The sequence below is a fragment of the Lolium perenne genome, chromosome 4, assembly GCF_019359855.2.
Source record: "Lolium perenne isolate Kyuss_39 chromosome 4, Kyuss_2.0, whole genome shotgun sequence".
Taxonomy (NCBI): domain Eukaryota; kingdom Viridiplantae; phylum Streptophyta; class Magnoliopsida; order Poales; family Poaceae; genus Lolium; species Lolium perenne.
In genome coordinates, this window is record NC_067247.2 from 254,536,172 (window position 1) to 254,608,260 (window position 72,089).

Consider the following 72,089-nt stretch of genomic DNA (forward strand, 5'->3'; position numbering starts at 1 on the left):
CAAGATGCGATCTAGGCAGCATGTCGCTTACCTGATTGAAACCCTCGAGATGAAGGAGTTGGCGATGCGCCGAGATTGGTTTGTTTTGGGTTGAACGTGAGTTGTTGTTTATTCCATAAACCCTAGATACATATTTATAGTCCAGCGGACTTTCTAATCGTGGGAATAGTCCCAACCGGGCACGGGCCCAAATCTAACTAACCGACACGTATCCTACTATGTTACAGATACAAGGGCAAACTAGCCCAAACTTGCTAAGCAAGGCCGATTCACGTATATTCTTCAACATAAAATCTTCAAGTCCACCTTGGTCGCGGCCCACCTCTGACTCGGTCAAATTCTGGTGATAACACATGCCCCCCTGGTTTTGGAATTGGTAATTCCAAAATCACTCCTTCGTCGGGTCATGTCGTGGCAGAACCGTCGCAGTATCCTTCATCATGATGTCCTGCCTTCTCAACTTCTCCGCGTGATCTGGCAGTTTTTTTTTTCTTTAGGCACCACTTCCTCGGAAACTGCTGTGGCATTGAATTTCCACTATATCCCCCTTTTATTTAACCGCCATGAACAGTTCTCCTCTGCATCTCCTCCGCATTAGCACTCCAAAAGCCCTCCTGCCACCATGTCTTCCTCCTCCTCTGCCCCATCGGATCTTTCCAGCCAGTCTTCCACATCCCGTGAGCCGACGCCGGAGTACAGCCCGGCAGAGGTCCACGCGGCGAACACCCGCCGCGCCATTGCGGCCGGGGAGGAGTCAGACCACGACTTCTCCATCTGGTCCGAGGGCGACCAATCCTCGACGGACGGGGAGAGCGACCTCCGCTTCCTCGCCGTTGGGGAAACGGAGGAGGAGAGTGACGACGACAGCTTCTCCTGCGACTTCACCTCTTCCGGGGAAGAGGAGCAGGAAGAGGAGGAGGAGGACGACGACGAGAGCCCCTCCGACGAGCCACCGGCCAAGCGGTTCTGCCCTTGGCCGGGCAATCTCAGCGACTTCGACAGCGACGAGGACGACGCTGACGAAGAAGATGAATACAACGAGGGCCCGGTCGGCGGCCATTGGAGCGACGACGAGCCCGCCGGGAGCAGCGCCGATAGTGGCGACGACGGCGACGACGAGGGCAGTGACGGCCCATAGATAGGGCCTCTAGAATAGGGCCAGTAGTAGTAGATGGGGCAATGGATCCCCTAGTATTTCCCTTTTGAGAGCAATCAGCTCTTTATGTAAGAAATCTCATCTAATCAATGAAGAACTTTTCCCCAATTTTGATTTTGCCGATTCCTTCTGAGTTTAATTGAGCCGATTCCCTCTTCTACTGACCTTGCCGATTCGTCCCCTTTGCCAATGCGTAATGAGCCGATCGCACCGCATCGGTCCTTTGAAATTCACCCTTCACTTCTTCAGCCGATGATTTTCTGAATCTGGTAGAAAATGCAGGATCTTCAGGAAAACCTTTAAACTTTTCCAACCAAACCCAATAATCCTTTTCAGTACCCATCATTGTGAAGAAGGTTGTAATGAAGGACCAGCCGATGGTATCCCCATCGGCTCTTTAAACAAAGTATCCACTAGGCCTGCTGCCCCCCGAGCCTTACTCGAGCCTGCTGCCCCCCGAGCCTTACTCGAGGCGAGAATGTCAGAGAGAATGCGCCAAAGCCGATCCTCTTCCTTCCTCAGACAGCCGATAACCTTCCGTTTCAGCTAAACTAGCCCCAGAGAAAAGGTTCAGAAACCCGGATCGGCTCAAAGCCGCTGAAGAAATTCTCATTGTTTTATTCCCTCGAAGCAACAGAAGGCACCACCGTTGGCCTGGATTTGGTGGAGACTCGATAAGCATCGCATGATTCCACTAGAGTCGATGGCTGCGCATCGGCTGTTTCTCAATTCTAAAGTCGATGCCCTTGCATCGGCTGTAAAATTTTGTTTTTTTACCGGCCGATTTTCTCCTATCGGCCCCCAGTATTTCATTGCACAGCATGTACCCCTGCACATGTACCCCTGCATCTGGTTCCCCTGTTTAGGTGCCCCCCGAGCCGAAGCTGTCAAAGAATGGCAGATATCGGCTCTGTAACTCGCACGTCGGCTCCTGATAGGGTCGAGGGTGAACACAAGCAGAACATGTGGTGAGGATAATTTTGGCCGATTGCTGGGATCGGCCTCCACAATGATTGGAGCGCTGACTGAAGGTTCTGTAATGTCCCTTCATAGACCTTTGGGGCCGATCACAAGGATCAGCCTCGCCAAGTTGCACATCGCTTCGCTTCAACTACATGGTCAGGCCAGTGGATAAAACCAACTTAACCCTTCCCTTTGTCACATCGATGCGCTCGTGATCGTCCAAGTTGATGCACGAAAGGGGTTCTTGGCCTCTTGCTTCCCATGCGTTCATGCCAGCCATTGAAATTTCGGCTGAGTCATCGGCACAGACGACCTCTACCTCATCTCCATCCCACTGTATTATGCATTGGTGCATCGTGGAGGGAATACGACGGTTGGCGTGGATCCAATCTCTTCCCAGCAGCACAGCATAACTGCTCGTGCTATCAACAATGAAGAACGTTGTAGGGATAGTTTTCCTTCCTACGGTCAGATCCACGTTCAGAACTCCTTGTGCTTCAGACGCTTGGCCGTTGAAATCGCTCAATGTCACGTTGGTCTTGATTAAATCCGAGCTAGAGCGTCCCAGCCGACGTAGCATAGAGTACGGCATGATGTTAACTGCCGCTCCGGTGTCCACCAGCATCTTATTTACAGGCCTCCCATCGATATATCCTCGCAAGTACAGGGCCTTCAGATGCTTGTAGCTCCTATCTCGTGGCTTCTCAAAGATAACCGGCCGTGGGCCGCAGTCAAGTTGTGCCACGGATGTCTCATCTAACCCTGGAGCACTGAACTCTGAAGGGAGGATGAACACCATGTTCGTGCCAGCCGATGTTTCATCATCGGCTCTCCTTTGTTTGGGGCGCCACTCCATTTTCCGTGGACGACCCTCTTCATCCAGGGCTCGCTGAACCTTTGCAGCCAGATCAGGCCGTGCCTTCCTTAGCGTATGCAAGTATAACCTTTCGGCTTCCTCCAGGCCGCGCAACCGCTGAACCCTGCGTTTTTGTGAACGGCTGAGTCCGTCAGGGCACCACCTTGGACGGTGGTACCTGTCTTCTTCTTCTGGTCCCTCGTCCTCGGAATCCTCAAGATCTGCCCAACGAGGTGACTCAGCACGTTTGCTCTGTGGCGGGAGAGGCCCTAAGCACTCGAACACAGACATGTTGGCTGCCTCCTTCTTCTTCTGGTTGCATTCTGGGCAATTGCCGATTGTGGGCAATCGGCTCATTCCTGAATCCCAGCAGTGTCTGAAGAAAGGGCAGTCCCAGTGTCTGGCGTTGTCATCTTGCTCCCTTGACTTGTCCGTGGCACGGTGCTCGTGCTCCTCCTCATCGCGATCCTGCCGGCGATGTCTTCTGGCTTCTCTAGCCAGACGATCTCCTTCATCATCATAGTTGGACCGTCGGCGTTGGTCATACTGACTCACATATTTGTTGAGGAGGTGATCAGAGAGAGGTCGTTGATATCTTATGTTCTTCACTTCTCCCTCTGTGACGTAGCGCTTGCCATCATGATGGAGCCGATCGCGTGGAGCGGCCTCCTCTGTATCCTTGCTATGAGAGCAGCTGCCCTCATCTCCATCTTTGCCAGAGTGGTTCCCAGGTCCTACCATGTTGATGCTGAACGTGGGACCTGGCTGGCAACCCTCAGGGTAGATGACTTCTACCATGTTAACGGCGGGGAAGGGTTGGGTGTCGACCTTCATGGCGTACTGGTTGAAAATTAGACGCCCCTTCTCTATCGCCGCTTGGATGTGCTGACGCCACACCCTGCAGTCGTTGGTGGCATGGGAAAGCGAGTTGTGGAACTTGCAGTACGGCTTTCCATTTAGCTCTTGCGCCGTGGGGAACTTGAGACCTTCAGGAATCGTCAACTGTTTCTCCTTGAGCAGGAGGTCGAAGATTTGTTCAGTCTTGGTCACGTCAAAATCAAATCCCCTGGGCGGCCCTGGTGGCTTTACCCATTTGCAGGACACGGGGGCTCCTCCCCGAGTCCACTCAGCCACTGCTACTTCTTGGTCTCCCGCAGGCACCTCATCTTCCTCTGTATCGACCATGACTACTGCACGCTTGAACTTGTCTTGGTACAGTGTGTGGCGCTGTTCATATGCTGATAGTTTCGAACCATGTGCGCCGGCCGAGGATAATCTGCTTGGGAGGCCATGTCCTTGAGCTGTGTTGCAAGGCCAGCTACGCCAACTCGATCGCTTCCTTTTCAGTTATACGAACCGAATAACATCGGTTCCTAAGATTCCTGAAGCGCTGGATGTACTCTGTCACCGTTTCTCCGCGCTTCTGACGTAGTTGTGCTAGATCGGCAATGCTAGACTCGGAAGCTTCTGAATGGTATTGCATATGGAATTGTTCTTCTAACTGCTTCCAAGACTGGATGGAGTTTGCTGGCAAAGAGGTGTACCATCCAAAAGCCGATCCCGTGAGGGACTGTGAAAAGAGCCTCACGCGTAGCTGATCCGACACTGAAGCCGGTCCCAGTTGCGCCAAATATCGGCCGACGTGCTCGATGGAGCTGGAGCCATCTGATCCACTGAATTTGGAGAAGTCAGGGAGCCGATATTTAGGTGGCAGCGGGATCATCTCGTACTCGTCAGGGTACGGCTTGGAATAGCCGATTGCCCTTCTTTTCGGCACCATGCCGAACTGGTCTCTCAGTATGGTACTGATCTGATCCGCTGTGCTGGCTGCAGAAGTTGCACTCTGAAGATTCGCCGGGGTGGCGTACTTAGCCAGCCATGCTTGCTTTTCCAGCTCTGAGCCAACTGCAGGAGCTGGGCTCGGGAGTTTCGTCGGGGTGGCGTACTTAGTTAGCCACGTCTGCTTCTCAAGCTCTGTTGCTGACGTTTCTCCTGTTTTCGCCGGAGTCCCTGATGTTGTGGCCTGGTTTGAGAGTGCCCAGTTGCCACAATCTGGCACATACGTGCACGCGTATCCTTGCGGGATCTCCTTAGGCGCCTCGGTCAAGAACTGGTAGTCACTAGGATCACCACCAATCTTGTAGACGACGAATGCCGGTGTAGTCGGCACTTCAGGTGGTGCTGCCAATGCATATGGCAGCGGTGGACGGGACTGGAGCGGCAACTCTCCTTGATGCGTCCCGAGAGCTGGTCCTGACGGCGAGTACTGGTGGCTCATGATCTCCTGGATCACGCGCAGAGCGAGACGCTCCAACACGTTGACCAGGTTTTCAGAGTGGCGGTGTAGCGAGTGAGCCACCAAGTAGTTGATCTCCTGCCGTAGGCCCCTGGTGCGTTCCTCCGACGGGGCAGAGAGATCTATCCCATCGAGTGCACCTTGCGGTGAGAATCCCTTCCATCTGATGCCATGGGAACGGGTTCTCTGGAAAGAGCCGATGAGGTCGGCTTCGAGGGTGACCTTGATCTCGTCGTATCTCTTCTTGAGCTCGTCGAGCAGCTCCTCGTAGGTGATCGGCGTGCCGTCCGCCATCTCAGATGTAGATGGCGATGTGGTTGATGTAGACGATTGTCCCACCGGCGTGCGAGAATGTGTTGATCGCCAAAACCCACCGGCGGGCGTGGCCTGTCACAACACAGTGTAGAGCCGGGAAGAGCCTAGAGCTGCGGCTGGCTGAGACCCCTCCGAGCGACGGCCCGCAATGCTCTTCTGGTCACACGCGGCGATGCGAAGTGCAAGGGCGTGCCACCTGACCTATACCTGGTCAGGAAGGTGATGGGGATGCCTCGCTTAGTTCCTGCATGGCATACACGTAAACATTAAATACGAGCCTCGATCGGCTCTCAGGTTATCCTGTGAATCGGCTCAAAGAGCCGATTCACCCATGATTCGTACGGGGTGCACGAATACTTGGTGATCCTGCTTGATCAAGATATAGCTAATGAGATCTACGACGATTTAGGGTTTTCACCGCATAATCGGATCATCCTACTCCAGGTTGGGCCTCGCGGCCACGCACGGTGCTCATAAGCCGATCCTAAACAAGGCCTAAAAACCAACATAACGTTGATCCTCGGAACATCCTGTTTAGGACTTGCGAACGCCACCCTACGTGCCGCTGGATCCTCCACCCCTTTGTAAGGCCTAACTATTGCAGATATTAAACTAATCCTTGCAGAGCAAGGAGCAATCGTAACGGATCAGATCTACTAGATGATGAACGAGCAGGGTGCCGCCCCCACACCCGAGATGGGCGTGAGGGCGGCTAGACATGCAGGGGTTGCACTACGTAAGCATGTTATACGAAGAGCTATGCTAACCCTAACACATCTATGATAACTACGTTGCTCGCCATCAAAGACGCTTCAGTACGAGCAACGCATGAACAACGTGGAGCTTGTGCTGCCTAGATCGCAAGATGCGATCTAGGCAGCATGTCGCTTACCTGATTGAAACCCCCGAGATGAAGGAGTTGGCGATGCGCCGAGATTGGTTTGTTTTGGGTTGAACGTGAGTTGTTGTTTATTCCATAAACCCTAGATACATATTTATAGTCCAGCGGACTTTCTAATCGTGGGAATAGTCCCAACCGGGCACGGGCCCAAATCTAACTAACCGACACGTATCCTACTATGTTACAGATACAAGGGCAAACTAGCCCAAACTTGCTAAGCAAGGCCGATTCACGTATATTCTTCAACATAAAATCTTCAAGTCCACCTTGGTCGCGGCCCACCTCTGACTCGGTCAAATTCTGGTGATAACATCACCATACTCGAAGCATGCCTTTGTCGCCGCCAAACCGTCCCAGTCCCAGTGGCATAGTCGTCTAGGTCATCCCTCTCTAGTTATTGTTAGGCAAATTATAAGCAAGAATAAACTCCCTTGTATTCGAGATAGTAGTACCTCTTCAGTTTGTGATCCTTGTCAACAAGCTAAAAGTCATCAGCTTCCCTACCCTATTTCCACCTGTGTTTCTTCAGTTCCTTTACAATTAGTTTTCTCTGATGTATGGGGTCCTGCACCTACCTCTGTTGGCCGTCATGATTATTATGTAAGCTTTATTGATGACTATAGTAAATTTACCTGGATTTACTTACTTAAGAAAAAATCTGATACTCTAGCCGCGTTTGTCAATTTCCAAAAACTTATTGAACGCAAATTCGACAGGAAGATCCTTGCAGTTCAATCCGATTGGGGAGGGGAATATGTTAAATTAAACTCGTTCTTCCAACAACAAGGCATATCGCATCTTGTCTCCTGTCCCCATGCTCATCAACAGAATGGTCCTGCTGAGCGCAAACATCGCCACATTGTTGAGGTTGGTCTTGCTCTTTTAGCACATGCTGGTATGCCTCTCAAATTTTGGGATGAAGCCTTCCTTACAGCCACATACCTCATCAACATGCTTCCTAGCAAAGTTATTAATAATGATAAACCGGTACATCGCCTTCTAGGTACTTCACCTAACTATTCATCTCTTCATGTTTTTGGGTGTGCTTGTTGGCCTAATCTCCGTCCATATAATAAACAAAAACTTGCGTTTCGATCCAAACAATGTGTTTTTCTCGGCTATAGCCCTCGTCACAAAGGTGTCAAGTGTCTTGAAGTTTCCACCGGTCGTGTCTACATCTCTCGTGACGTTGTCTTTGATGAGGCTGTCTTTCCCTTCAAAACATTGCATCCTAATGCTGGGGCTCTTCTCCGCAAACAAATTCTTCTTCTTGATCCGTCACTTCATAATTTTGAGGAGGGGAACGATTTTGGTAGTGATTTCCATATGCAAAATACTCATGCTATTAACCCTTCTCCTAGTCTTGTTCCTCGGGTTCCGCATGATGCAGGGCGCCAAAACATTGCAGCGGGTGAAAATCTGAGCCAAAACGCTGCTCCCAGTCATTCATATGATTCATTTGAGTTTTCCGGAAAAACAACGGAAGCACGGACTTCCAGGACGATTTCCTGAGCGGATCCTCCTCGGGATCGCCTCCCGCCTCGGATCGGGAGCGCTCTGCTCCGACAGCGCCAGGTGCGCGCGTGCGGGCGCGCGGGAATCCTCCCGTGTCGCAGTCCCCCGTCGGATCTTCTACGGCTGGGTCACCCGGCCACCTCTCCAGCGCCACGCAATCCAGCACACCGCAGACCACAGCCTCCCCGCCGGATCCGCTGTCCCACCCTGCCCAATCAGCCACTGCCGATCCCGCTGCTGTGCCCACGGACACCAATGCTGGCTCTTCTGCTCCTTCGAGTGCTGTGCTCCCTCCTACGGAACCTTCTGTTCATCCTATGACACGAGCCTCGCGTGGTATTGTTAAGCCCCGTACATACACGGATGGCACTGTTCGCTGGTTGCTGACTTGCAGTACTGATGAACCCACCAATTTGTCCTCTGCGTTGGCTGATCCCAATTGGAAGGGTGCTATGGATGAAGAGTTTGCTGCTCTCATGAAAAATAAGACGTGGAGATTGGTTCCACCTCCTTCGGGTAAAAATATTATTGACTGTCGTTGGATATACAAAGTCAAGCGCAAGTCAGATGGCTCTATTGATAGATATAAGGCTCGCCTGGTAGCCAAAGGATTCAAGCAAAGGTACGGTATTGACTATGAGGATACCTTTAGTCCTGTTGTCAAGATTGCCACTGTTCGTCTTGTCCTGTCTATTGCTGTTTCTCGAGGATGGAGCTTGCGACAGTTGGATGTTAAGAACGCGTTTCTTCATGGCGTTCTGGAAGATGAGGTTTATATGCGACAACCACCTGGGTATGAAGATGCTTCTCAACCACATTACATCTATAAACTTGACAAGGCACTCTATGGTTTGAAACAGGCACCACGGGCATGGTATTCTCGACTCAGCACGAAATTAATGGCCATTGGTTTTGTTGCTTCAAAGTCTGATACTTCATTATTTATCTACCGTAAGCATCGTGTTAACATCTACATGCGCATATATGTTGATGATATAATTGTTGCTAGTTCCTCTCAAGCTGCAACTGATGCCTTGCTGAAGGATCTTAGTCAAGAGTTTGCATTAAAGGATCTTGGTGATCTAAATTTCTTCTTGGGCATTGAAGTACAGAAGGTTGCTAATGGCTTAGTTTCAGTCAGGCGAAATATGCTCAAGATATATTGACCCGTGTTGGCATGGCTCATTGTACTGGTGTCTCTACACCACTCTCCTCATCAGAAAAGATATCTGCTCATCAGGGAGATTTGTTGGGTCCTGAAGATAGCACTAACTACAGGAGCATGGTAGGTGCTCTGCAGTATCTCACTCTCACACGCCCAGATATCTCCTATGCAGTTAACAAAGTCTGTCAGTACTTGCATGCTCCCACTACTGTTCATTGGACTGCAGCCAAACGTATTCTGCGATATGTCAAGCATACCATGACGGTTGGACTTACTTTTCTCAAATCCTCTTCTACTCTTGTCAGTGCTTTCTCCGATGCAGACTGGGCTGGTTGTGTCGATGACCGTCGGTCCACGGGGGGATTTGCTGTGTTTTTTGGACCGAACTTAATTTCTTGGAGTGCTAAGAAGCAGGCTACAGTATCGAGGTCAAGCACTGAAGCAGAGTATAAGTCTGTAGCAAATGCTACTGCTGAAGTAATATGGGTGCAGTCTTTACTTGCTGAACTAGGAGTTCGACTGACACAGACACCATGCTTATGGTGTGATAATATGGGAGCGACGTATCTGTCAGCGAATCCAGTCTTTCATGCTAGAGCGAAGCATATTGAGATTGATTTTCATTTTGTCAGAGAACGAGTTTTGAGAAGACAATTGGAGATTCGTTTTATCTCTTCTAAAGATCAAGTTGCAGATGGGTTCACAAAGCCTCTTCCTGTTCAAGCTTTTGAAGTCTTCAAACATAATCTCAACTTGTCGAAGTTGTGATTAAGGGAGGGTGTTAGAGATAGAGTTTGTGTATGAGTCAAATAGGAAGTCCTAGTTCTATACGTTGTAATACTACCGACATTGTACCTATATAAATATATGAGATTGAGGGCGCTCGAGGTATCCGAGTAGTCAGACCTACCTGATCAAAATATCCCTGTTTACACTAGCAATAACCGATTAACGGACCACTCGTTCAATCTTGTCTGATGATGCATGAACCGATGAACGCCCCCCGGAGATTTCGATGGTTCAGTGTTCCAAGACCGCCGCGCCACATGCTGAATCATTGAGGTTGGTGGGGTGGCAGGGAAAGAGAGCCTTGTTGGGGTCCCTTGCTCGCTTGACAGCAAGTCAAAGTGGGTCACTCGACTCACTCCCCTCGTCACGTCACATAGAAATTCTGACCGTGCACTAACAAACATCTAGGGAAAGATCAAAGAAGCCTACTCGCCTAGAAGCCGCTGGTGCTCTTGTGAGTCACAGCTTGGCGCCCCCTTTTGCAAGATCACATTGCCGACATCAAAGCGATGTAGTGATCGATTTCACGGCCACTAATTTACGTACTCGCTTCGTCTATTTTGTATCAGTATTTTCCGTATCCATGCATGCCTGATCTAGATCCGAGTATTGTGCCGGTATGGACGATACGGACATGAAACTATATAGCATCTGTATATGCATTGGGGATACACAAGATGGACAAGAAACGTATTCTGAGAAATGGTGTCGTATCTCTAATTAAGCTAGCTGGACACTCGGGGGATCAGGTGACTAGATGAGACGCACTGTCACAAGTAAGTGTGTGTAGAGTGAAATATGACCGTTGAGACCCTGTCTGGTGACACGGGGGGCGATCTCGCCACCCAAACGCCGGTAAGGGTGCCGACGGCCCCGGAGGACGGCGGTGGCTCGCCGGAGCGGTTCACTGGTAGCCGGTTTTGGGTGCTGCAACCTGAAGAGGACCAAGAAGAGGGGGACGATGACGGAGAAGAGAACGGGGAAGGAGATGGCGCCCCATCTACGGGAGTCGGAGACATGTCGATAGCCTATCTGTGTCGTACGCCGTCGCCGGTGTCTGATGCAGATCTAGCCGAGAGATCGTCGAAGCTGACGCGAAGCCATCTAAAGAGGATCTTACGCCGTGATGGACAGCCTTCGGCGGCTAGAGCAGCGCTGGTTTTCACCACCTGTGAAGGTACAATCTCTTCCCCATCCTTGCCGTTGGGCATGCAACAAAGGGTGCCAGTTTGTAAGACAATGCCAGTACTTCCGCCGACTGTTTTCTTCGATGATACCACGGAGGGGTGGTCGGTCGTTCGTCGGCAACGTTGGTCGCCGGCGTCCGACGCTAGAGCTCAAGATCCGAAAAAACGGTGGTTTCAAAAAATCAAGTTGTGGGCCTAGTCGGGTTGCGGGCTTGTGCCAACAGCAGGGTGCGTCTTGGTGGCCCAATTTGGGAGAAAAAACGTGCTTCCCAGGCTGCTGTATCGAACGGTGTTCGGGATGATCGGGGTCCTACGATTGTCAAAGTTGGAGACGCTGTCGCTGGGCAGGCTTTCCAAAAGTTTTTAGGTCTAACCTGGAGGAAGTGCGGTGCTGGGGCTCCTATCGTTCGCCGCCGCCGTGTCGAGATGAATGGCGACAACGGCAGGGGGGATTCAACCCAGGGAGGGGTGGATTCAATCCAGGACGAGGGGGCTATGGGGGTGGCCGTGGAAACTTCAGTAATGCAAGGGGAACGTTCGTTCCAAGGGGACACCATGGTCAGGGTCCTGGCCGAGGAGGGTCTGGGTATGGAGCAGGCCGTGGCTACCAAGGTAATGCCTACTCTGGTTTCGGAGGTAGCCGTAACTTTGTGCAGGGCGAATCTAGTGGCTCGGCGAATATGCATAATGGGCAGTATGAGGGCACTAGAGGCAGTAACGCTGGTTTTGAGAGAGGGAGTTCATACCACTACAACTCAGATCGTTTTGGCCATGAAGGAAATAATCACAGGTGGAATTCTGGGCGTGGTGGCGAGTTTGTGAACCGATCCCGTGGACAGGGGACAAAGGGACCTGCACGGAACAGTTTTGACGCTGAGTTTTTGCAGCAAACAGTCCAGGCTGTGGTGGCAGCAGTTACGACAGCTACCAAGGTGACGGATGTGCCGACTGTGCATGCACCTCCTTCTATTGGGGTGGACAGTAATAGTGGTGCTGCTACTACAGTAGCCGGAGGACAGCAATTGGGGGCGCCGGTTGCGGTGCACAACCCGAGTGTGCAACAGATGGGGAATGCTCAGGTGGTGGCATAGGGAATTGAGAATGTTGTGAAAGGAAAAGAGAATGAGGATCAGGGTCCTCCTCCGAAGAAGAAGGACGATAAAGCGGGTTGTTTTCGTTGTAAGAAGTCTGGACATTACATAGATGATTATCCTGCGCCTTTTTGCGACATCTGCGAATCCACCTATCATGCAACACTAGTTTGCCACATGTTGAATGCTCCAAAACCAACAACAATTCTCCATGGATATGCCAATGAGGCACTCATGTTCTTTGAATTGCAATGTGGTGCCTTTAAAGCCAAGGTAGAAAATCCAAAGTTGGCCAAAGTGACAGTAGATGGAGATGTGTTGACTATACCAGAGATTATTGAGCAGCTGAAGAAGATTGTACCATCTGAAAAGTTTGTTTGGGAAGTCTTTCATCTCAAAGATAATGTATTTCGAGTTAAGTTCCCTAGTTAGCTGGAGGTTCAAAGATTGAAGAATTTTGGCACATACATCTGTACGGATAGAGAGTCTTCTTTGTCCTTTGACATATGGTCATCATTGGAGGAGCCGTAGTATATGCTTCCTGAAGTCTGGGTGCGGGTTTCAGGTTTGCCATCGGATATTAGGATGGATTACATATCTTTATGGGGAGTAGGAACATTATTTGGCAAGACTCTTGATATTGATATGGCTTATACTCGCAAAAATAAAGTGCTTAGAATTAAGATTGGATGTCTTGATCATATGCTCATCCCAGCAGATAGTGACATGTTCATCAGGAGGGGTTTCTTTAAACTCCGTTTTGAGGTGGAACTTGAGGAGCAATCTAAATAAGTTAACATGATGGATGCAAACAATGGTTCTGATGGAAATGATGGTGCAAATCCGGGAGAAGGGAAATATGAGGGAGGTCATGATATGGAGACAGACAAAAAAGGAAATGACATGGAAGATACATCCAAGAATGATGAACAAGATGATTCTCATATGCATAATGGGGTTGAGGGAATGCAAGCGCAATTGTGCAATTTAGATGCAATTCAAATTGGAACTCTGCATGTAAAACTTGCATCTACATGTACTTCTTCCGATGCAAAAAATTTGAACCAAAATGACACTTGTGTAACTCTATATCTCATGCTGTTTTTCCTCCACAAAATGACGAACTGCGCGCAACTTTTAATGCAGATTTGAGGCAAAGGGAATGTCCCTCGGGATCTGACGTGGTAGGTGACTACCAGGCTGCTATTGGGCAGCAGCTGGCCACCGATCCCTTGGGATCCGTCGCTGCCTGTCCGGTGCAGCTGCATGCTGCCAATGGCGTGGCGCGGTAGCAGTTCGGCCGACAGCGGCCACTGGTTCTGCCGGTCCCCAGCAGTCCCCTGTCACCTTCTTCGCCTGGAGTGCGCGGTAGCCACGCAGCTGCCTCGGTCGGCCACGTGCGGACGTCCAAGAGCAAGAGCAACATCGCGGGGGGGGGGGGGGGGGATCGTTTGCGCCGACGGAGCGTCGGCCTGCAGCGTCTGCTTCTCCTCTGCCGCAGAAGATCAAGTGCATGGGGACAAGGGGAGCATCAGCATGTTTTGAGATCAGTGCCAATGATTGGCCACCGATTGGCACTGCTGCACCTGCTGCGTTGGTGGGGGGATTGGCTGTGCATGCTAATTCTACAGACAAGGGTATGTTAGCCATTCCAATGGATGAAAAAGATAAGTATATAGTTGATATGGGGAAAGTTCATATAAATAGCACTGATAGTACTTCCTACCCTTTACATGATGATGATTTTTTTGATGTAGGGTCGGTTTTAGATCCCAATTTGGTTAATTTATTGGAAATGACTAATGAAGGTTCTACAAATAAGGGTTCGGTGTCTACAAGGGGGGAGTCTATCAACATCGGTCTCCAGGGTTCGATGGGGATTGCCTCATCTCCAGTGACTGATGGTAAGCTTTCAATGTTTCCTTGTACTACACCAACTCCTGCAAAAACTGTTGTTTCACTGTCTCTAATAGAATGTTCCTCTGATAATATGTTAGCTCGCCATACTATGGAGGAGGTTATTGCTTTTGGAGGTATTCCTAAGCCCTCGTGTGTGAGGACTAGTAAAAGATTGGGGTGCCATGTTGATGTGAACATGCCCCAGATGGAGAAGGCGATGTTAAATGCACAGTTGAGAGATGTTTCTTCTTGTGCAGGTAAGTCTTTATCTCCTAAGTTTTCTACTCCCTCCGGCCCTAAATATTTGTCGCGGACTTAGGCAAAATATAGGCTAAAATATGTCTAGATTCATTGAACCTACGACTAATATTTAGGGCTGGAGGGAGTATTGTTAATATGCCGAAATCTGAAATCATGCATAAAGCCAATAGTTTGGGTATATCCTTAGGACAATCACAAGGGGAGATAGTAAAATCTATTAGAGGAATTAAGATGCTAGAAGAAGAGCGAATTTAACAGTTTTACAAAAAAATGTGGAAGATAATGTGAATAGAGAGGAAGATCCTTCAACTCTGGTAATGTCTAATGTTTCTACCTTATGTGAAGATTTGATTGAGGATGATGGCATCCCACTGGATTTAGATGATCATTTGGAACATCTAGATCCAATAGTCAATAAAAAGAAAACTAGGGTGAAAAAAATGTACGATACAAATAATATTCGTAAAAGTACTAGAAGAAGAATTAAAAACTGTTTTCCTAATGCAGAATCTAAAAGGAATGAATTGGAACCCTGGCGGTTTTGGGGATACCGCTAAGCATTTGTTTGTTAAAGAAGCTATTAGAGAACATAAATTAGACTTCATAGCCTTATTGGAGACTGGAAGATCTAATTTCTCTATTCCTTTTTTAAATCAACTTGCGGTGGGATATAGCTACACTTGGTTTTGTTTACCACCCCATGGTCGGTCTGGAGGTATTTTAGTTGGAATAAACTCAGACACTCTTGAGGTGCTAAAGGTGAGCACTCGAGATTTTTGTGTAAAACTCCATGTCAAGTGTAAAAAGGATGGGTTTGAATGGATTCTAGTGCAAGTCTATGGGGCTGCACAAGATGCACATAAAGCAGAATTCTTGGCCGAATTAGTGAGAATATGTGAGTCTGAAACATTACCTATGTTGGTAGGTGGTGATTTTAATATTATTCGAAAGCCGGAGGAAAAAGATAATAATAATTTCAGAGCTTGTTGACCTTTTGTGTTTAATGCGATTATTGAACATTTGAACTTGCGTGAAATTGCTCTTTCGGGGAGAAAATTCACGTGGGCGAGTCGTCGAGAGGAACCAACTTATGAAAATCTAGACAAAGTTCTAGCTTCCATTTCTTGGGTACAAAAAATTCCCCTTGTCACTGTTCGTGCATTGAAATGGGCGGACTCGGACCATACACCGATTCTTATTGATTCAGGAGTGAAGGCACACTTGGGCAATAAGCCAAAATTTTCCTTTGAGTTGCATTGGTTGCGACAAGAAGGTTTTATTGATATGATTGAAAAAGAATGGAATTCGGTGATGGTGGGTTTGAATCCGATGGAGGTGTGGTTGAATACTTAGGCATGTAAGAAAATTTCTTAGAGGATGGGCAAAAAATCAAAGCGGGAAGTATAAAAAAGAGAAGGAAAGGTTAATTGGGATAATTGATATTTTAGATGTGAAAGCTGAAACAAATATCTTGACATTGTCGGAAAGGACAGTTTTAAAAAAGACAAATGATGATCTAAATAAATTAAGAAGAGAAGAGGAGTCTAAATGGGCTCAAAGAGCGAAAGTTAAACACATCCGAGAAGGAGGAAATAATACAAGGTATTTCCATTTGATTGCAAATGGGAAACATCGCAAAAATAAAATCTTCCAGTTAGAACAACAAGAAGGAACTATTGTTGGGGAAGACAATCTGCAGGTCTATATTACAAAATTTTATAAGAAATTATTTGGGGCACCGACCCCGAATAATATCTCTTTGGTTGAAGAAGAAGTGCTGGACATTCCTCAGACATCTGATGTTGAGAATGATATTTTGATAGCATAGTTTTCTGAGGAAGAGGTTCATGACGCGCTTTTTTCAGATGGAACGTAATAAAGCTCCAGGACCGGATGGCTTTCCCGCGGAGTTTTACCAAAAATGTTGGGATATAATAAAGGATGATTAGATGGCGCTTTTTAATCAGTTTAGTAGTGGGGACTTGCCTCTCTACAAATTGAATTTTGGTGTCATCACTTTATTACCTAAGAAAGAGGATGCGGTCCAAATACAACAATATAGACCAATTTGCCTGTTGAATGTGTGTTTCAATTTTTTACTAAAACCACTGTTCAAAAAATCGTCCGATTCAACGATTAATCGCCCGATTAATCCCTATTCAGTGGTCACCGATTAGCCGATAAATTCATTTATCGTTCGATTAACTCATTTATCGCCCGATTAATCGTCCGATTTGCCTATTAATCGCTAATCGTCAGCCGACCGAGTTGAACCCGATAAGCGATTTTCTCAACATTGACTAAAACTGGCACAAATCGTATAACGGGGATTGCCCCACGAGTTATAAAACCAACACAATCAGCCTTTATGCCAGGGGGAACATATCAGAAGGGGTGATCATTCTTCATGAGACAATTCATGAGTTACATAGTAAGAAAATGGATGGGGTCTTATTTAAGATTGATTTTGAGCAGGCCTATGATAAAGTGAAGTGGCCTTTTTTACAACAGACATTGAGAATGAAGGGATTCGCTCCAGAATGGTGTACAATTGTGCAACAATTTGTTCAAGGGGGAAGTGTTGGGGTAAAGGTAAATGATGACATTGGTCATTATTTCCAAACAAAAAAAGGGTTGCGACAAGGTGATCTGTTGTCTCCGATACTTTTTAATATTGTAGTGGATATGCTAGCCATCATAATTGAACAAGCAAAAAATGATGGTCAAGTGGGGAGGACTTCTTCCTCATCTTGTTGAGGGAGGTATCTCTATACTACAATATGCCGATGACACTATACTTTTTCTGGAGCATGACCTTATGAAAGCTGTTAACATGAAGTTAATTTTATGCATGTTTGAAGATCTCTCAGGGATTAAAATTAATTTTCATAAGAGTGAGATTTTTTGTTTTGGGAAGGAAAAGGGAGAGGTGGACTAGTATAAGCAGATATTTGGATGTGACGCTGGTTCCTTACCCTTTAGGTACTTAGGTATTCCTATCCAATATAGAAAACTCAGAAATTCTGATTAGTACCCAGTGGAAACTCGGATTGAAAGTAAATTGGGATGCTGGAAAGGCAAATTACTATCCTATGGGGATAGACTTGTCCTTATCAATTCAGTTTTAAAAAGCTTACCTATGTTTATGCTATCTTTTCTAGAGATACCTGTTGGGGTAAGGAAAAGATTGGATTTTTATAGGTCTAGATTCTTCTGGCAATCCGATGAAAATAAAAGAAATTATAGACTTACAAAATGGAATATTGTATGTCGGCCCAAATATCAAGGGGGTTTAGGTATTGAGGTTCTTGAACTCAAGAATAGATGTTTATTGAGTAAGTGGCTTTATAAACTTCTTAATGAGGATGGGATGTGGCAAGAATTGCTACAAAATAAATATTTAAGACAAAAGACATTATCCGGGGTACAAGCTAAACCCACAGATTCTCCCTTTTGGAAAGGATTGATGGGGGTGAGGGACGATTTTTTCAGTAGAGGGTTTCTCAAGGTTGGTAATGGTGAAGCAACTCGTTTTTGGGAAGATACATGGTTAGGAAAAAAGCCACTAGCTGAACAATACCCATCCTTATATAATATTGTGCATCACAAGAATGTAACGGTAGCTCATGTGTTAGCCCAAACGCCACTGAATATCAGTTTCAGGAGGTTGTTGGTGGGAAACAAATGGACTTTGTGGTTACAGTTATGCCAAAAACTTATGGGGGTACTTTAAATGATGAGATGGATCGATTTATTTGAAATTTAACAGCCAACAGAGTCAAATCTATGTATGAGGATCTTATGAATGACCACACTCCCTTTCTGCGAAAATACCTATGGAAAGTTAAAGTTTCTCTTAAGATAAAAATATTTATGTGGTTTCTGAGTAATAAGGTTGTACTTACGAAAGATAATTTAGCTAAAAGAAGGTGGAATGGATGTACAAAATGTGTTTTTTGTGAGGAACAAGAGACTATTGAACACCTCTTCATCACTTGCCCTTTAGCTAAACTACTTTGGCGCATGGTCACTTTCACCTTTGACCTCCCACCTCCAGCCAATATTACAAATATGTTTGGTAATTGGTTAAATGGAGTTGATAAACAATCTAAGGTTTTCATCCGGGTTGGAGTTTCGGCCTTATGCTGGTCTATATGGAGGGCGATGAATGACATTATTTTTAACAAAAACAATCTTTTCACTTTTTGCAGGTTATCCATATGGTGGCACATTGGGTTCAGTTGTGGGCTCTTCTGTCACCGGAGGGGCATCGGGATGCTATGGCTACTGGATGCACACGGCTCCAGACGGTCGCTCAGGATATCTTGTGCCAGGCTGGCTGGCGGCACAATAGGCGGCTACATTGATGTGTAGTCTAATTTTGCTTTGTTTCTTTCGCTATGCTTGAGATGTAATAAATTTTATAATACTCGTGAATTTCTTAATAAAAGGCCGTGTGCATCATCATGATGCAAAAGTTAGGGTTTTATTCCCCACTTCGAAAAAAAAAGTATATGCATTGGGTGGGCAAGCACGCACTCGCCAATTTGCCGACAATATTCAGCTGTCCTGTCCCGCTTTTGCTGACTTGTTTCTCCTTTCTTCCTAGATATCACAAGACTAAACAGCTGCAATTTCCAACTATTTAAGAAACACCACGGCAAATTTCATCTGTCGTGAAACAGCACTGCAATTCTCTGTATAATTCACGGGTGCCATTATTCCCACTTAGACACATATATGGGACAATGTACTCCATTATTTCTCGATGTACATACACATACATGAGGGCCCAACCAAATCATGTAGACTAGGTCGACCCAGACAAAACAGCGTAGCTCAGGTGATCTAGTTATTATGAAAAATAATAAACATAATTTTTTTTTGCAAAAAACTGTATCTTTTTTTGGTAAAATGGCAATATCTTTTGCATACGAACACGAAAAAATTTGTTTAATGTATGAAAATCTATCTACACAAAAAGCTACATCTGATTTCACTGGCTATGCCCGGTTTGCCAATTTTTAGATTCTCAAAGTACCAAAGGGAAATATGAAAATTTCATATTTTAGGTTTTGAAAAAAGCATTATTATTTATTTATTTAAAATTATTATTACTTCATTACTTTTGTTTATTAAACTAATTACTTAGAATTCAAACAATAAATAAGTGTGACATCGTGACCATGAGGTTAATAGGATTGATATGATATACCAATATCAATAACATGTGCGCTAAACACTTGAAAGCGGGACAGAAGGAACTAAGAAGTTAAGCGTCCTAGTGCTAGAGCAGTTTGAGGATGAGCGATCGAGCGGAAAGTTTGACCACGAGTAAGTAATTTTACTAGAGATTAAGTGTTTAGAGACTAAACTTGTCAAATAACTCAAATACTAGAAATTCTGAAAAAAAGAATAACGGAGTGGAAAAAATTTAAAAAAAATTGATGAAAAAATAGACGTAATTGGTGTTACAAACCGGGACTAATTTGCGTCCTCCAAAGCAACCCCCAAAGCTTTCTGGGGCGTGCTGGACATTTAACCGGCCGAGTCGCGCGCCCCAAAGACCCTTTTAGTCCAATGCGGCTCAATACACTGTGTGGAGCTCCGAGGCCGTCCCCGCTCCACAGAAGACGCTCCGGGCAGCCGGATAGAGCGCAGAACCACGGTTGCGAGTGGCAGGCCCAATGCGTCATTGACAAGGAAGTCTGAAACCTCTCGCCTACCTCTGGTCAAGCGACGTTAATGGCCTGATGGGTTTCCCAGGTGGCGCAGTGAATTGCCTCGTCGCGCATGTCCGCGGGGCCATCTGCGCCGACGTTTATTGTGGCCATCGCCCCCGCTGCTGCTTCATCTGCCGCCGCTGTTTAAAAGGCCGCCCCCTCCTTCCTTGACGTCTCTTCCACATACCATTCTCGCCGCACCGCTCTCAACACGCCTCCTTCCTTCACGCCACCTTCCTAATCCGACAATGTCGTCATCCTACAAGATCGTGCTTGTCGTGAATGGCTTCGGGCACGGCAGCCTCACGGTGGCGGAGGCGTGGGCGATGTACCACACGCGCTACCATGTCCCGCCGGACATGCACCAAGCAGCGGCAGATGGAGGATGGTCGTCAACGCATCGGCGTCCAGCCGCCGCCGGGCACGAAGCGGTGGAGGGAAGCGGTCAGAGCCCAACGCATGCGCCTCAGCGCCGAGGAGCGCGCCGACCTCATTTGGGGCCCCACCAGCAACGCCAACTAGTGGGCGGACTTCTTCCAGACGCAGTACGACGCTGACATGGCCAACACTAACGGGCTCGTCGGCAGGGCCAACACATGGAACATGGAGGGGCACCTCTGTTTTTGGGGAGTTCCCGGGCGCACCCTCCCGGACGTTGTTGACGGCATCCACAACGGCACCCCCAGGCTAAAAAAATACCGCCTTCGCCGCCGCCATCGCCTCGGGCTCCGGCGCGCTAGTAGCCGAGGAGGAGAAACTCGTCTTCCTCCCACTCGTCTTCTTCAGGACCGGTGTGGTCGACGCCTTCCTCGCACCGCGCTACACCCTACACCGTGCCGAAGCGCGAGGTGAAGGAGGAGTAAGAGTACGCGATGTCGCCCACACTTCGGAGGCACGGTAGCAGCGGCGGCAGAATCACCATCCGTGAACCGGCGTGGCAACAGCAGAGGCGCGCCAGTACCCTCCAAGTTCCGAAGCCGGAGATGAAGGAGGAGCAAGACGACGAGGAGGCCGCGAAGGCCGCAAAGATAGCAGAGTACTTGCATCAGTAGTGTCTCATCTCCAACAACGACGACCTCGAGGACTGCCCGGGGCTGAACGCGATGTTCATGGCGTCGTTGAACGACAAGGATGTCTGGAGGGGTGACATCGATGTGGCGATCGCCATGTCCATCCGCGACGCCGGAATGCTGCTCGTCGACCTCACCCACGACAGCGAAGCTGGGCCAGCGGCGCGGTGAAGGACGAGCCCATCGACGAGCGCGACAAGCAGGACGTCGTTGACGATAGCATATGCAACTTCCACCGGTATTATGACCCCTCTAGGAGCCGCAAGTACTACTAGATTAGTTTTAGGTTTAAATTTCATGGAATTTCGTTCAAATCCATGTAATATATAGCAAGTTTAAATGAATTCGACTGTTTTCAGTTAAATTTAAAAATACTACAATTCTGTTTGGGGGACACGACTGGGTAGCGACGCCCCCCAAATGCGGCACGAAGCAACAACATCCCCCAAACGTTAAATACGGCGCGCTTTGGGGGACGGCTTTGAAGGACACTAATGGAGTGCTCTAAAGGTCCTCCGCAACCCACGTGGAGGGCCTTTAGACCCGGTTTATAGCACAACCAAAATTAAAGAGTGGGGCTTTAGTCCCGATTCATAGTCCCGGTTGAAAATTTAGGACTAAAAGCCCTTACCAACGGGACAATAGCTTGTTTTCCACTAGTGTGTGTTCGGTGGTTTTCCCTAACAATTTTTTTGTAATTTTTTTTGTATGCCAAACACACACGCAAACTCCAGCCCAGCGGCCCAACGCAAATGGATCGATATATCCGCATCGACATATTCCTGACTTAAATTTGAGTTGGAATCGCTATGGACACGAATGGTGTATGCGTGGTTCCCCTATTCTAACCCTAGGCCCCGCCCGAAAGTGGCACATAAGTTAGCAGGCACCAAACTTGCATCCCTCCCTCTGCAACACAACCCTGCCGCCATGCCACCACCTATCCCGCCCCTCGCCATTGTCGGCATCATCTGTTCGGGCTGCTGCTCTCCGGAGGCCTTGAATTGTTCTGGTGTCCAAACGTGTTCTTGCCGGCACCGGGGCAGATCCCTACATGCTACCCGATTTCCCGTTGGCTCGCACCCGCCCATCGGTATCGACGCCCATGAACTGTTCGACCATTTGTGTGGCCCAATTTGAGGTACAGAACCTGGACCATTTTCCGGCTATTTGTGCCTATGCTATTGGCCATTGACCCGCCTATGTTGTACGCAGATGGATCTCGGGCAGTAAATTGAGTTCTTCTACAAGAATGTGGTCGACTCCTCATCGGACGATTAGTCGGACTCCTCTCCGAAATTCATAGTTGTCACGGCGTCCCCCATCCACGACCCCACTGAGTGTCAAAGGCATGTGCGCACGGGCGCGACGAGACCATGCAAGGCCAACATCAAGTGCAATCGCGAAGCTGTCCACTACATGCTCTTCAAGGACTATTTCCATCCCACTGATCTAGTCTTTTTGGAGCACCTATTCTGGTGCCGCTATGGCACGTCAGGAGACTTGTTCTTGGCTATTCTATGAGGCATCAAGGACTATGATGCCTGATGCTACCGGTAAGCTAGGCTTCACCTGTTACTAGAAGTGTTCCGCACCTATGCGCATGCTTGCATATTGATGCCTCGTGAAAACGACCACATTATCTCTATCTAAACCAGGATATTTCGTTATGTTACAATATGCAGCGAATATCTTCCTCTCTCTATTAATAAATCATAATTCACACTTAGGTGTGCAAATCCTTCGCTTTAATTGTTTTATTTTTGCAGAAATAGAGCACATAGGCGGATATCAAGGGCAAATAATGAAGAATCGCGGGCTGGAATCATCACCAAGTCAACCAGAGCCGCGAGCTGATCAATAAAAGACTTATCGACCATGGTGCGGTCATCCCCGCTCATACCGGATGACCATACCATGTATATGTGTCTCTGCCTCGTGAAACCAAGTGTAAAATATGAAGGGACCCGAGACATTTGAAGAACACACAAAAGTGAAAAAAACCATTCCGCTGCTAGATCAGATCTGATCTCCAACAAAGCTTCGAAGCCACCGCTATCGACTTCAACGCTTCATCACACTTTCACCATCTTCATCCCCTCTCCATCTACTTGTAATATAGATCCGATATTCGATTAGCGGCACTTTAAGACTCATCATTCATGTCTTTGAGATCTGTTGTACAATGTTCACTATTGTCCATCTAATTATGTATGAGTAGTCGCCTTGGGATATGGGATGATGTTTGATGTCTACACACGCTTCTATTCCTGTAGACAGTGTTGGGCCTCCAAGAGCAGAGGTTTGTAGAACAGGAGCAAGTTTCCCTTAAGTGAATCACCCAAGGTTTATTGAACTCAGGGAGGTAGAGGTCAAAGATATCCCTCTCAAGCAACCCTGCAATTAAGATACAAGAAGTCTCTTGTGTCCCCAACACACCTAATACACTTGTCAGATGTATAGGTGCACTAGTTCGGCGAAGAGATAGTGAAATACAAGTAATATGGATGATTATAAGTAGTAACTGCAATCTGAAATAAAGATGGCAGCAAGCAAACATGTAGCAGAACTTGTTGGAAACGGTGTTTCAATGCTTATAAATAAGGCCTAGGGATCATACTTTCACTAGTGGACACTCTCAACAATGATCACATAACTGAATAAATAAATGCTACTTTCAAACACTCTCTTGTTGGATAACAAACACCATTCATTGAGTAGGGCTACAAAAGCACACCTCAAGCCGGAGTAAACAAGCTCCACAACGTCCGGAGTTCATATTAAAGTAACCTCTAGAGTGCATAATAGACCGTTGCAATTTAGATCGAGTACTAACATAGCATACACACTGTCACAGATAGCTATGAAAGGGGGAATAGATCACATCAATACTATCATAGTAATAGTTAACTTCATAATCTACAAGAGATTACAATCATAACCTACGCCAAGTACTACATGATGCACACACTGTCAACTTTACATCATGGAGGAGGAATAGACTACTTTAATAACATTACTAGAGTAGCACATAGATTAATAGTGATACAAAGCTCATGATCACATAAAGATCACACCATGGGAGAGAGAGATTAACCACATAGCTACCGGTAGAGCCCTCAGCCTCGGGGGAGAACTACTCCCTCCTCATCATGGGAGACAGCAATGGCGATGAAGATGGCGGTGGTGTCGATGGAGATGACTCCGGGGCAATTCTCTAGGATAACGTTGCATAGAAAATAAAAAATTTCCTACCGCGAACACGCAATCCAAGCCAAGATGCAATCTAGAAGACGGTAGCAACGAGGGGTTTATCGAGTCTCTCCCTTGAAGAGATTCCAAAGCCTACAAGAGGAGGCTCTTGTTGCTGCGGTAGACGTTCACTTGCTGCTTGCAAAAGCGCGTAGAAGATCTTGATCACGATCCCTCCGGCGCCACGAACGGGCAGCACCTCCGTACTCGGTCACACGTTCGGTTGTTGATGAAGACGACGTCCACCTCCCGTTCCAGCGGGCAGCGGAAGTAGTAGCTCCTCTTGAATCCGACAGCACGACGGCGTGGTGTCGGTGGCGGTGGAGAACTCCGGCGGAGCTTCGCTAAAGCACGCGGGAGATATGGAGGAGAGGGGGGCGGCTAGGGTTTGGGATGGGGTGGCCGGCCACTTCAAGGGGGGCGGCCAGCTTGTGGTCTTGGGGTGGCCGGCCCCCTCCCTTGGCCCCTCATTATATAGGTGGAACCCCAAGTGTTGGACTCCAAGTCTCCGAATAAGACCCGAACCCAAAACCTTCCATATGATAGGGAAACCTACCCAAGGTGGGAATCCCACTTGGGGTGGGATTCCCCCCTTCCATATGGGGGGGTGGCCGGCCCCCATAGAGGGAGTCCACTTGGGACTCCTCCCCCACTAGGGTTGGCCGGCCATGGAGGTGGAGTCCCTCCGGGACTCCACCTTCCTTGGTGGTTTCTTCCGGACTTTTCTAGAACCTTCTAGAACCTTCCATAGAACCTTTCGCATCATTTTAATTCACATAAAATGACATCCTATATATGAATCTTATTCTCCGGACCATTCCGGAACTCCTCGTGATGTCCGGGATCTCATCCGGGACTCCGAACAAATATTCGAATTCCATTCCATATTCAAGTTCTACCATTTCAACATCCAACTTTAAGTGTGTCACCCTACGGTTCGTGAACTATGCGGACATGGTTGAGTACTCACTCCGACCAATAACCAATAGCGGGATCTGGAGATCCATAATGGCTCCCACATATTCAACGATGACTTTAGTGATCGAATGAACCATTCACATACAATACCAATTCCCTTTGTCACGCGATATTTTACTTGTCCGAGGTTTGATCTTCGGTATCACTCTATACCTTGTTCAACCTCGTCTCCTGACAAGTACTCTTTACTCGTACCGTGGTATGTGGTCTCTTATGAACTTATTCATATGCTTGCAAGACATTAGACGACATTCCACCGAGAGGACCCAGAGTATATCTATCCGTCATCGGGATGGACAAATCCCACTGTTGATCCATATGCCTCAACTCATACTTTCCGGATACTTAATCCCACCTTTATAACCACCCATTTACGTAGTGGCGTTTGGTGTAATCAAAGTACCTTTCCGGTATAAGTGATTTACATGATCTCATGGTCATAAGGACTAGGTAACTATGTATCGAAAGCTTATAGCAAATAACTTAATGACGAGATCTTATGCTACGCTTAATTGGGTGTGTCCATTACATCATTCATACAATGACATAACCTTGTTATTAATAACATCCAATGTTCATGATTATGAAACTAATCATCCATTAATCAACAAGCTAGTTTAAGAGGCATACTAGGGACTTCTTGTTGTCTACATATCACACATGTACTAATGTTTTGGTTAATACAATTATAGCATGATATATAAACATTTATCATAAACATAAAGATATAAATAATAACCACTTTATTATTGCCTCTAGGGCATATCTCCTTCAGTCTCCCACTTGCACTAGAGTCAATAATCTAGATTACATTGTAATATACCTAACACCCATGGCATTCTGGTGTTGGTCATGCTTTGCCCTAGGGAGAGCTTTAGTCAACGGATCTGCTACATTCAGATCAGTGTGTACTTTGCAAATCTTTACTTCTCCATCTTCGATGTACTCGCGAATCGAGTGGTAACGCAGCTTGATATGCTTCAGCCTCTTGTGTGACCTTGGCTCTTGTGCATTGGCGATGGCACCCATGTTATCACAGTAAATGATTAATGGGTCCAATGCACTAGGAACCACATCGAGCTCTACAATGAACCTCTTCATCCATACCGCTTCTGATGAAGCCTCTGAAGCCGCTATGTACTCTGATTCTGTTGAAGACTTCGCCACCGTGCACTGCTTCGAGCTTGCCCAGCTTACTGCAGCACCATTCAATATAAACACGTACCCAGATTGTGACTTAGAGTCATCAGGATCAGTGTTCCAACTTGCATCGGTGTAACCACTTACAACGAGCTCTTGGTCACCTCCATAACAAAGAAACATATCCTGAGTTCTTTTTAAGTACTTCAGGATATTCTTGACCGCTGTCCAGTGTTCCATTCCTGGACCACTTTGATATCTGCTAGTCAAACTAACAGGATGTGCTATATCCGGTCTAGTACATAGCATGGCATACATGATAGATCCTACTGCCGAGGCATAGGGGATATTACTCATCCTTTCTCTTTCTTCTGCCGTAGCCGGTCCTTGAGTCTTACTCAAGACCTTGCCTGGTAACATAGGTAAGAACCCTTTCTTACTTTCGTCCAATCTAAACTTCTTTAGAATCTTGTCCAGGTATGTACTCTGTGATAGCCCTATTAGGCGTCTTGATCTATCTCTATAAATCTTGATGCCTAATATATACGATGCTTCACCAAGGTCTTTCATTGAAAAACTATTATTCAAATAACCTTTTACACTGCTTAATAGTTCTATATCATTCCCGATCAATAATATGTCATCTACATATAATATCAGGAATGCTACAGAGCTCCCACTCACTTTCTTGTAAATACAGGCCTCTCCATGACACTGTATAAACCCGAAGTCTTTGATCACCTTATCAAAGCGTCGGTTCCAACTTCTTGATGCTTGCTTCAGTCCATAGATTGAACGCTGAAGTTTGCATACTTTGTCAGCATTTTTAGGATCGACAAAACCTTTGGGTTGTACCATATACAACTCTTCCTCAATGTCTCCATTAAGGAACGCCGTTTTGACATCCATCTGCCAAATCTCATAATCGAAAAATGCAGCTATTGCTAACAAAATCCTCACAGATTTTAGCTTCGCTACAGGTGAGAAAGTCTCATCGTAGTCAACTCCTTGAATTTGTCGGAAACCCTTTGCGACAAGTCGAGCTTTATAGACAGTAATATTACCATCAGCATCTGTTTTTCTCTTGAAGATCCATTTATTCTCGACAGCATTTCGGCTATCAGGTAAGTCTACCAAAGTCCATACTTTGTTATCATACATGGATCCCATTTCGGATTTCATGGCTTCTTGCCATTTGTTGGAATCTGGGCGCATCATCGCTTCTTCATACGTCGCAGGGTCCTCATCATTGTTATCTACAATCATGACATTTAGACAAGGATCATACCAATCAGGAGTGGCACGTTCCCTTGTCGATCTGCGAGGTTCAGTAGTTTCCTCGTTCGAAGTTTCATGATCATTATCATTAGCTTCCTCTGTTGCCGGTGTAGGCGGTACAGGTACAACTTCCGATCGCGCTACTCTGATCAACGAGTATAGATTCATCAATCTCATCGAGTTCTACTTTTCTTCCAGTCACTTCTTTAGTGAGAAATTCTTTCTCAAGAAAGGTTCCGTTCTTAGCAACAAAGATTTTACCTTCGGATCTGTGATAGAAGGTGTACCCTATAGTTTCCTTAGGGTATCCTATGAAGACGCATTTCTCCGCTTTGGGTTCTAGCTTGTCCGGTTGTAACTTCTTTACATAGGCTTCGCAACACCAAACTTTCAGGAACGACAGCTTAGGTTTCTTATTAAACCATAATTCATACGATGTCGTTTCTATGGATTTTGATGGTGCTCTATTTAAAGTGAATGCGGCTGTCTCTAATGCATAACTCCAAAATGATAACGGCAAATCAGTAAGAGACATCATAGAACGAACCATATCTAAGAGAGTTCGATTACGACGTTCGGACACACCGTTCCGTTGAGGTGTTCCCGGCGGTGTCAATTGTGAAAGTATTCCGCATTTCTTTAAATGCATGCCAAACTCATAACTCAGATATTCACCTCCACGATCAGATCGTAGAAATTTAATCTTCTTGTTACGTTGATTTTCTACTTCACTTTGGAATTCCTTAAACTTCTCGAAAGTTTCGGATTTATGTTTCATGAAATAGATATACCCATATCTACTCAGATCATCTGTGAAGGTTAGAACATAACGATAACCACCGCGCGATGCTACACTCATTGGTCCGCACACATCGGTATGTATGATTTCCAATAAGTCAGTAGCTCGCTCCATCATACCAGAAAATGGAGTCTTAGTCATTTTTCCCATTAGACATGCTTCGCATCTATCAAGTGACTCAAAGTCAAGTGATTCAAGTAATCCATCTTTATGGAGTTTCTTCATGGTTTTTACTCCAATATGACCAAGACGACAGTGCCACATATAAGTAGAATTATCATTTAATTTAATTAGCTTAGCATCAATGTTATGTATATGCGTATCACTACTATCGAGATCTAACAGAAATAAGCCATTCTTTTCTGGTGCTCGACCATAAAAGATATTATTCATAAAAATAGAACAACCTTTATTCTCAGACTTGAATGAATAACCGTCTTGCATTAAACAAGATCCAAATATAATGTTCATGCTCAACATAGGTACAAAATAACAATTATTTAGGCTTAAAACTAATCCCGAAGGTAGATGTAAAGGAAGTGTGCCAACTGCGATCACATTGACCTTGGATCCGTTTCCAACGCGCATCGTCACTTCATCTTTCAGTAGTCTTCGTTTATTCTTTAGTTCCTGTGTCGAGTTACAAATATGAGCAACCGAACCAGTATCAAATACCCAGGTACTAGAACGAGGACCAGTGAGATAAACATCTATAACATGTATATCAGATATACCTTCTTTCTTCTTCTTGACAAGGCCGCTCTTCAGATCAGCCAGATACTTGGAGCAATTACGCTTCCAGTGTCCCTTCTCCTTGCAGTAATAGCACTCAGCATCAGGCTTAGGGCCGTTCTTAGGTTTCATAGGAGGCGTGGCAGCTTTCTTGCCACCCTTCTTGAATTTTCCCTTAGACTTGCCCTGTTTCTTGAAACTGGTGGTCTTGTTGACCATCAACACTTGGTGCTCTTTCTTGATCTCAATCTCAGCAGCTTTTAGCATGCCAAAGAGTTCAGGTAACTCTTTGTTCATGTTCTGCATATTGTAGTTCATCACAAAGTTCTTGTAACTTGGTGGCAGTGATTGAAGGACACGATTAATCCCCAGTCTGTTAGGAATCACTATTCCCAAGTCACTGAGTTTCTTCGCATGCCCGGTCATGGCGAGCATGTGCTCACTAACGGAGCTGCCTTCTTCCATCATGCAGCTGAAGAATTGTTTCGATGCTTCATAGCATTCCACGGCCGCATGAGTCTCAAAAATAGCTTTCAGCTCTTTCATCAACTCATGAGGATCGTGGTGCTCAAAACGTTTTTGAAGATCGGATTCCAGACTGCACAGGATGGCACACTGAACTTGAGAGTACCGAATTTTCCGAGTCTCGTAAATAGCTTTTACTTCATCGGTTTCAGTTTCTGCAGGAGGGTCACCTAGCGGTGCATCAAGCACATATTGCAGATTTCCGCCAGAGAGGAAGATCCTCACATGACGGAACCAGTCGGTGAAGTTGCTACCGTTGCTCTTAAGTTTTTCTTTCTCTAGGAACTGGTTAAAATTGATTGGGGACGCCATCTCTACAACATATATTTGCAAAAGTTTAGACTAAGTTTATGACAAATTGAGTTCAAATTTTAATTCAACATAATTAAAAATCTAGGTGAACTCCCACTCAAAACAATATCCCTCGCATTGTCTTAGTGATCACACGAACCAAATCCACCGCACCTAAGTCCGATCATCACGAGACAAGGTGTGATTTCAATGGCGAACACTCAAAGTGTTCATCATATCAACCATATGATTCATGCTCTACCTTTCGGTATCACGTGTTCCGAGACCATGTCTGTACATGCTAGGCTCGTCAAGGCCACCTTAGTATCCGCATGTGCAAAACTGTCTTGCACCCGTTGTATGTACTTGTTGATTCTAACACACCCGATCATCACGAGATGCTTCGAAACGACAAGTCATGGTAACGGTGCTACTAAGGATGAACACTTTATTATCTTGAAATTTTAGTGAGGGATCATCTTATAATGGTACCGTCGCGATCTAAGCAAAATAAGATGCATAAAAGGATTAACATCACATGCAGTTCATATGTGATATGATATAGCTCTTTTGTCTTTGCGCCTTTGATCTTCATCTCCAAAGCACGGACATGATCTCCATCATCTTCGGGCATGATCTCCATCATCGTCGGCGTAGCGTCAAGGTCAATGGAACCGTCTTCATGATTGTCCTCCATGTAGCAACTATTACAACTACTTTGAAATACTACTCAACATGAAATTTAAAGACAACCATAAGGCTCCTGCCGGTTGCCACAATACAATAATGATCATCTCATACATATTCATCATCACATTATGGCCATATCACATCACCAAACCCTGCAAAAACAAGTTAGACGTCTCTAATTTGGTTTGCATATTTTACGTGGTTTAGGGTTTTCGAGAGAGATCTAATCTACCTACGAACATGAACCACAACGTTGATACTAATGTTTTCAATAGAAGAGTAAATTGAATCTTCACTATAGTAGGAGAGACAGACACCCACAAAGCCTCTTATGCAATACAAGTTGCATGTCGAACGAGGAACAAGTCTCATGAACACGGTCATGTAAAGTTAGTCCGAGCCGCTTCATCCCACTATGCCACAAAGATGCAAAGTACTCAAACTAAAGATAACAAGAGCATCAACACCCACAAAACCATTGTATTCTACTCGTGCAACCATCTATGCATAGACACGGCTCTGATACCACTGTAGGATAACGTTGCATAGAAAACAAAAATTTTCCTACCACGAACACGCAATCCAAGCCAAGATGCAATCTAGAAGATGGTAGCAACGAGGGGTTTATCGAGTCTCACCCTTGAAGAGATTCCAAAGCCTACAAGAGGAGGCTCTTGTTGCTGCGGTAGACGTTCACTTGCCGCTTGCAAAAGCGCGTAGAAGATCTTGATCACGATCCCTCCGGCGCCACGAACGGGCAGCACCTCCGTACTCGGTCACACGTTCGGTTGTTGATGAAGACGACGTCCACCTCCCGTTTCAGCGGGCAGCGGAAGTAGTAGCTCCTCTTGAATCCGACAGCACGACGGCGTGGTGTCGGTGGCGGTGGAGAACTCCGGCGGAGCTTCGCTAAAGCACGCGGGAGATATGGAGGAGAGGGGGGCGGCTAGGGTTTGGGAGGGGGTGGCCGGCCACTTCAAGGGGGGCGGCCAGCTTGTGGTCTTTGGGTGGCCGGCCCCCTCCCTTGGCCCCTCATTATATAGGTGGAACCCCAAGTGTTGGACTCCAAGTCTCCGAATAAGACCCGAACCCAAAACCTTCCATATGATAGGGAAACCTACCCAAGGTGGGAATCCCACTTGGGGTGGGATTCCCCCCTTCCATATGGGGGGGTGGCCGGCCCCCATAGGGGGAGTCCACTTGGGACTCCTCCCCCACTAGGGTTGGCCGGCCATGGAGGTGGAGTCCCTCCGGGACTCCACCTTCCTTGGTGGTTTCTTCCGGACTTTTCTAGAACCTTCTAGAACCTTCCATAGAACCTTCTGCATCATTTTAATTCACATAAAATGACATCCTATATATGAATCTTATTCTCCGAACCATTCCGGAACTCCTCGTGATGTCCGGGATCTCATCCGGGACTCCAAACAAATATTCGACCTCCATTCCATATTCAAGTTCTACCATTTCAACATCCAACTTTAAGTGTGTCACCCTACGGTTCGTGAACTATGCGGACATGGTTGAGTACTCACTCCGACCAATAACCAATAGCGGGATCTGGAGATCCATAATGGCTCCCACATATTCAACGATGACTTTAGTGATCGAATGAACCATTCACATACAATAACAATTCCCTTTGTCACGCGATATTTTACTTGTCCGAGGTTTGATCTTCGGTATCACTCTATACCTTGTTCAACCTCGTCTCCTGACAAATACTCTTTACTCGTACCGTGGTATGTGGTCTCTTATGAACTTATTCATATGCTTGCAAGACATTAGACGACATTCCACCGAGAGGGCCCAGAGTATATCTATCCGTCATCGGGATGGAAAAATCCCACTGTTGATCCATATGACTCAACTCATACTTTCCGGATACTTAATCCCACCTTTATAACCACCCATTTACGCAGTGGCGTTTGGTGTAATCAAAGTACCTTTCCGGTATAAGTGATTTACATGATCTCATGGTCATAAGGACTAGGTAACTATGTATTGAAAGCTTATAGCAAATAACTTAATGACGAGATCTTATGCTACGCTTAATTGGGTGTGTCCATTACATCATTCATACAATGACATAACCTTGTTATTAATAACATCCAATGTTCATGATTATGAAACTAATCATCCATTAATCAACAAGCTAGTTTAAGAGGCATACTAGGGACTTCTTGTTGTCTACATATCACACATGTACTAATGTTTCGGTTAATACAATTATAGCATGATATATAAACATTTATCATAAACATAAAGATATAAATAATAACCACTTTATTATTGCCTCTAGGGCATATCTCCTTCAAATTCCCCGTCCCGGCGGCGTGCCGGAACAGAGATTTTGTCCCCCGAAACTTGTCTTCGCGATGGCGGCGGCTACGGAACTCTTCGTGGAATATCGTCGGTTCCTTTAGGGTTTTCGCGACAGGAGCTTTATATAGGCAAAATGGCAGCGTCGGTGGAGTCCCGAGGGGCCCACACCATAGGGTGGGGTGGCCCCCCTCCTGGCCGCGCCGGCTGATGGGGAGGAGGCCCTGGGACTCCTATGGCCTGGCCCTTCTGGCTCCGTGAGTCTTCTGGCGAAATAGAATTTCTGTGATTTTTCTGGATTTTTCCGAGCACTTTGGTTTTGGGCCTTTTCTGCAATAAACAGACATAATAAACAGAAACTGGCACTGTGGCATCTTGTTAATAGGTTAGTCCAATAAATGCCATAATATGATATAAAGTGCATATAAAATATATAGCAATTGGTATAATATAAGCATGGAACATCAGAAATTATAGATACATTGGAGACGTATCAAGCATCCCCAAGCTTAGTTCCAACTCGCCCTCGAGTAGGTAAACGATAACAAGGATAATTTCTGAAGTGACATGCTACTGTCATAATCTTGATCAATACTATTGTAAAGCATATGAGATGAATGAAGTGATTCAAAGCAATGGTAAAGATATTGACTAAACAACTGAATCATATAGCAAAAACTTTTCATGAATAGTACTTTCAAGACAAGCATCAATAAGTCTTGCATAAGAGTTAACTCATAAAGCAATAAATTCTTAATAGAAGGTTTTGAAGCAACATAAAGGAAGATATAAGTTTCAGCAGTTACTTTCAACTTCAACATGTATATCTCATGGATAATTGTCAACACAAAGTAATATGATGAGTGCAAATAAGCAAGTATGTAGGAATCAATGCACACAGTTGACACAAGTGTTTGCTTCTAAGATGGAAATAAGTAGGTAAACTGGCTCAACATAAAGTAAAAGAAAGGCCCTTCGCAGAGGGAAGCAGTGATTACTCATGTGCTAGAGCTTTTTATTTTGAAAACATGGAAACAATTTTGTCAACGGTAGTAATAATTCATATGTGTTATGCATAAAACATCCTATAAGTTGCAATCATCATGCATCGAATACCAAAAGTGCTCGCACCTTGTCCTAGTTAGCTCGGATTTCCATGGATTATCATTGCATTACATATGTTTCAACCAAGTGTCACAAAGGGGTACCTCTATGCCACCTATACAAAGGTCCAAGGAGATAGATCGCATTTGATTTCTCGTTTTTGATAGATCTCAACTCGAGGACATCCATACCGGGACAACATAGAAAACAGATAATGGACTCCTCTTTAATGCTTAAAGCATTCAACAACAGATAATATTCTCATAAGAGATTGAGGATTAATGTCCAAACTGAAACTTCCACCATGATACATGGCTTTGGTTGGCGACCCAATGTTCTTCTCTAACAATATGCATACTCAAACCATTTAATCATGACAAATCTCCCTTACTTCAGACAAGACGAACATGCATAGCAACTCACATGATATTCAACAAAAGTGTAACAGTTGATGGCGTCCCCAGAAACATGGTTACCGCTCAACAAGCAACTTATAAGAAATAAGATACATAAGCGACATATTCTTTACCACAATAGTTTTTAAGCTACTTTCCCATGAGCTATGTATTGCAAAGACAAGGAATGAAGTTTTAAAGGTAGAACGCAAGCAGTTTACTTTCGAATGGCAGAGAAATACCACATAGTAGGTAGTTATGGTGGACACAAATGGCATAGGTTTTGGCTCAAGGTTTTGGATGCACGAGAAGCATTCCCTCTTAGTACAAGGCTTTGGCTAGCAAGGTTGTTTGAAGCAAACACAAGTATGAACCGGTACAGCAAAACTTACATAAGAACATATTGCAAGCATTATAAGACTCTACACTGTCTTCCTTGTTGTTCAAACACTTTTACCAGAAAATATCTAGACTTTAGAGAGACCAATCATGCAAACCAAATTTCAACAAGCTCTACAGTAATTCTCCACTAATAGGTTCAAACTACATGATGCAAGAGCTTAAACATGATCTATTTGAGAGCTCAAAACAATTGCCAAGTATAAAATTATTCAAGACCATATACTAATTACCACATGAAGCATTTTCTGTTTCCAACCAAATAGCAATGAATGCTTTAAGCTTTCGCCATGAACATTAAAAGTAAAACGAAGAACACAAGTGTTCAAATGAAAAAGCGGAGCGTGTCTATCTCCCACACAAGCATGATAGGATCCGATTTATTCAGAGAACTAAGATAACAAAACAAAAATAAAAGCACACAGACGCTCCAAGTAAAGCACATAAGATGTGGCCGAATAAAAATATAGTTTCACTAGAGGTGACCTGATAAGTTGTTGATGAAGAAGGGGATGGCTTGGGCATCCCCAAGCTTAGATGCTTGAGTCTTCTTGAAATATGTAGGGCTGATCCATGGGGGCATCCCCAAGCTTAGACTTTTCACTCTTCTTGATCATATTATATCATTCTCCTCTCTTGATCCTTGAAAACTTCCTCCACACCAAACTCAAAACAATCTCATTAGAGGGTTAGTGCATAATCAAAAATTTACATGTTCAGAGAATACACAATCATTCCTAACACTTCTGGAAATTACCCAAGGCTACTGAAAGTTAATGGAGCAAAGAAATCCACTCAACACAGTAAAAGAGGCAATGCGAAACAAAAGGCAGAATCTGTCAAAACAGAACAGTCCGTAAAGATGAATTTTTTAGAGGCACTTAACATGCTCAGATGAAGAAGCTCAAATTGAATGAAAGTTGCGTACATATCTGAGGATTACTCATGATTTTTCACAGATTTTTCTGAGTTTCCTACAGAGAGATCTACTCAAATTCGTGACCGCAAGAAATATGTTTCTGCGCAGAAATCCAAATATAGTATCAACCTTACTATCAAAGACTTTACTTGGCACAACAATGCAATAAAGTAAAGATAAGGGGAGGTTGCTACAGTAGTAACAACTTCCAAGACACAACAAAACAGTAGCAAAATAAAAAACATGGGTTATCTCCCAAGAAGTGCTTTCTTTATAGCCATTAAGATGGGCTCAGCAATTTTAATGATGCTCTCGCAAGAAATAAAAGTTGAAGCAAAAGAGAGCATCAAAAGCAAATAAGAAACTCTTTTAAGTCTAACCCACTTCCTATGAAAAGGAATCTTGTAAATAAACAAGTCATGTAAGCATAACGCAACAAGCATAGAAAGGCAACACAAGCGCAACTTCAAGATTCTCAACATAAAGAGGGGAAACTAAATATTATTAAGATGCATATAACCATGTTTCCCTCTCTCATAATAACTTTCAGTAGCATCATGAAAAAACTCAACAATATAACTATCACATAAAGCATTCTTATTCACATGCATAAAAGTATCATTACTCTCCACATAAGCATAATCAATTTTATTAGTAATAGTGGGAGTAAAACTATCACAACCATCATTGTAATCATCATAAATTGTAGGCATGGTATAATCATAATAAACTTTATCCTCCATAGTAGGTGGCACCAAAATACCACTATCATTATAATCATCATAAATGGGAGGCAAAGTATCATCAAAGAAAATTTTCTCCTCAAAACTTTGGGGACTAAAAATATCACAACCAGCTTCCCCAAGCTTAAATTCTTCCATAGCATTATCAATAATAGTGTTCAAAGAGTTCATGCTAATAACATTGCTACAACTATTTTGCAAACAAAGTTTCATGGGTTTTTTAATTTTCTCTTCAAACACCTCATGTCCTAACTCAATATAAAGTTCATTGATACGTATCAAATGTATCTATAATTTCTTATGTTCCATGCTAGTTTTATGACAATACTCACATGTTTTATACACACTTTACATCATTTATATGCATTTTCCGGCACTAACCTATTAACGAGATGCCGAAGCGCCAGTTGCTGTTATCTGCTGTTTTTGGTTTCAAAAATCCTACAAAGGAAATATTCTCGGAATTGGACGAAATCAACGCCCAGGGTCTTATTTTTCCACGGAGCTTCCAGAAGACCGAAGAGCATACAAAGTGGGGCCACGAGGCGGCCAACCCATAGGGTGGCGCGACCTGCATGGGGCCCGCGCTGGCCTATGGTGTGGGCCCCTCGTCAGCCCTCCGACTCCGCCCTTCTGCCTACTTATACTCTCCGTCGCAAAAACCCTTTTACCGAGAGCCACGATACGAAACAAGTTCCAGAGACGCCGCCACCACCAATCCCATCTCGGGGGATTCAGGAGATCGCCTCTGGCACCCTGCCGGAGAGGGGAATCATCTCCCGGAGGACTCTACATCACCATGATCGCCTCCGGACTGATGTGTAAGTAGTTCATCCTTGGACTATGGGTCCATAGCAGTAGCTAGATGGTTGTCTTCTCCTCATGTGCTATCATGTTTAGATCTTGTGAGCTGCCTATCATGATCAAGATCATCTATTTGTAATGCTACATGTTGTGTTTATTGGGATCCGATGAATATGGAATACTATGTCAAGTTGATTATCAATCTATCATATATGTGTTGTTTATGATCTTGCATGCTCTCCGTTGCTAGTAGAGGCTCTGGCCAAGTTGATACTTGTGACCCCAAGAGGGAGTATTTATGCTCGATAGTGGGTTCATGCCTCCATTGAATCTGGGACAGTGACAGAAAGTTCTAAGGTTGTGGATGTGCTGTTGCCACTAGGGATAAAACATCAATGCTTTGTCTAAGGATATTTGTGTTGATTACATTACGCACCATACTTAATGCAATTGTCTGTTGTTTGCAACTTAATACTGGAAGGGGTGCGGATGCTAACCTGAAGGTGGACTTTTTAGGCATAGATGCATGCTGGATAGCGGTCTATGTACTTTGTCATAATGCCCTAAGTAAATCTCATATTACTCATCATGATATGTATGTGCATTGTTATGCCCTCTTTATTTGTCAATTTCCCAACTGTAATTTGTTCACCCAACATGCTATTTCTTATTGGAGAGACACCACTAGTGAACTGTGGACCCCGGTCCATTCTTTTACATCTGAATACAATCTACTGCAATCATTGTTCTCTACTGTTCTTTGCAAACAAACATCATTTTCCACACCATACGTTTAATCCTTTGTTTACAGCAAGCCGGTGAGATTGACAACCTCACTGTTAAGTTGGGGCAAAGTATTTTGATTGTGTTGTGCAGGTTCCACGTTGGCGCCGGAATCCCTGGTGTTGCGCCGCACTACACTCCGTCATCAACAACCTTCACGTGGCCCTTGACTCCTACTGGTTCGATAAACCTTGGTTTCTTACTGAGGGAAACTTGCTGCTGTACGCATCACACCTTCCACTTGGGGTTCCCAACGGGCGTGTGCTTTACGCGTCAACAAGCTAAATTTCTGGCGCCGTTGCCGGGGATCTAAAGAAAAGTTACACCCCAGAGATTGCCAACTCCCACGGCAACAGCTAAATTTCTGGCGCCGTTGCCGGGGAGATCAAGACACACTGCAAGGGGAGTCTCTCACATCCAATCTCTTTACTTTGTTTTTTTCTTGCTTTACTTTATTTTATTTACTGCTTTGTTTGCTTTCTCTATATCAAAAATACAAAAAAAAATTAGTTACTTGCATTACTTTATTTACTGTCTTGTTTGCGTTCTCTATATTAAAAACACAAAAAAATTAGTTACTTGCATTTACTTTATTTACCTTTTGTTTATTTCATCATGCTTCCTCCTAAGTTCACTCTGAAAGATATACCAGTAGGGCATGGGTCTATCATCGGAAGAGATAATATAGAAGAATTTTTCACTCATGTTAGTACAGTTAAAGATTTTGAAGATAGACACTTGGTAGAACTTGCTCCTACTTATGAAATTGCTACTGCCTCTTTAGTACACATGTTGGAAGCTAGATTTGTTAATCTTAACCCTATAATGCAACATATGTTTCTTACACTCTCTGATATGGAAGAAGGAGAGAAGAAAGATTTTGTTTTAGAAACCCTTCTTAAAGAATTTGGCGATGTAGCTAGAGAAGCTAGAAAAGTCTTTATTCAACATAAGATGCTTGGCTTTTATACCAATTTTGCAAATATCCTTGAAAAGATGGAAAAAGATAGACTTAAATGCACTAATAAAGTAAATTGTGAGGGGGAGATTAAAGTACCAATACTTCATAAGCTCTTAGGAATGCATGAGGCACTAGAAAAGAATTTTGATTGGATTGTCCCTGAAAATTTATTTGAGGAGGATAGTAAGCCTAAAAGTAATGAAAAAGGAGCATCTGAAACTTACATAGATAAGATACAATGCATTGTTGAGAAAACTCCTAACTCCTATGTTGATGCTTCATCTCTTGATAATTCTTGATTCACACTTTCTGCGCCTACCTGAAATGCGTTAAAGAAAAGCGCTTATGGGAGACAACCCATTATTTTACTTCTGCACTTTTTTTTTTATATTTGAGACTTGGGAGTTGTTACTACTGTAGCAAACTCTCCTTATCTTTATTTTATTGCATTGTTGTGCCAAGTAAAGTCTTTGATAGTAAGGTTGATACTAGATTTGGATTACTGCACAGAAACAGATTTATTGCTGTCACGAATTTGAGTAGCCCCCTCTGTAGGTAACTCAGAAAAATCTGTCAATTTACGTGAATGATCCTCAGATATGTACGCAACTTTCATTCAGTTTGAGATTTTTCATCTGAGCAAGTTAAGTGCCCCTAAAAAATTCGTCTTTACGGACTGTTCTGTTTTGACAGATTCTGCCTTTTTTTTCGTATTGCCTGTTTTGCTATGTTGGATGGATTTCTTTGTTCCATTAACTTTCAGTAGCTTTGTGCAATGTCCAGAAGTGTTAAGAATGATTATGTCATCTCTGAATATGTGAATTTTTTATTATGCACTAACCCTCTAATGAGCTTGTTTTGAGTTTGGTGTGGAGGAAGTTCTCAAGGATCAAGAGAGGAGGATGATACAATATGATCAAGAAGAGTAAAAACTCTAAGCTTGGGGATGCCCCCGTGGTTCATCCCTGCATATTTCAAGAAGAATCAAGCATCTAAGCTTGGGGATGCCCAAGGCATCCCCTTCTTCATCGACCACTTATCAGGTCACCTCTAGTGAAACTATATTTTTATTCCGTCACATCTTATGTGCTTTACTTGGAGCGTCTGTATGTTTTTATTTTCGTTTGTGTTTGAATAAAATTGGATCCTAGCATTCTTTGTGTGGGAGAGAGACACGCTCCGCTCGTTCATATGAACACTGGTGTTCTTAGCTTTACTTTTAATGTTCATGGCGAAGGTTGAAAACTGCTTCGTTCATTGTTATATGGTTGGAAACATAAAATGCTTCATGTGGTAATTGGTATATTGACTTGAATAATTTGATACTTGGAAATTGTTTTGCTCAAATAGATCATGTTTAAGCTCTTGCATCATGTACTTTGCACCTATTAATGAAGAACTACCATAGAGCTTGTTGAAATTTGGTTTGCATGATTGGTCTCTCTAAAGTCTAGATATTTTCTGGTGAGGTGTTTGAACAATAAGGAAGACAGTGTAGAGTCTTTTAATGCTTGCAATATGTTCTTATGTAAGTTTTGTTGTACCGGTTCATACTTGTGTTTGCTACAAACAACCTTGCTAGCCCAAAGCCTTGTATTGAGAAGGAATACTTCTCGTGCATCCAAAACCTGGAGCCAAAAACTATGCCATTTGTGTCCACCATACCTACCTACTACATGGTATTTCTCTGCCATTCCAAAGTAAATTGCTTGAGTGCTACCTTTTAAATTTCATTCCTTGTCTTTGCAATATATAGCTCATGGGAAAATAGCCTTAAAAACTATTGTGATGAAGAATATGTCGCTTATGTATCTTATTTCTTATAAGTTGCTTGTTGAGCGGTAACCATGTTTCTGGGGACGCCATCAACTATTACACCTTTGTTGAATATCATGTGAGTTGCTATGCATGTTCGTCTTGTCTGAAGTAAGGGTGATTTATCATGATCAAATGGTTTGAGTATGCATATTGTTAGAGAAGAACATTGGGCCGCTAACTAAAGCCATGAATCATGGTGGAAGTTTCAGTTTGGACATTAATCCTCAATCTCTTATGAGAATATTATTTGTTGTTGAATGCTTATGCATTAAAGAGGAGTCCATTATCTGTTTTCTATGTTGTCCCGGTATGGATTTCCTAAGTTGAGATGTATCAAAAACAAGACATCAAATGCGATCTATCTCCTTGGACTTTTGTACAGGCGGCATAGAGGTACCCCTTTGTGACACTTGGTTGAAACATATGCTATGCAATGATAATCCATGTAAATCCAAGCTAATTAGGGCAAGGTATGAGCACTATTGGTATTCTATGCATGAGGCTTGCAACTTATAGGATGTCTTATGCATAACACATATGAATTATTACTACCGTTTACAAAATTGTTTCTATGTTTTCAAAATAAAAGCTCTAGCACAAATATAGCAATCCATGTTTCCCTCTGCGAAGGGCCTTTCTTTTACTTTATGTTGAGTCAGTTTACCTACTTCTTTCTATCTTGGAAGCAAACACTTGTGTCAACTGTGTGCATTGATTCCTACATATTTTTGCTTATTTGCATTCATCATATTACTTTGTGTTGACAATTATCCATGGTATATATATGTTGAAGTTGAAAGCAACTGCTGAAACTTATATCTTCCTTTGTGTTGCTTCAAAACTTTCTACTAAGAATCTATTGCTTTATGAGTTAACTCCTATGCAAGACTTATTGATGCTTGTCTTGAAAGTACTATTCATGAAAAGTCTTTGCTATATGATTCAGTTGTTTAATCATTATCTTTACCATTGCTTTGAATCACTTCATTCATCTCATATGCTTTACAATAGTATTGATCAAGATTATGATAGCATGCCACTTCAGAAATTATCCTTGTTATTGTTTACCTACTCGAGGGCGAGTAGGAACTAAGCTTGGGGATGCTTGATACGTCTCAAACGTATCTATAATTTCTTATGGTCCATGCTAGTTTTGTGACAATACTCACATGTTTTATACACACTTTACATCATTTATATGCATTTTACGGCACTAACCTATTAACGAGATGCCGAAGTGCCAGTTGCTGTTTTCTGCTGTTTTTGGTTTCAGAAATCCTACAAAGGAAATATTCTCGGAATTGTACGAAATCAACGCCCAGGGTCTTATTTTTCCACGGAGCTTCCAGAAGACCGAAGAGCATACGAAGTGGGGCCACGAGGCGGCCAACCCATAGGGCGGCGCGACCTGCATGGGGCCCGCGCCGGCCTATGGTGTGGGCCCCTCGTCAGCCCTCTGACTCCGCCCTTCCGTCTACTTATACTCTCCGTCGCGAAAACCCTTTTACCGAGAGCCACGATACAGAAAAAGTTCCAGAGACGCCGCCGCCGCCAATCCCATCTCGGGGGATTCAGGAGATCGCCTCCGGCACCCTGCCGGAGAGGGGAATCATCTCCCGGAGGACTCTACATCACCATGATCGCCTCCGGACTGATGTGTGAGTAGTTCATCCTTGGACTATGGGTCCATAGCAGTAGCTAGATGGTTTTTTTCTCCTCATGTGCTATCATGTTTAGATCTTGTGAGCTGCCTATCATGATCAAGATCATCTATTTGTAATGCTACATGTTGTGTTTGTTGGGATCTGATGAATATGGAATACTATGTCAAGTTGATTATCAATCTATCATATATGTGTTGTTTATGATCTTGCATGCTCTCCGTTGCTAGTAGAGGCTCTGGCCAAGTTGTTACTTGTGACCCCAAGAGGGAGTATTTATGCTCGATAGTGGGGTTCATGCCTCCATTGAATCTGGGACAGTGACAGAAAGTTCTAAGGTTGTGGATGTGCTGTTGCCACTAGGGATAAAACATCAATGCTTTGTCTAAGGATATTTGTGTTGATTACATTACGCACCATACTTAATGCAATTGTCTGTTGTTTGCAACTTAATACTGGAAGGGGTACGGATGCTAACCCAAAGGTGGACTTTTTAGGCATAGATGCATGCTAGATAGCGGTCTATGTACTTTGTCGTAATGCCCTAAGTAAATCTCATATTACTCATCATGATATGTATGTGCATTGTTATGCCCTCTTTATTTGTCAATTGCCCAACTGTAATTTGTTCACCCAACATGCTATTTCTTATTGGAGAGACACCACTAGTGAACTGTGGACCCCGGTCAATTTTTTTACATCTGAATACAATCTACTGCAATCATTGTTCTCTACTGTTCTTTGCAAACAAACATCATTTTCCACACCATACGTTTAATCCTTTGTTTACAGCAAGCCGGTGAGATTGACAACCTCACTGTTAAGTTGGGGCAAAGTATTTTGATTGTGTTGTGCAGGTTCCACGTTGGCGCCGGAATCCCTGGTGTTGCGCCGCACTACACTCCGTCACCAACAACCTTCACGTGGCCCTTGACTCCTACTGGTTCGATAAACCTTGGTTTCTTACTGAGGGAAACTTGCTGCTGTACGCATCACACCTTCCACTTGGGGTTCCCAACGGGCGTGTTCTTTACGCGTCAACATTCATAAAGATCTCTATTTTTTGTTGTTGTTTTCCATTAAGCCTAACTATTGAAAATAAAAACAAGAAACAAAAAGATATAATTGCAGGATCTAAAGGAAATAGCTTCGAGCACTCACACACCGGCAACAGTGCTAGGAAATAGCTTAGTAGTCGGAGGATGTGAATACCTTTTACCTTACCTCCCCGGCAACGGCGCCAGAAAATAGCTTGATGTCTACGCATGCTTCTATTCCTGTAGACAGTGTTGGGCCTCCAAGAGCAGAGGTTTGTAGAACAGGAGCAAGTTTCCCTTAAGTGAATCACCCAAGGTTTATCGAACTCAGGGAGGTAGAGGTCAAAGATATCCCTCTCAAGCAACCCTGCAATTAAGATACAAGAAGTCTCTTGTGTCCCCAACACACCTAATACACTTGTCAGATGTATAGGTGCACTAGTTCGGCGAAGAGATAGTGAAATACAAGTAATATGGATGATTATAAGTAGTAACTGCAATCTGAAATAAAGATGGCAGCAAGCAAACATGTAGCAGAACTTGTTGGAAACGGTGTTTCAATGCTTATAAATAAGGCCTAGGGATCATACTTTCACTAGTGGACACTCTCAACAATGATCACATAACTGAATAAATAAATGCTACTTTCAAACACTCTCTTGTTGGATAACAAACACCATTCATTGAGTAGGGCTACAAAAGCACACCTCAAGCCGGAGTAAACAAGCTCCACAACGTCCGGAGTTCATATTAAAGTAACCTCTAGAGTGCATAATAGACCGTTGCAATTTAGACCGAGTACTAACATAGCATACACACTGTCACAGATAGCTATGAAAGGGGGAATAGATCACATCAATACTATCATAGTAATAGTTAACTTCATAATCTACAAGAGATTACAATCATAACCTACGCCAAGTACTACATGATGCACACACTGTCAACTTTACATCATGGAGGAGGAATAGACTACTTTAATAACATTACTAGAGTAGCACATAGATTAATAGTGATACAAAGCTCATGATCACATAAAGATCACACCATGGGAGAGAGAGATTAACCACATAGCTACCGGTAGAGCCCTCAGCCTCGGGGGAGAACTACTCCCTCCTCATCATGGGAGACAGCAATGGCGATGAAGATGGCGGTGGTGTCGATGGAGATGACTCCGGGGGCAATTCCCCGTCCCGGCGGTGTGCCGGAACAGAGATTCTATCCCCCAAAACTTGTCTTCGCGATGGCGGCGGCTACGGAACTCTTCGTGGAATATCGTCGGTTCCTTTAGGGTTTTCGCGACATGAGCTTTATATAGGCAAAAGGGCAGCGTCGGTGGAGTCCCGAGGGGCCCACACCATAGGGTGGGGCGGCCCCCCTCCTTGCCGCGTCGGCTGATGGGGAGGAGGCCCTGGGCCTCCTATGGCCCGGCCCTTCTGGCTCCGTGAGTCTTCTGGCGAAATAGAAAATTGTGTGATTTTTCTGGATTTTTCCAAGCACTTTGGTTTTTGGGCCTTTTCTGCAATAAACAGACATAATAAACAGAAACTGGCACTGTGGCATCTTGTTAATAGGTTAGTCCAGTAAATGCCATAATATGATATAAAGTTCATATAAAACATGTAGCAATTGGTATAATATAAGCATGGAACATCAGAAATTATAGATACGTTGGAGACGTATCAATGTTCATCTAACTTTTATGGGATATTTTGCAATATGAAAGTAGAGATCCATTCCATGTCTTAGATCTTTTCATCTCGATCTTGAAGGTTTGACAGGTACACAAACCATGGAGACCGGTAAAGACATTAAGGTTCAAATAGTCTTAGTTGCATGATTCAACACCATGCTTAGGTGACAGTATTCATATGTCGATAGTGGGGTTATCATCTAGGGGGCAATGGTGTAGCACTAGTAGGAAAAGCCTCATCAGTGGCGCACGAAAATGGGCTTCTGTGGCGCACGGGAGGTGCGCCACAGAAACGTCGCCACAAAAATAAGGTTTCTGTGGCGCATCTGGCAGTGCGCCACAGAATTAAGGTTTCTGTGGCGCACTGGGTCCTGTGCGCCAAAGAAATAAGTAGTTCTGTGGCGCATGAGATGTAGCTGCGCCACAGAACTATGTTTTGGTGCGCCACAGAACAATCTACATGTATACTCGATTTTGTGCTCCCTGGTGTATTATACAGGTTTTATACTGGTTTTATACACCATATACAGGTTATATACTGATATAATATAGACAGATATAATACGGACATATATAATCATCACATCATCATCACATTACTTAGAGCCCGATCGAGTTATACATATAGCTCCATACAACTCATAATCCATGCAAATTAAGAAAGTTCTCATCATCTCTAGATACAAACGAAGTGACACCTGCCGCCGCCTACACTAGGATGAAATAGAGTACCGCCGCGACGATGGTGAGCAAGAGCGAGAGCACAAGGAAGGTCTTCATCTTGCTCTTGTTCGCTTGGTGCGCCCTCCACTTGGCAACCGCCTCGTGTCTAGTCGGGTACCCTTTGTAGCAGTTGCCGCTGAACTTGTGCACCTGTTTCTTGCACTCCTCCCACTCCTCGTACACTCCTGGAACCCGCCCCTCGAACACGACGTAGTACGTCATCTCTATGGACACAAGGCATATTTGTATATAACGCAATGGAAAGAGTTAGAGGGTTCACATGCATACATATTCACAAGAATTAAAGCAAGGAAATAATAATAAACCTAAAAGACATATAGCATCGGTATCACATAAGTAATATGGTTCAACGATAACGACTACAATAGTAATTGAAGTCCAACAACAACGACCACCGTTTCGAGCAAATTAAGCAAGTTTAGTTTACAACACGGTACAAATTGTCCATCGATTCAAAGTAATGCTAGGCACACCGGCCTCGGTCAACGAGACGTCTTCTTGAGCGGCTCCGGGAACGGCTTGTACAAGTCCTTCGTCATCCACGTCCTTCCATCACCTTGCCTATGTAGGCGTTCTTCGATATCCCTCTTAGACAACCCTCTGAGTTGGTGTAAGAGCCCTGATGCGTTGGATACATCTTGTAAGATAATTTCTGAGAGCTTTACTTGGATGCGATGGAAGTCTTCTCTAAGATCATCATCATTGATTTGCCTTGACATTTTAATGGGGTCTCGCTTACTAGGTGGCAAAGATATCATCTCTGCATCCTCGACAAACCCTTTAAGGTGATGGAGGACATAGAAGGCCTCCTTAATGCTGCCAGCTGGCTGCTTGACACAAGGGAAGTCGATCACGTGCTTGAACCCGGGATTTTTAGTGTCCGGCCTGATATGTTGCCCATTCTTGTCGAAGGTGCCTCCATTTTCGGAGTAGCCAAGGATAGCCTCATCGAGAACACCCCTTATTCTCTTGTAGTCTTTCTTCGTCGTCGTACTCGACGAGTCAAAATACTGGGCTAGTGACCACTTCGGATCTAGGATGATGAGTGTGCAGTATTTGTCCCTGCTCAACACATGCAATTGAAATGGAATGTTGGAAATGATCGGCAATGGAAGAAATATATAAGAAAGCATAAGTTACGATGGCCGTGAGCGGATGTGTACTTACTCGGGAAAGACAGGCAGAAGAATGGTGTTGCTCTCTTTGTACATGAGCATGAAGTTCTGGAGGTATCGCACCGCCTTGGTCCGTGTCCTTGAGCCGTCCTGGAGCTGGCTATCGTGCATGTAGTAGGGATCCGCTATCGCGATGTGGCGGGGTCTCTCTCTGTTGATCTTCATCTGAAGATTGATCGCGTATAGCCGGACCAAGTTATAGTCGAGCCGTTTCGAGTGAAATAGGTTGAAGACGTCCTCGAACGCTATGAAGAAGATATCCGCGCGGTCTTCATTGACGAAGTTCTGGTCGGACGGCACCTTGACCGAGAACACCGGGTAATTTGGATCCTTTTCTTTAAGAAGGACGCTCTCTAGATAGATAATAGTGTTCTGCAAAGGGAGCATTGGTCCACTTGCGAGGTGTTCCATGTCCGGAGGCAGTATCGGTTTACCAGCTTCATGACACCGGGGCAAGCCATCCGGTGTAGGTGGTACCATGTCGTCGGCCCGGATCCTCTTAGGAGCAGGCTGGCTCGAAGATGCGCCCTTCTTGGCTCCTCTCTTCCTTGCCTTATTCACCTGACCTACTGGGGGTGCTGGTGGTGCTGATGGTGGTGCTTCGGGTGCTGGTGGTGCTTCTGAGGTCGCTGGGGTTGATTTGGGTGGCTCCCCGATGATCGTCTTATGCAGCGTGTTAGGGCTGAAAACGGTAGCAGGCTTGACTTGAGCTGGATTGCCAGCCTCCGGAGGAGTGTCTTGAGAAAGACCCGTGAAGACCAGGCGCTGCTTCGTCACTGTAGGGGGACGACCAAGTTGATCGCCGTGTGTGCGGAAGCCTTGTTCATCCATAGGAGGCATGTACATATCTTGGCTGCAGGCGCCAGTGTTGATGTAGGCATCGATGTCATCATCATCATCTGCATCGTTGCCATCAAGTGGCGCCATGTCCTGGACCTTAGGTGGTGGCGGTTGCGATGCCGCCGCTTGGCGTACCGTGCGTCTAGTTGACGGTCGTTGCGGTAGCGCTCCCAACAACTGTTTGTGGCGTGTGGTGGTGGCGGCGATCGTCGGTTCCTTCCGGGTGGCGGCGGCGACCGCCGGTTCCTTCAGGGTAGTGGGGGCGGTGACCGCCGGTTCCTTAAGGGTGTCGTCGGCGCTGGCGATCTTGGGCCGGATGATAGGGGAGGTGGCGCCGGTGCTTTTCTTAGCACTCGGAAGACCCCCCCCCCCAGACGAATCTGGTTCTTCGGCCATTTCATAACCCATGAGGTGCAATCCCCAAGGGGCAAAACGTCGCCTTCGTCTGTGCCCAGAGGTTGAAAGGGGGGCATGGCGTAGCGGTACTCCGGCACTACCATTACCAACTTGACCTTCGCCACGTCTTCCGCCAATCTAGCGCCGTGCATAGTGCGGGAAGCCATGACATGGCCGCTAGCAACTTCCACCAACTTGCCGCTGGGCTCCACCGCTTGCAGAAATATGCATTGTTCATCCTGAGTCAGGGGCGCCATGTTGGGTATCGTGAGATGGCAGTCACGAAAGGCATATATAGTTAAAGAAGATGACGTGAAGGAGTAACTAATGAGTTTACCTCCTTGATGGCGTCGATCTCGGCTACTGTCGATACAAGGGCGGCGGTTGGGGGCGTCGATGCGACCAGTTGGAGCTACGGCGGCGGTTGGAGCTGTGGCGTCGGGTGGAGCGGCGGCGTCTGGTGGAGCCCCGACGCCGGCGTCAGGTGGAGCGGCACCGTCGGCGACACGTGGAAGCTTGAGTTGCTGCCGCTGATGCTGGGCACATGTATCGGCCCCACTTGACCTCCCGCATTCCAAGCAGCTAACCCCTCCATCAACCCAGGGGGGATGATCTGTCGGATCTTCTCGTCCAATAACTTGTTCATCATCTCCGTGTTCTCCACAGGCTTTTCGGCCACCAGCTTCTCTAGTGACTCCACCTTCTTCTTCAGCTCCTGAACCTCGGATTTATCCTTAGCCGACGACCTCCTCTCCAGCTTTCTCGTCTTGGCATCCGATCTGTAGTACTCGGATAGCTTCATACTTGTGCCAAAGCCGGACACACGGCCACCCGACGTCGGTGGCTTGTTGATACGTCTCCGACGTATCGATAATTTCTTATGTTCCATGCCACATTATTGATGATATCTACATGTTATATGCATACTTTATGTCATTATTATGCGTTTTCCAGAACTAACCTATTGACGAGATGCCGAAGGGCCAGTTGCTGTTTTCTGTTGTTTTTGGTTTCAGAAATCCTAGTAAGGAAATATTCTCGGAATCGGACGAAATCAACGCCCAGCATCTTAGAATCCCCGGAAGCATCCAGAACACCCGAGAGTCGCCAGAGTGGACCCACAGGGGGCCCAGGAGGTAGGCCGGCGCAGCCCAGGCCCTGGCCGCGCCGCCCTATCGTGTCACCGCCTCTTCGACCCTCTGACGCCGCCTCTTCGCCTATTTAAAGGTCCCTGACCTAAATCTTCGGGACGGAAAAGCCACGGTATGAGAAACCTTCCAGAGCCGCCGCCATCGCGAAGCCAAGATCTGGGGGCCAGGAGTCTCTGTTCCGGCACGCCGCCGGGACGGGGAAGTGCCCCCGGAAGGCTCCTCCATCGACACCACCGCCATCTTCATCACCGCTATTGTCTCCCATGAGGAGGGAGTAGTTCTCCATCGAGGCTCGGGGCTGTACCGGTAGCTATGTGGTTAATCTATCTCCTATGTACTTCAATACAATAATCTCATGAGCTGCCTTACATGATTGAGATTCATATGATGATGCTTGTAATCTAGATTCCATTATGCTAGTCAAGTGGATTTTACTTATGTGATCTCCGGAGACTCCTTGTCCCACGTGTGTAAAGGTGACAGTGTGTGCACCGTGTGGGTCTCTTAGGCTATATTTCACAGAATACTTATTCACTGTTATGAATGGCATAGTGAAGTGCTTATTTATATCTCTTTATGATTGCAATGTGTTTTGTATCACAATTTATCTATGTGCTGCTCTAGTGATGTTATTAAAGTAGTTTATTCCTCCTGCACGGTGTAATGGTGACAGTGTGTGCATCGTGTAGTACTTGGCGTAGGCTATGATTGTGATCTCTTGTAGATTATGAAGTTAACTATTGCTATGATGGTATTGATGTGATCTATGCCTCCTTTCGTAGCGTGAAGGTGACAGTGTGCATGCTATGTTAGTACTTGGTTTGGTTATGTTGATCTGTCATGCACTCTAAGGTTATTTAAATATGAACATCGAATATTGTGGAGCTTGTTAACTCCAGCATTGAGGGTTCGTGTAATCCTACACAGTTAGTGGTGTTCATCATCCAACAAGAGGGTGTAGAGTCTAGCATTTATCTATTTATTCTGTTATGTGATCAAAGTTGAGAGTGTCCACTAGTGAAAGTATAATCTCTAGGCCTTGTTCCTAAATACTGCTATCGCTGCTTGTTTACTGTTTTACTACTACCTGCAATATTACCACCATCAACTACACGTCAGTCCTGGATAGCAAAGCACTTTTCTGGTGCCGTTGCTACTGCTCATATATATTTATACCACCTGTATTTCACTATCTCTTCGCCGAACTAGTGCACCTATTAGGTGTGTTGGGGACACAAGAGACTTCTTGCTTTGTGGTTGCAGGGTTGCATGAGAGGGATATCTTTGACCTCTTCCTCCCTGAGATCGATAAACCTTGGGTGATCCACTTAAGGGAAACTTGCTGCTGTTCTACAAACCTCTGCTCTTGGAGGCCCAACACTGTCTACAAGAATAGAAGCTCCCGTAGACATCAAGCACTTTTCTGGCGCCATTGCCGGGGAGGAAAGGTAAAAGGCACTCATACTCCGGTTCCAGGTAACAGTACTTTTCTGGCGCCATTGTGTTTGTGCTCGAAGCTATTTCCTTTAGATCCTGCAATTGCATCTTTTTGTTTCTTGTTTACACTAGTTTGGCATAATGGACAACAATGAGCTTCTTATTTTATTTCCTGATTTAAGACATGGATGGTTTGATCCGAAAATTAAAAAACCCATGGAACATGTTAGCATGAATACTTTGAAGACCATTGTTGCTAATGATATGGAAAATTCTAAGCTTGGGGAAGCTGGTTTTGATGAGCATGATCTTTTTAGTCCCCCAAGAATTGAGGAGAAATTTTTCTTTGATGATACTTTACCTCCTATTTATGATGATTATAATGATAGTAATCTTTTGGTGCCGCCTGTTATGGAGGATAAATTTGATTATGATTACAATATGCCTCCTATATTTGATGATGAGAATAATAATAATAGCTACTTTGTTGAATTTGCTCCCACTACTACTAATAAAATTGATTATGCTTATGTGGAGAGTAATAATTTTATGCACGAGACTCATGATAAGAATGCTTTATGTGATAGTTATATTGTTGAGTTTGCTCATGATGCTACTGAAAGTTATTATGAGAGAGGAAAATATGGTTGTAGAAATTTTCATGTTACTAAAACACCTCTCTATGTGCTGAAATTTTTGAAGCTACACTTGTTTTATCTTCCTATGCTTGTTACTTTGCTCTTAATGAACTTGTTTATTCACAAGATTCCTTTGCATAGGAAGCATGTTAGACTTAAATGTGTTTTAAATTTGCCTCTTGATGCTCTCTTTTTGCTTCAAATACTATTTCTTGCGAGTGCATCATTAAAACTGCTGAGCCCATCTTAATGGCTATAAAGAAAGAACTTCTTGGGAGATAACCCATGTGTTATTTTGCTACAGTACTTTTGTTTTATATTTGTGTCTTGGAAGTTGTTACTACTCTAGCAACCTCTCCTTATCTTAGTTTTGTGTTTTGTTGTGCCAAGTAAAGTCGTTGATAGTAAGGTTCATACTAGATTTGGATTACTGCGCAGAAACAGATTTCTTTGCTGTCACGAATCTGGGCAAAATTCTCTGTAGGTAACTCAGAAAATTATGCCAATTTACGTGAGTGATCCTCAGATATGTACGCAACTTTCATTCAATTTGAGCATTTTCATTTGAGCAAGTCTGGTGCCTCAATAAAATTCGTCTGTACGGACTGTTCTGTTTTGACAGATTCTGCCTTTTATTTCGCATTGCCTCATTTGCTATGTGGGATGGATTTCTTTATTCCATTAACTTCCAGTAGCTTTAGGCAATGTCCAGAAGTGTTAAGAATGATTGTGTCACCTCTGAACATGTGAATTTTTGATTATGCACTAACCCTCTAATGAGTTTGTTTCGAGTTTGGTGTGGAGGAAGTTTTCAAGGGTCAAGAGAGGAGGATGATATACTATGATCAAGAAGAGTAAAAAGCCTAAGCTTGGCCCCTGCATATTTCAAGAAGACTCAAGCGTCTAAGCTTGGGGATGCCCAAGGCATCCCCTTCTTCATCGACAAAATTATCAGGTTCCTTCTCTTGAAACTATATTTTTATTCGGTCACATCTTATGTACTTTACTTGGAGCGTCTGTGTGTTTTTGTTTTTGTTTTTGTTTGAATAAATGTTTGTGTGGGAGAGAGACACGCTCCGCTGGTTCATATGAACACATGTGTTCTTAGCTTTTAATGTTCATGGCGAAGGTTGAAACTGCTTCGTTAATTGTTATATGGTTGGAAACGGGAAATGCTACATGTAGTAAAATTGGTATGATGTGTTGAATAATGTGATACTTGGCAATTGTTGTGCTCATGATTAAGCTCTTACATCATATACTTTGCACCTATTAATGAATAACTACATAGAGCTTGCTAAAATTTGGTTTGCATAAGTGGTTTCTCTAGAGTCTAGATATTTTCTAGTGAGGTGTTTGAACAACAAGGAAGACAATGTATAGTCTTATAATGTTTACAATATGTCTTTTATGTGAGTTTTGCTGCACCGGTTCATCCTTGTGTTTGTTTCAAATATCCTTGCTAGCCTCAGCCTTGTATCGAGAGGGAAATACTTCTCATGCATCCAAATCCTTGAGCCAACCACTATGCCATTTGTGTCCACCATACCTACCTACTACATGGTATTTCTCCGCCATTCCAAAGTAAATTGCTTGAGTGCTACCTTTAAATTTCTATCCTCTACCTTTACAATATATAGCTCATGGGACAAATAGCCTAAAAACTATTGTGGTATTGAATATGTACTTATGCACTTTATCTCTTATTAAGTTGCTTGTTGTGCGATAACCATGTTCCTGGGGACGCCATCAACTACTCTTTGTTGAATATCATGTGAGTTGCTATGCACGTCCTTCTTGTCTGAAGTAAGGGAGATTTACCGCTAGAATGGTTAAAGCATGCATAATGTTAGAGAAGAACATTGGGCCGCTAACTAAAGCCATGATCCATGGTGGAAGTTTCAGTTTTGGACAAATATCCTCAATCTCATATGAGAACATTAATTGTTGCTACATGCTTATGCATTAAAGAGGAGTCCATTATCTGTTGTCTATGTTGTCCCGGTATGGATGTCTAAGTTGAGAATAATCAATAGCGAGAAATCCAATGCGAGCTTTCTCCTTAGACATTTGTACAGGCGGCATAGAGGTACCCCTTTGTGACACTTGGTTAAAACATGTGCATTGCGATGATAATCCAGGTAATCCGAGCTAATTAGGACAAGGTGCGGGCACTATTAGTATACTATGCATGAGGCTTGCAACTTGTAAGATATAATTTACATAACACATATGCTTTATTACTACCGTTGACAAAATTGTTTCTTGTTTTCAAAATCAAAGCTCTAGCACAAATATAGCAATCGATGCTTTCCTCTTTGAAGGACCATTCTTTTACTTTTATGTTGAGTCAGTTCACCTATCTCTCTCCATCTCAAGAAGCAAACACTTGTGTGAACTGTGCATTGATTCCTACATACTTGCATATTGCATTTGTTATATTACTTTGCATTGACAATATCCATGAGATATACATGTTATAAGTTGAAAGCAACCGCTGAAACTTCATCTTCCTTTATGTTGCTTCAATGCCTTTACTTTGAATTTATTGCTTTATGAGTTAACTCTTATGCAAGACTTATTGATGCTTGTCTTGAAGTACTATTCATGAAAAGTCTTTGCTTTATGATTCATTTGTTTACTCATTGCATTACCATTGCTTGGATCGCTGCATTCATTACATATGCTTACAATAGTATGATCAAGGTTATGATGGCATGTCACTCCAGAAATTATCTTTGTTATCGTTTACCTGCTCGGGACGAGCAGAAACTAAGCTTGGGGATGCTGATACGTCTCCGACGTATCGATAATTTCTTATGTTACATGCCACATTATTGATGATATCTACATGTTATATGCATACTTTATGTCATTATTATGCGTTTTCCGGAACTAACCTATTGACGAGATGCCGAAGGGCCAGTTGCTGTTTTCTGCTGTTTTTGGTTTCAGAAATCCTAGTAAGGAAATATTCTCAGAATCGGACGAAATCAACGCCCAGCATCTTAGAATCCCCGGAAGCATCCAGAACACCCGAGAGTCGCCAGAGTGGACCCACAGGGGGCCCAGGAGGTAGGCTGGCGCGGCCCAGGCTCTGGCCGCGCCGCCCTATCGTGTCACCGCCTCTTCGACCCTCTGACGCTGCCTCTTCGCCTATTTAAAGGTCCCTGACCTAAATCTTCGGGACGGAAAAGCCACGGTACGAGAAACCTTCCAGAGCCGCCGCCATCGCGAAGCCAAGATTTGGGGGACAGGAGTCTCTGTTCCGGCACGCCGCCGGGACGGCGAAGTGCCCCCAGAAGGCTCCTCCATCGACACCACCGCCATCTTCATCACCGCTGTTGTCTCCCATGAGGAGGGAGTAGTTCTCCATCGAGGCTCGGGGCTGTACCGGTAGCTATGTGGTTAATCTCTCTCCTATGTACTTCAATACAATAATCTCATGAGCTGCCTTACATGATTGAGATTCATATGATGATGCTTGTAATCTAGATGTCATTATGCTAGTCAAGTGGATTTTACTTATGTGATCTCCGGAGACTCCTTGTCCCACGTGTGTAAAGGTGACAGTGTGTGCACCGTGTGGGTCTCTTAGGCTATATTTCACAGAATACTTATTCACTGTTATGAATGGCATAGTGAAGTGCTTATTTATATCTCTTTATGATTGCAATGTGTTTTGTATCACAATTTATCTATGTGCTGCTCTAGTGATGTTATTAAAGTAGTTTATTCCTCCTGCACGGTGTAATGGTGACAGTGTGTGCATCGTGTAGTACTTGGCGTAGGCTATGATTGTGATCTCTTGTAGATTATGAAGTTAACTATTGCTATGATGGTATTGATGTGATCTATGCCTCCTTTCGTAGCGTGAAGGTGACAGTGTGCATGCTATGTTAGTACTTGGTTTGGTTATGTTGATCTGTCATGCACTCTAAGGTTATTTAAATATGAACATCGAATATTGTGGAGCTTGTTAACTCCGGTATTGAGGGTTCGTGTAATCCTACACAGTTAGTGGTGTTCATCATCCAACAAGAGGGTGTAGAGTCTAGCATTTATCTATTTATTCTGTTATGTGATCAAAGTTGAGAGTGTCCACTAGTGAAAGTATAATCCCTAGGCCTTGTTCCTACATACTGCTATCGCTGCTTGTTTACTGTTTTACTATTGCCTGCAATATTACCACGATCAACTACACGCCAGTCCTGGACAGCAAAGCACTTTTCTGGTGCCGTTGCTACTGCTCATATATATTTATACCACCTGTATTTCACTATCTCTTCGCCGAACTAGTGCACCTATTAGGTGTGTTGGGGACACAAGAGACTTCTTGCTTTGTGGTTGCAGGGTTGCATGAGAGGGATATCTTTGACCTCTTCCTCCCTGAGATCGATAAACCTTGGGTGATCCACTTAAGGGAAACTTGTTGCTGTTCTACAAACCTCTACTCTTGGAGGCCCAACACTGTCTACAAGAATAGAAGCTCCCGTAGACATCACTTGTCCAGCTCCCTCTCCTTGTATTTGTTCATCGCCCTGTTGAAAGGCGTGTCCCACGGTTCCGTCGACCCCTGGGACGACGGGCCAGCCTTCGTCAACTCTTCATCCTTCAGACAAAGGAACTTAAGGTTAGCCCATTTGGCTTCATTGCCTGATAAGATGAGCGAAATAATATAGAACAATCCTTACCAGGTACTTCTCGAAATCCCTCACGTCTTCGTGATCCGTAATAAATTCTGTAGGGATTCGTTGCATAGAAAACAAAAATTTTCCTACCGCGAGAACGCAATCCAAGCCAAGATGCAATCTAGAAGACGGGAGCAACGAGGGGATGATCAAGACTAACCCTTGAAGATTTCCAAAGCCTATAAGAGTAGGCTCTTATTGCTGCGGTAGACGATCACTTGCCGCTTGCAAAAGCGCGTAGAAGATCTTGATCACGGTGCCACAATCGGGCAGCACCTCCATACTCGGTCACACGTTCGGTGTTGATGAAGACGACGTCCTTCTCCCCATTCCAGCGGGCAGCGGAAGTAGTAGCTCCTCCTTGAATCCGGCAGCACGACGGCGTGGTGGTGGTGGCGGTGGAGATCTCCGGCGGAGCTTCGCTAAGCGTGCGGGAGAAGAGGAGGAGAGAGGGGGCGGCTAGGGTTTGGGAGAGGGGATGGCCGGCCACCTATGGGTGCGGCCAAGCTATGGGCTTGTGGTAGTCAGCCCCCTCTCCTATGCCCCTCATTATATAGGTGGAAGCCCCAAGTGTTGGACTACAAGTCTTCGAATAAGACCCGAACCAAAAACCTTCCATGTGTAGGGAAACCTACCCAAGGTGGGAATCCCACTTGGGGTGGGATTCCCCCCTTCCATGAGGGGGGTTGGCCGGCCACCCTTGGGGAGTCCACCTTGGACTCCTCCCCTTTAGGGTTGGCTGGCCATGCAAGGTGGAGTCCCTCCGGGACTCTACTTTCCATGGTGATTTCTTCCGGACTTTTCTAGAACCTTCTAGAACCTGCCATAAATGCACCGGATCATTTCCAAACTTGGAATATGACTTCCTATATATGAATCTTATTCTCCGGACCATTCCGGAACTCCTCGTGATGTCCGGGATCTCATCCGGGACTCCGAACAAATATTCGAACTCCATTCCATATTCAAGTTCTACCATTTCAACATCAAACCTTAAGTGTGTCACCCTACGGTTCGCGAACTATGCGGACATGGTTGAGTACTCACTCTGATCAATAACCAATAGCGGGATCTGGAGATCCATAATGGCTCCCACATATTCAACGAAGACTTCAGTGATCGAATGAACCATTCACATACGATACCAATTCCCTTTGTCACACGATATTTTACTTGTCCGAGGTTTGATCATCGGTATCACTCTATACCTTGTTCAACCTCGTCTCCTGACAAGTACTCTTTACTCGTACCGTGGTATGTGGTCTCTTATGAACTTATTCATATGCTTGCAAGACATTAGACGACATTCCACCGAGAGGGCCCAGAGTATATCTATCCGTCATCGGGATGGACAAATCCCACTGTTGATCCATATGCCTCAACTCATACTTTCCGGATACTTAATCCCACCTTTATAACCACCCATTTACGCAGTGGCGTTTGGTGTAATCAAAGTACCTTTCCGGTATAAGTGATTTACATGATCTCATGGTCAAAAGGACTAGGTAACTATGTATCGAAAGCTTATAGCAAATAACTCAATGACGTGATCTTATGCTATGCTTAATTGGGTGTGTCCATTACATCATTCATATAATGATATAACCTTGTTATTAATAACATCCAATGTTCATGATTATGAAACTAATCATCCATTAATCAACAAGCTAGTTAAGAGGCATACTAGGGACTCTTTGTTGTCTACATATCACACATGTACTAATGTTTCGGTTAATACAATTATAGCATGATATATAAACATTTATCATAAACATAAAGATATATAATAACCACTTTTATTATTGCCTCTTGGGCATATCTCCTTCAGTCTCCCACTTGCACTAGAGTCAATAATCTAGTTTACATTTGTAAAGATATAACACCTTGGCCTTCTGGTGTTTTATCATGTTTTGCTCACGGGAGAGGTTTTAGTCAACGGATCTGACATGCTCAGAAACGTATGTATTTTGTAATTCATTTGCGTCTCAACGCATCACTCATTTCCAAATGAGTCGGCATTAAATATGTTTGGTCTTCTGGTGGAACCTTAATTCCGCGGTCTGAAATATGTTACTAATATTGTCACACACAATATAGCTTCAAAGTTACGACTGCAATCGGGAACTACACCAAGTTCTCAAAGAACCTCTTGACTTTAACATCCTTTGTCATTGTCAAAACAATGACATATTCTGCCTTCTTTTGTAGAACTCTTCTAAATCTAGCATAGACAACTTCTAGCTCATCGTGCTACCTTTTAAACAACACTTAGTCTAATTTGAGATTGAAATTTTATTTTCATATGTGACAAAACAAATATCGGTGCAACATCTTACAGCGATTTGTTTGTCATTTCCCATACAAAACTATATATATATATCCTTAGTTCTTCTAAAGTACTCAAGAATATTCTTACTGTCGTCCAATGATCATCATATGAATCATTCTGGTATATGCTCATAACACTTTATAGCACATGACATCTGATTGTGTACATATTATTCGTGATCTATAATCACTCATGTGTTTTTACTCATTGAGTGTCAGATACACTCAAGTCTTGTTAAAACTTAACATGACAAGAATATTTTCTTAATATTTTTATATTGAACTATTTCAATATCCATTCTATGTACTTTGACTTGAACATATTATGTGTTTCAATCTATCTTCATAGATCTTGACACAAAATTTGTTTCAGTCCATATCACTTTCATTGAAGTTAATTTTTCAATGAAACCTTTTAATCAAGTATGTAATTACATTATTTATAACCAACTATATGTCTTCTACATAAGTATTATAAATATGTCTCAGCGCTCCCACTTAATTTCTTGCAAATGCAAGCCTCTTCATCGTCTCTGATGAAATCAAAAACTCTTTGACTATTTCATCCAGTGAAGATTCAAACTCCGCTATACTTACTTCATCAAATTGAAGTTTGTATACCTATCTAGTATTCCACGGACCAGCAAAACTCTTGGTTGTATCTTGTATACACCTTTTAATACATACTTCTGATAAGTAATGTGTTTTGCCATCCTACTAGCATATCTCATAAAAGAAATATGTAGTGATTACTAGAATAATCCACATAGACTATAAGCATTGCTATGGAAGATCTAATCTTATCGTAGTCAACTCTTTGAACTTTGTCGTAAACAATTTTTCGACAAGTCGAGCTTCTTTAAGGATATTCCATCCAAGTCCATCAATTTTATAGATCCATTTACTTTCAAAAAGTATTTATCTATCTTGGATTTCATGGCATATAGCCATTTTAACGGAGTCAGGGCCCATCATAACTTCTTTGTTTGTAGTTGGTTTATCATTGTTCAAAATCAATCCTTTGTTCACAAATCATTTATTTGATCACAAAGTAAACCATACCTACAAGGTTCAATATGTACTTCGATCTCCATGGCTAAAACACTTTGTAGTCATGGGAGCCATGTTCGTCATGGTTGCTTCCGGAACCAATTTCCGATGCTGCGCTACTCTGATCATTATGCTCAGGTTCATAAACCTTATCAAGTTCTATTGTCCTCCCACTCAAATACTTCGCTAGAAAACAATTTCTTGGAAATAAGCAAGTAATATTAACAAACACTTTTGTCGTTTACTTCATAGTGGAAAGAATTCCCAATCAATTCTTTGGGATAACCAACAAAGACATTCATCCGATTTTGGTTGTTAACTTTTGGACCAAAATTTAAAGAAAGGACTATTAGGGTTTATACCCATGCCATAACTCGTATGGTGTCATTTCTACGGATCATGATGATGCTCTATTCAGTGTAAAAGCGGTAGTCACTAAAGCATAATCCACAAAAAATATAATGGCGTCATAATATTTTATCTCATCATTAATCCAACAAGGCTTGGATACATCTCTCGGATACTATATCATCATTATGATGCTCCAAGAAATGTGAGTTGTAGAACAATTTCATGACTCTCTTAGATGTTCGCTAAAACTCGTAATTCAAATATTTTCACCATGATCCAATCATAGATATTTGACTTTTCTATTACGATGATTTCCACGTCATGCTGAAATTTATTTGAATCCATTCAAATGTTTCAAACTTCTTCCTTATTGAATATATCCACATATATATACTCAATTCATTGTTGAAAGTTTTCATGAAGTAGAAGAATCTCCCGCACACAACTATGCCCAGTGAACCACATACATCATCATGTATTTTTCACTAAGTTAGTTGCCCGTTCAACTCTTGGCCTATGAACGGTATTTTAATCTTTCTCTTTAGAAAAGATTTGCAAGCGCCAAATGATTCAAAAATCAAATGACTCCAAAATCCATTTGCATGGAGTTCCTTCATGCGTTCCTTTCTAACATGACCTAAATGGCGGTTCCACAAATACGTGGAATTCAAATCATTTGCCTTATGGCATTTTAGCGTCAGTGTTATGTATGTGTGTTTCACCATTAAGATTTATAATAACTTATCCATCGTACATGGAGTAATGTCATAATTTGAACAACTCATTGTTTTCATTTGACCAGAGCAAAATAACAATTATTAAGTTCTTTATTATAAATTCTAAGGGCTAGATAGAATGCCAACGACGAACATAATAACACTTTATTTTGTTCCAGACATGTATTCCTATCATATTCCTTGTCAGTCACTTAGGCCATTGTATTCTTGTATTGTGTTGTTTTGTATGACACTTCATACCAACCAATATAGTACTAATACCCAAGAATTTCATAGTGTGACCTAACTAGGAATACAACCATAACATGTATATCATTTATATACACCTGAGCTAGACTTTCTAGTCTTTTCTTTCTTTCTGCCAAAATATCTTTTGCAGTTTCTCTTTTAGCTTTCCTCATTATTCAGAAAAACACTTCAACATCAATAACTTCTAGGTTTGTTGGTCAAATACCAATAACCTTGAGGTTCTTACTTTGAAGTTGATCATCATATGACAAGTGTTCCGGATTTCTCTATTAATAACCTTTTAATATGATGAACAATTTCACTCATAATTTTATCCATCATATCATGACGAATTTTCGAGACCATGTCTGTACATGCTAGGCTCATAAAGTTTAACCTTAGTATTCGCATGTGCAAATCTGGCTTGTACCCGTTGTAAGCACACGTAGAATCTATAACACCCGATCATCACGTGATGCTTCGAAACGACGAGTCTTAGCAACGGTGCATACTAAGGACAATCACTTCATGGATATGCGAATATCGTTAGTGCCCCAATAGTTGGAGGATTGGGACGCCTTGCGTCTTCAACCTTCGTACATTCCCATAAAACTTATGAGTTTATGTAGTCTCACCAAAATATATTCTATCATCTTGCAATAAGGTCTTAGATATCACATATATCTCATACCTTGATTATTTCTGAAAACTAAATTTTCAGCTCCTTATTTTTCAAACAGATTTGAACTTCAAGTTTTACGAAGACAAGATAACTTTAGGTACTAATTGAAACCACAACTCTTTGAATCAACAATGTGAGGTTTACTAAAAGTTTGCAATAGGACTTAATCATTTCTTGATTCTTTAACAATACGGTACCAGTCCGTAAAGTTTCTTATCAGACTTAACAGTATTTCTATCTCAATTACAAGACTAGCGCATGGTAGAAAACGGATGCCAATACTACAAAATTAATTCAAAATACTACTCAGACTATGTTTATGATAATTAGTTCATGTTTTAATCTAATTACTAATGAACTCCCACTTAATACAACATCCCTCATAGTTGTTAAGTGGTACACGATCCAAATCCACTACACCAAAACCGATCATCACGTGAGATGATGTAGCTTCAATGGTGAACATCAACATGTTGATCATATCATCCATATGACTCATGTTCAACCTTTCGATTTCCGTTGTCCCGAGGCCATGTCTGTACATGCTAGGCTCGTCAAGCAAACCCAAGTATTCCGCGTGTGCAACATGGCTTACACCCGTTGTATGTTGAGTTTATCACACCCGATCATCACGAGATGCTTCAAAACGTCAAAAAATGCAATGGTGCATACGAGGGGAGAACACTTTATTATCTTGATATTAATGTGAGGGATCATCTTATAATGCTACCGTCGCGTTCTAAGCAAAATAAGATGCATAAAGGATTAACATCACATGCAATTCATATGTGATATGATATGGCCCTTTAGTCTTTGCGCCTTCGATCTTCATCTCCAAAGCACGGACATGATCTCCATCATCAACGGGCATGATCTCCATCATCGTCGGCGTAGCATCAAGGTTCATGGCGCCGTCTTCATGGTTGTTCACCTCATGTAGCAACTATTACAACTACTTTGAAATACTACTCAACATGAAATTTAAAGACAACCATAAGGCTCCTGCCGGTTGCCACAATACACTAATGATCATCTCATACATATTTATCATCACATTATGGCCATATCACATCACCAAACCCTGCAAAAACAAGTTAGACGTCTCTAATTTGGTTTGCATATTTTACGTGGTTTAGGGTTTTCGAGTAAGATCTAATCTACCTACGAACATGAACCACAACGATGATACTAGTGGTGTCAATAGAAGAGTAAATTGAATCTTCACTATAGTAGGAGAGACAGACACCCGCAAAGCCTCTTATGCAATACAAGTTGCATGTCGAACGAGGAACAAGTCTCATGAACGCGGTCATGTAAAGTTAGTCCGAGCCGCTTCATCCCACTATGCCACAAAGATGCAAAGTACTCAAACTAAAGATAACAATAGCATCAATGCCCACAAAACCATTGTGTTCTACTCGTGCAACCATCTATGCATAGACATGGCTCTGATACCACTGTAGGGATTCGTTGCATAGAAAACAAAAAATTTCCTACCGCGAGAACGCAATCCAAGCCAAGATGCAATCTAGAAGACGGGAGCAACGAGGGGATGATCAAGACTAACCCTTGAAGATTTCCAAAGCCTATATCTTATTGCTGTGGTAGACGATCACTTGCCGCTTGCAAAAGCGCGTAGAAGATCTTGATCACGGTGCCACAATCGGGCAGCACCTCCGTACTCGGTCACACGTTCGGTGTTGATGAAGACGACGTCCTTCTCCCCGTTCCAGTGGGCAGTGGAAGTAGTAGCTCCTCCTTGAATCCGGCAGCACGACGGCGTGGTGGCGGTGGCGGTGGAGATCTCCGGCGGAGCTTCGCTAAGCGTGCGGGAGAAGAGGAGGAGAGATGGGGTGGCTAGGGTTTGGGAGAGGGGATGGCCGGCCACCTATGGGTGCGGCCAAGCTATGGGCTTGTGGTAGTCAGCCCCCTCTCCTATGCCCCTCATTATATAGGTGGAAGCCCCAAGTGTTGGACTACAAGTCTTCGAATAAGACCCGAACCAAAAACCTTCCATGTGTAGGGAAACCTACCCAAGGTGGGAATCCCACTTGGGGTGGGATTCCCCCCTTCCATGAGGGGGGTTGGCCGGCCACCCTTGGGGAGTCCACCTTGGACTCCTCCCCTTTAGGGTTGGCTGGCCATGCAAGGTGGAGTCCCTCCGGGACTCTACTTTCCATGGTGATTTCTTCCGGACTTTTCTAGAACCTTCTAGAACCTGCCATAAATGCACCGGATCATTTCCAAACTTGGAATATGACTTCCTATATATGAATCTTATTCTCCGGACCATTCCGGAACTCCTCGTGATGTCCAGGATCTCATCCGGGACTCCGAACAAATATTCGAACTCCATTCCATATTCAAGTTCTACCATTTCAACATCAAACCTTAAGTGTGTCACCCTACGGTTCGCGAACTATGCGGACATGGTTGAGTACTCACTCTGATCAATAACCAATAGCGGGATCTGGAGATCCATAATGGCTCCCACATATTCAACAAAGACTTCAGTGATCGAATGAACCATTCACATACGATACCAATTCCCTTTGTCACGCGATATTTTACTTGTCCGAGGTTTGATCATCGGTATCACTCTATACCTTGTTCAACCTCGTCTCCTGACAAGTACTCTTTACTCGTACCGTGGTATGTGGTCTCTTATGAACTTATTCATATGCTTTCAAGACATTAGACGACATTCCACCGAGAGGGCCCAGAGTATATCTATCCGTCATCGGGATGGACAAATCCCACTGTTGATCCATATGCCTCAACTCATACTTTCCGGATACTTAATCCCACCTTTATAACCACCCATTTACGCAGTGGCGTTTGGTATAATCAAAGTACCTTTCTGGTATAAGTGATTTACATGATCTCATGGTCAAAAGGACTAGGTAACTATGTATCGAAAGCTTATAGCAAATAACTCAATGACGTGATCTTATGCTATGCTTAATTGGGTGTGTCCATTACATCATTCATATAATGATATAACCTTGTTATTAATAACATCCAATGTTCATGATTATGAAACTAATCATCCATTAATCAACAAGCTAGTTAAGAGGCATACTAGGGACTCTTTGTTGTCTACAAATCACACATGTACTAATGTTTCGGTTAATACAATTATAGCATGATATATAAACATTTATCATAAACATAAAGATATATAATAACCACTTTTATTATTGCCTCTTGGGCATATCTCCTTCAAATTCCCCCGTCTTCCAGTCTAAGTAGTAGCGGGACCGGACAAAGTTCCTAGCTTGTTCATCCTGGATTTTGTGCCAGGGGTTTTCTTTCCCCAGACGTACCATCTCGGCATCCTCCTTGTCCCAAGTGGGCTGTTTTCCTCGGTAACCGCCGCTTCCGCAATGGTGGGTCCCTAAGTTCAAGTCCCGCATTTTCTTCCCCCAGGCGGTCCATTTTTTAACACTGCCAGTCTCTAAGTAAGACTTGAATGCATTAAAGTCTTCTAAGGAGATCGACGGGTCTTTGGTACTTATCCTCTCCCAGCTTTCACCGGCATCGATCTTTTTCTTCAGCCGGTTCTTCCAACTGCTCAAGGCGGTGCTCATCTTCGTGAGAGCTAAAGAGTCCACCTTCTTATTGAACGGCTCCGGGAACGTGTATCGTTGGTGAAGCTTCTGGAGGAGGGATTGGGCGAGAGCCTCGTTCTCCTTGCTTCTGAGGTCCTGAGTTAGGATCGGCACGGTTTCACGGACGATGCACCCTAGTTGCATGCCGTACCCTTTGGCAGCCCACGAAGGCTCCAAGGGTAGGCCACTTTCAGAGACTACCGTGAAATGATCGGTGACGTTGGCGAGCACTTGCGGCCTCCGATCCCTCCTTGGCCTCCTCGCCGTCCTCTTCTTCTTACCCTCCTGAGGGTTGTCGCCGCTATCACCTTCCGTGCGGTTGGCCGCGTTCTCTTCACCGGTCTCGGCGGCGGCGTCCCAGTTATCGTCATCGTCGCCGGTGTCGGCGGCGCCCCCCCGGCCCTCTCCCTCGGAGGCGGCGTCCCGGCCCTCGTCGGTGTCATCGGCGGCCTCCTGGCCCTCTCCCTCGGAGGCGGTGTCCCGGCCGTCTTCCTCATCGCCGGGCGACTCGGCGGCGGCCTTCCGGGGCTGCTCGTAGCCCTCCCAGAAGTCCTTGTTGGCCTCTCTCGCTTCTTCGTTCTGGCTCCTGGGCTTAGAAGTGCTGCCCGACATGTTTATTTGCACTTCATTAAAAAGAGGCAACAAGTTAGTACAAAAGTCAACCAAAAAATTCGGCATGACTTTTGCTAATTTTTCTACGTAGGAGTGCCCATTTCTCAACCACAACGGAAGTTAATCAACGCTTCGGGAGAAATGGGCAACTCAATGAAATCCCTGCAAAAATATCCACCATATACACCATATATCCAACATATCCACCATATATCGACCATACAAAGTTGCCCATCTACAATACATCAAACAAAAGCCAACATAAACCTAGAGCATCTATTTCAGCATATTTTTTAACCTGGAGCAGTACAACAACAATGACTTTCTTAACCTGGAGCATCTACCACCTGGAGCACTACCACCTGGAGCACTACACAATCTGGAGCACTACACAACCTGGAGCACTACAAAAACCAGAGTGCATTAAAGCTAGCACTTCAAACCAGAGAACTGCACTTCAAGTTTTTAGCTAACATTAATTCATTATATATGGGCAGTACCATTGGTACAGCATATAGAGAACTGCACAAAAGCATATACAAGATAATGAGCATGAGCATGAGCATGATCATTTCATAAATGAATTCAAATAGTAGCATTTCATGTACTAGTAGCATTATATGCTTCTTCATAACCAATAGCTGTGCAACTTGGTTATAGAGCATAAACAAGCATACAAGCTTATAGAGCAAGCCAACCAGTAGCTACTGCCAACATGTGACTTCAAATGAAAATGCTATTATTCCAGATATAATTAAATAGCAGAAGCTTGAGCATCATATGGAAATGCTAGTGACTTCAAATGAAAATGCTATTACTCATAAATATACATTACAAAAGGCAGTAGCTAGTGACTTAAATTTTTTATAAATTCAAAGAGAATTATACCAATAGCTAATCAAATTTTAGTAGATAATTACTTAAATTTAAAAAGGCAGTATAGAGCAAGCCAACCAGTAGCTACTGCCAACATTTGAGCATGAGCATCATTTAACCTTACATTACATACATTATTTCCTACCATCTGCATAGAAGCATTACATAAACCCTTTTATTCATCATTGCATGGAAGCATTACATCAACCCTTACATTACATAATTATTCAGACAACCTAGGACATACTAAAACTAGATGGCTGAAACTACAACTAACTACAACAAACTAGGATACCAAATCTTTGATTTTTTTCATGCCCTTCCTCAGCCAGCACAAGATAACTCCAGCTTTAACCTTTTCTTCAAGATTTGGTTCTACATAGTAGGGCAACACCTCTGTGGGTCCTCCTTCCCTCAACTGATGCTTATACTTTTTTAGTTTGATCATGCCCTTAGGTCTGGATTTTGGAACTGGGAGAACTTGTGTAGTGTATGTGAACACACCTAGCTGGTTCAAGCCATCTGTTGCTTCTTCTTCCCTGATCCCGGCGTGAAGCTTCCCTCTCTTGCACACTTCTCCTACGATACACTAGCAACTCCTTGTCTGCCCTACCCATAGAAAAAGTCTTGGAAAGAGTGGCATCCCTAGAGCCAGAGGCACTAAGGGAGCCAGTGCTCCTCCTCTTTGCACTCCAGGATAGGTTGTCCATGTTTGGTGTGGTTTTCAGGTTCACTACACTAGGCATTTATATAGGATGGAGGGCATGCACAGAGGGTATGAGAACACAAGCTGAACAGTTGTGTTACATAGGACAATGCCATCAGTTTCTTTTTTTGAACTGTGATGTCAATCCACAAGAGGGAGAATATTCTCCAAAATGGGTCAGAGACAAGCCATTGGGAATATTCCCCAAAATGGGTCAGGAGAGCCTGTCCATTCTTGCTAGGCAGAGGCATTTTTGGTTCAGAGGAATATTCTTGCTAGGGCAGAGGTGGCCAGAGGTGAATTAACCCAAGCATTTTCATTTTCTAAACCTAGGCAGTAGCATTTCATTTTATTAACAAATCCTAGGCAGTAGCATTTCATTTTATTAACCCAAGCATTTTCATTTTCTAAACCTAAATTTTCTACTGCCAACAAAATAGCAAGAACTTTATTAGCTCTAGTGCAAGCAATGAATTAAAAAAATAGCAACGAATGAATTAAAAAAAATAGCAAGCAATAAATTAAATAGCATTTGACTGCATCATTTGCATTTACATTTAAACCAGTAGCATCATTTGCATGAACAAGAGAACCAAAATCAATTTCTAGCTTGTAGATTTCATCATTTCATCATAGCATCATAGCATCATTTCATCATTTCCATTTAAACCAGTAGCATCATTAGCTTTCACCAAGAATTGCTAACAAATCCTAGCAATAACATATACATACTACACTACAGCATGCCACCAAAGTAGATATAGGTCATTTGTTTCTACATTTATTTTGCTACAACATTATTCTTGATAGCAAGTAGCTTTTTATCTGCTAAGTTTCTACTGCATTCATTTGCTACAACATTAGCTTGTTCATTTTTATTTGCTACTGCATTCATACTAACCCTCTTTTGACTCTCTCTTACAAAGCAAATTGAGGTGTTCTTGAAATTCTATTTGACTACAGCAGCACTACAACCTAGTTTTTTTTTTGCTACAACCTATTTGACTACAGCAGCACTACAACCTAGTTTTTCTTGAAATTCTATTTGACTACAGCAGCACTACTGCATTCATTTGCTACTGATGCATTTTATTGAACCAACCAAACTACTAATGGAGATGCACATTTGAGCAATCCATAGCAGCATTGCAAGGAGATGCACATTTGAGCAATCCATAGCAACATTGCAAGCAATCCATAGCAACTAGGCTAGCCAGAGAGGAAATTCGAAGCAGCATTGCAAGGAGAGAATTCACTGGGGAGGTGAGAGGGGCAGGGGACAGGGGAGTGGGGAGGACAGGGGAGAGGAGCTCTCACCGAACGGGTGGCGGTGGCAGGGATCAAGCGGTGGTGGTGGCGCTATCCTCCTCCTCCTCCTCGGCGATGGCGGCTCAGGTGTCCTCCTCCTCCTCGGTGGCGGCGGCGGCTCGGGCGTCCTCCTCCTCCTCGGTGGCGGCGGCGGCTCGGGTGTCCTCCTCCTCCTCGGTGGCGGCGGCAGCTCGGGCGTCCTCCTCCTCAGCAGCGGCGGCGCTAGGCGGTGGCTCTAGGCGGTGGCGACGACGCTAGGCGGTGGCGGCGGTTGCGCGAGAGAAGTGTGGCGCTAGGGTTGTGAGTGATTGAGTGGGGAAGAAACTGTTGTTGATCGAGTTATTTCACCAAGTGTCCAAATTCTGTGGCGCATCCCTCTCAGTGCGCCACAGAATTAAGCTTTCTGTGGCGCATCAGCACTGACATGCGCCACAGAATTCCTTAGTTCGGTGGCGCACCTAATGGAGAGTGCGCCACAGAATTTAGACACTTAGCAAAACAAAACGGTTTACTGCTGTGTCCTGACAGATACATAGCACTAGTCTAGTGGTTAAGGCCAATGTTAGGCAGTTAGTAGCCAGGTTCGAACCCTGGCTGCCACACAATTTTTATTCCTTTTTTCATATTTTAGTTACATTTCAATAAATAACACAACATTATTTAGTAATTAGTAGGGAATTATAAATTACTTGTCTCATACAAACATGTTCTTGTTTCTCTCACACACACATGCATGTACTTGTCTAACACACACACACTCACACACATGTGATAGACCAAAAAAAGATCTTCTTCGTCCCGGCTCCGAGCTCTAGCGTCTCTTCGCAATCTTCTTGCCCTTTTGGTTGTTGGCGGTTGAATACTTTATGCCGGCCACCTTGAGATTTCTTCGCGTGAACGGACAACCTTTAGAGGGTAGGGAGGTCTTCCTTCTTACTTTACTAGTAGTAGGCATGTCGAAGTGCCTGTCGAATTCCTCCTCCATCTTCGGGTCACCATTCTTGTCCAAGTCTTCCTCGTTGGCGTCTCCTTGCATTCCTATGATGCTCCTCTTGCCCCTCCTCACGACAACACGGCTAGGCCTCGACGGATCGGTGATGAAGAAGCATTGGTCAACTTGGCTACCGAGTACCCATGGCTCATTTTTCGCGGATGCGTTCTTCGATTTTGCATCGGGTATAACCATGGTTGTGAAATATCGGCCTTCTTTTTCGACCTTCTTGGCCCATCTCACACGAAACATTGGCACCGTCTCTCCACAGTAATTGAGCTCCCATATCTCCTCGATCCTTCCAAAAAATCTTTCCTTGACATTAGTCTCGTCATCGGCGTATGACAGCATAGTTACTCCTAAGTTTTGATTTTCACTATTTCTGTCCTTTTCCTCGGTGTAGAATCTGTAACCGTTGATGTCGTACCCCTGATAGGTCCTTACGTTATGCGCGGGTCCCTGTGATAAGGTGTATATGAGTTTTTCATCTTCGGTAGAAGGCCTTTTTCTCTGTGCTTCAACCAGTTGAGTTTGCTTGAACCAACGCGTGAAGCTAGAGTTGTGCTTTTTGGTTACATCTCCCATCTTCCTCGGCCGGCCCATATCGATGTAATTCTGCTCGACCATGCTTTTGTGCTCTTGCACGAAAGGTTCGATCAGTTTTAAGTGCTGTAGCGCGACCCGGTGAGCCCTGTCAAAGTCGTCGCGTCGATTTTCAATGCTGACATGGACTGAGCGGTAGCCCTCGCGGTGACTGATGTCTACGTTCCCCCTCCTTTCCTGTAGACAGTGTTGGGCCTCCAAGAGCAGAGGTTTGTAGAACAGCAGCAAGTTTTCCCTTAAGTGGATCACCCAAGGTTTATCGAACTCAGGGAGGAAGAGGTCAAAGATATCCCTCTCATGCAACCCTGCAACCACAAAGCAAGAAGTCTCTTGTGTCCCCAACACACCTAATAGGTGCACTAGTTCGGCGAAGAGATAGTGAAATACAGGTGGTATGAATATATATGAGCAGTAGCAACGGTGCCAGAAAATAGCTTGCGAGCGTGTAGTTGATGGTGGTAGTATTGCAGCAGTAGTAACACGGTAAAACAGTAAACAAGCAGTAGTAACTCAACAGTATTTAGGAACAAGGCCTAGGGATTATACTTTCACTAGTGGACACTCTCAACATTGATCACATAACAGAATAGATAAATGCATACTCTACACTCTTGTTGGATGATGAACGCATTGCGTAGGATTACACGAACCCTCAATGCCGGAGTTAACAAGCTCCACAATTTGTTCATATTTAAGTAACCTTATAGTGTAAGATAGATCAACATAACCAGATAGATCACATCAATACCATCATAATGATAATTAACTCCACAATCTACAAGAGATCATGATCATAGCCTACGACAAGAACCACACGGTGCACACACTAGTCACCTTTACACACGTGCAGGAGGAATAGAACTACTTTAATAACATCACTAGAGTAGCACATAGATGAATTGTGATACAAAACTCATATGAATCTCAATCATGTAAAGCAGCTCATGAGATTATTGTATTGAGGTACATGGAAGAGAGATGAACCACATAGCTACCGGTACAGCCCCGAGCCTCGATGGAGAACTACTCCCTCCTCATGGGAGCAGCAGCGGTGATGAAGATGGCGATGGAGATGGCAGCGGTGTCGATGGAGAAGCCTTCCGGGGGCACTTCCCCGCTCCGGCAGCGTGCCGGAACAGAGACTCCTGTCCCCCAGATCTTGGCGTCGCGATGGCGGCGGCTCTGGAAGGTTTCTGTGGTTTTCGTCGAACGTAATAGGGTTTTCGATCCAGGGGCTTTATATAGGCGAAGAGGCGGCGCAGGAGGGCTGTCAGGGGGGCCACACTATAGGGCGGCGCGGCCCCCCCTCTGGCCGCGCCAGGGTGTGGTGTGGGGCCCCCAGGGCTCCCCTCTGGCGGCTCTCGGGTGTTCTGGATGGTTTCGGGAAAAATAGGAACCTGGGCGTTGATTTCGTCCGATTCCG